Source organism: Gossypium hirsutum, chromosome D09 (assembly GCF_007990345.1).
Source record: "Gossypium hirsutum isolate 1008001.06 chromosome D09, Gossypium_hirsutum_v2.1, whole genome shotgun sequence".
In the NCBI taxonomy this organism is placed as follows: Eukaryota; Viridiplantae; Streptophyta; class Magnoliopsida; order Malvales; family Malvaceae; genus Gossypium; species Gossypium hirsutum.
Window position 1 is genome coordinate 1,731,219 of NC_053445.1, and position 72,089 is coordinate 1,803,307.

Consider the following 72,089-nt stretch of genomic DNA (forward strand, 5'->3'; position numbering starts at 1 on the left):
TTAATTTTTTTTTAGTAGTACAAAGACTAAATTGATTCATTTAATATTAAAGGGACTAAATTGATCTAATCCCTACATTCACCTAAACCATTTGTATCTCCAATTACATGGAAAATTTTTTAAAAAATTGAATATTTCACACTTGAATCTAACATGTTCATCTTTGAAGTAGTAGAGATGTTTGAAATACAAGTAGATATGGGAACGACGAGAAGCAAATACCTGACGGATCCATCATTGTCGAGGTCTGCAGCAACCAAATCTCCTAGTGTCATCTTCTTCTGAAGAACCCATTTCGCAATTTTTCTATTTCTTTTCTCAATCCTCAACTCAGTTAAGTAAAGGAAAGCCCTCGCAACAGCTAACGTGCTTACAAGCAACCACAGGACAGCAAAACACCTCCCCGTTAACGTTTCAAAAGAAAAATCACCATAACCAACGGTTGTCACTGATGTAACAGCGAGATAAAAGCTATTAACCCAATCCAAATTTTCCAAAAAATGGACGGCTACCGTGCCGATGGCGATGCACCCAACGACGACTACTAATGCTAAGCTTACTTTCATTCGGATTCTCATTCTTCCTTTGGCTTTATCTATCATGTATGTTTGAACCATTGTGTTGAATTGATTCTCATCGACCGTGCTTAAAAGAACCGATTCTTGTCGGTCACAAATGTAAGTAACTAATCCGTTGAGCAATATATCAATGAATCCAAAGCCGATTAGTATGAAGAAACAAGTGAAAAGCTTAGTGAATGTTGAGTTGGGGACGATATCACCATATCCAATTGTGCATAGCGTGACCACAATGAAGTATAAGGCATCCACGGGTTTGAAAGTTTCGGTGCCTTTGAAACTTTCACTTGTTAAAAACATTAGTATACCGGTTAATATGTATATGATGAGCCAAATGAAGGCTTGACGAACGATGAAAGGAGTCGATTTCTCAGACGGTTTTCGGCCTTGAAATGGTTCCCTAACGTCGGTGAAAACGGAGGGTGCCGAGTGTGAACGACGGGTGAGTCTGGTTTTGTGGTTTTTCAAGTTGGCAAGGAGATTAACATAGGAAGTACTTGGTGTTGGGATGATAGGGATGATGGCATCATTGGTGATGAGATGTGGCGGGGTGGATTGGAGTATTTTGGGGAGTAATGGTTGATCCATATTGCTTTGAAATTGTATGACCATTAAAAAGTATTAAGATTAGCGAAATGGTGACCATTCGAGTGTGTTTGTTCAGCTACATGGATGATGGAAAGTAATGGAAGTGAATAGTGTTAAGCTAATAGTCAAGGTGAAGCCAATATGAAGTTAAAAGGGTTTGGTTTAGTTGGTGGCTTCATCTAACAGTCATAATCAATGCTTTGAAACCAACCATTCAACAATTCAACCTTCACATCAAACATCTCTTTTTACTTCCCTGCTTTCTTGGACTGGAGATTGATGTAAGCTTTTATCATCACCAACTTGTTCACTTCGACTTTTTAACTGTCGTCTAAATTGCACTAATAGTCACTCAACTATAAAAAGTTACAAAATGATCACTCAACAATTTAATTTTGTCTTCTTTGTTCACCCAACTACCTTGAATTTTTGGGTATTTTCATTTTTAAGTTAGCCAACTGGTAACCAAAAAAAAATAAAATTGGATAATCAGATGATTATTTTGTAACTTTTTATAATTGGATGACCAAAAAAGAAATTTATTAATAGTTAGGTGATTATTAGTGTAATTAACCCTTAATTGTTTTACATTTAATTAGTCATAATGATTTATTACTTTTTAAATTGACCAATCACGAGAATTGTATTGATTGAATTGTAATTATTGTTTGCACCTAATTATATCTTGTGATCCACTTTCCAGCTTTGATAAAAGGCAAAAGTAATATTCATTATATAAACCATCAACAAGTTCACTAATTATATGAAGTATACATATATGCTGATTTTTAATCAAAATTATTGGATTACGCCATTTTCTTTGAAATTTATCGGAATAAATTGATTTTAGAGAGCATGTGAAAACGCATTTTAGTTGGACGTGTATTCAGCGGATTTTGCAGAAAAACCCTTCCAACTAGACATGCTTTCCTACTGAGTCAGTAAAGTGCGTCCAACTGGACGAAATTTTGGATCTCAAACTCTCCCATTGTCAAACCCCCCTCAAAATTGCCCCTCACCCCGGAATTGGTTAGATATCCGGGGATAATATTTTCAAAAATTTGCATGGTTTTTTTGCATATTTACTCGTTCATCTAAGGGTGAGTATAACTTGATTTGGTTCAAATGAATAATTTGAGTTTCGAGTTCGAATCGAGATGAATTTTACAATTCGAATAATTCGAATAACAAGTTGGTGTAAAAACCCTTTTTGGTCCCTACCAATTTTGAAAATGAACAAATTAGTCTCTTTCAACAAAAATTAATAAAAAATTAAACGAGTAATTTTAAACATTCCAAAATTTATATTTTTTTAACAAATATAAAAATTATAAAGAATCCTAAAGAATATATTAAAAGAATTTAAAAATTAAAAATCTACAAAACCCCTAAAACTAAAAACCCTAAAACCCCTAAATCGATCGGTGAGAGAAAATAGGGAAAACATGTCTAATTGACGTGCTTTGCTACATTTTCCTACAAAATCCATTAAAAACGAGTTCAACTAAATGTGTTTTCACACACTCTCTCCAAAATCGACCTATTCCGATAAATTTCAAAAAATCTTACTTAATCCGATAACTTTTGGTTAAAAATAAGCATATACGGGTATATCACACTGTAATTCCTATATATATAAAAGTAAACAATTCTATGTCAAGGAAAAAGTATAAAAAAAAATTCTTTTAGTGTATTTTGACACCAAAAGTAATTCAATAAATACTAGCAAAATAAGTAAACCTTTTTATAATTACAAAAAATCTTGATTTCTTAATGTGTTAGGTTGATAAAGTACAGTTACATCGTAATTTTTTATGTCATGTTTAGTGATATAATTTATAATTAAACAACTACATAATTTTAAATTCTAAATAAAAATATTAATTATTATAAAAAATTGTTCATAATACTTGAGAAAAAAATTGTAAACAAATAACAAAACTTAAAATTGTTCAAGAAAATATTCGACAATAATGTTACTAATAAAGTTAATAAAAAATAAATATTATATCTAATTTTATCTTATTACTCTAGTATTCCATATTTGTTGGGCTATTGATAGTTCAAGTGCTGAGTGAAATTTACACTATTGTTTTAAGTGAAATTATGTAACACCCCTAACCTCTCTCGTTGTCAGATTAGGGTCACATGCATTACTAACCAATCAGAACATTTAATTTCATCGCAAGCAATGGTGCAAGCTAAATATTAACATCACATGATACAGAAGCAATGTATGTTAATTTAATATTTCCATAATCGTGTCTTACACAATTTAATAATGAATCATGCTATATCATACCAATTCAGAGTAAAAGTTACTCTTGTGGTCCTTAATACAAGTTTACGGGACCTAAAAATAGTCTAAAAATAGGTAGGGACTAATTTGAAACAATTTTAGAAGTTTAGGCTGAAATCTAAAAATGCCTAGAAACAGAGGACACACGGCCGTATGGCCAAGCCGTGTGGAATGCCTTAGACCGTGTGACTTTCAAAGTTGGGACACACGGTTGTGTCTCAGCCCATGCCTTTGCCCGTGTAACTCACTGACTTGAGACATACGACCATGTCCCAGCCCGTGTCTCTGCCTGTGTAACTCACTAATTTGGGTCACACGGCCGTGTGTCAACCCATGTAGAAACTACACTTATATTGTTACTCTACACGTTCAGGGCACACGCCCGTGTGTGTTTCCCGTGCGTGACACACGGTCATATGACAAGCCGTATCCCATGTTATATGTACCTAAATGTACCTTAAAACTCAAGTTTACCAAATTGTGTTTACTTGGACACTAAGCAACCAATTCACCGGTCATTTAACCTATTCAAAACTCGATTAAACATGCTTAAAACAAGTCAAAACAATCATCTTAAGTGTCTAATCAATGTACCCTTATTGGTACCACATTTTATATATTCAAATATATCAATAACACATCAACCATTCAAGACTTTCATTCATACCAAATTTTCCAATATTGAACTAACATCTAGCTACTTAGGATATCAAGCTTTAAGCTAAAAACACATACCAAAACCTTAGGCCAAGCTAACATACCAAATATAGCTTCACTACAATCATATATATACAAATGACCATTATCGAACTAGAAAACCAAAATATCAACACATTATAAACCACCTCAACAAAGGACCTCCTAGGTACATGCCATTACAAAATATAACATCACCACACTTGAACTCGGGATCGTTGTTGGATGCTAAGTCAATGATAGACTGAAAGTACCTAACCTGCGCACGGAGAACAAAACCGTACGCTGAATATAACTAAGTGGTATTTCTATAATCCGAACAATTTAAACTTGATATGAATAGTTAAGATATAATGATGCAATAAGTAATGTTATAAAACATATGTATCAAATCAACAATTCCATCATACTCATTCTTTATTCACATTCAATAGAATTCACCAATTTTAGTACATGGCAATAGTATTTCATATGACATTTGAGAAACCAATTCATTCAATGGCATATTTCATCTCTACTTCCAATTTATGATTTCATTTCTCATAATTTAATCCATATTCACAATAATCTACCATTTCATATTTCATTTCACATCTCATTTCGATTTCTCAACCATGTCATTTCAATATCGAAGACATCGATTTTATCGTTTATTTTCCCTATTAACACAACTTAGATTCGGATGGATACACAGATCCAACCAACACACCAGTTTGGCACCTAGTGTCTCATCTGAAAAATCTGAAGTAATGATTGCGCCCAGCGCTATATAAGTTGACACCCAGTGTCTCATCAGTTAAACCGAAGCAAATTGGCACACAGTGCCTCATCGACTCAAGGTCGTAGAAATCCCTGAACTTTTCCTATCCTATAGCATGTCATTTATATCCGACTTAGCCTGAAACAGTTAATAGGGTTTCATTTCACTTTTCAATACATCCAATGTCCCAATCTTATATGTATGCATTGTCATATATATTCAACTCAATATTCACATAAGCAACACATTTCATAATAAGTAAAATTAGTCCATTCCAATCAACTATGGATTCAATTTAATCTCAAAGTACAAGAGTACTCACTTCGAATGCTTACCATACATAACAATGCAATATGCAATAGTTTATAACTCAATTCGGATTATAGAAACACAAACTATATATTCCGAGCTCCTCGACGTCGACCTTGTCATTCCCCGTTCTTACTCGAGGATTTCGGAACGGCATTTGTTACGGAATAAAATAATTAAAATAAATTAATAACATATCACTCAATTCACAAGAATTTCAATTTTTCTACTATATTTTGCTTAATCTTCAATTTAGTCCCTAAACCGAAACTAATTTTAATATCCATATTTAACCTCAAATTTTTATATTAATTTTACTCTAAACTAAATTTAACTCCCTATTTTCCAATTCTACTCATTAATTTCAATTTTTTTCTCAATCTAGTCCTTATTGCTCAAAATCAACAATTAATTCCACAATTTAGTCATTTTCCACTTCTAACTTAAAAATCTATCTATTTAGCCCCTAATACTTAAACTATTCAACAATAGTAACATTTAAAATCTTAAACAATACTAAAAATTGCAACATGAGTCGGCTAGACCTAGGTACCGGGATTCCAAAAACGTAAAAATTACAAGAAAATGACTAAATTACACTAACTAATTTGAGCTTGAACTCCTAAAGTCCCTAGCCGTGCATTTCTTCTTTCTTTTCTCCTCTCCCAAATTGTTTTGCATGTGAAATATAAGAAAGAAATGGCTTTTTGTTTTGTTTTTATGCGTTATCCATTAATATTATTATAACTTAATATATAACATATAATAATATACACAAGCATATTCATTAAAACATGCCCGATCACCATCCTACCATTTAATTAATGGTATAATTGCTACTTTAGTCCCTTTAATTTATTTCAATCTATAATGCAACTTTTAGCCCTTATGCAATTTAGTCCCTGTACCTTTATAACTCCTAACTTCATACAATTTACCTATCCAAATTTTAATTTTCTACTAAACTAAATTTGTAAATATTTAATAAAATATTTACGGGTTCGATTTACAGGAATAGAGTTTCTAGCTTCACTTTTTGACACCTTTAACTAACGGGTCGTTACAAATTACTAGATTTATTAGTGGTTTTTAGTGTTTGGGAGTTTCATTGGTGTTATATTTGTGTATTTTTAGTTAGTTTCTTTTGTTTAGTATGGGCTATCTTCATTTGTGCTTAAATATGTAGGTGAAAAGGAAAAGATGGAGAAGTCGACCCAAGGCTAAGACTGTTTGGGAGAAGTTGAAAAGGATGGAAAGCTAGAAATGGATTAAACAATGATTATTCATGTCTCGCGTGTATGAAAATGAGTAAAAAATTAAGGACGTAAACGCATGGAATCAAGTTATATTATATGTCGAAACCACCTTTATGAAAACAAAAATTTAGTTTTGACTTAAAAAAACGAAAATTGGAGTCGCCACCGACCTTTTATTGAAGTGTGATCGGATCACCTTTAAAATAATTTTGGTCTACGAGTTTTAAGAAAAACGGGTTCGGGAGTCAGTTGTGCACGAAGAAGGATTAGCACCCTCGTAGCGCCCAAAAAATTGGTACCGAATTGATTGTTTAATGCCTTAAAGTCGAAAAAAATCTCCTTTTTTTTGAAACTTTGTGTAAAAAATGTTTGACTATCTCGATTCAATGAGGAAATTGAAACCTCGTAAGTTAGGGAACAATTTCTCGAAGTTTCAAAGACGATATATAAGTTTTCCTTCATTGAAAGAAACCTCGTTTTGAAATTTCGAAATGTCTTATCCAATACCTTAGGACATAACGTTTCGAACTTCCAAAATAAATTTTGATTTGAAAATTTTACTTTTGAATTGAAAAAGAAATACTCGGTTTCTTAAACTCAACGAAGAAAATTGAAGCCCATTAAGTTAGGGCACCATCTTCTCAAGAATTTTGAATACGAGTATTACATTGTTTTGAAAACGTTTGAATAAAAATGGTTTCCATATTTTGGTTATATGCAATCTCTTAAACGACATAAGTGCGATAGAATGATTTTAAAAAAATAAATAAATATTGATAAGTTATGCAGAACACGTAGGAATGATAATTTTACATCATATATTATACAAATACTAAAATTAACATTCAAAAGCAAGTGAGTAAAAAAAATTGAAAGAAATACTTAAGCAAATTACGCAAATAAAATATAGCAAACTTAAAAAGTATCATAAAGAAAGGAAATCTAAAAAAAACATCAATATATAAATAACAAATTGTATGTTAAAATATTTAAAACAAATAATACATATATAAAACAAAATGTTTTGATAAAAATCACATATAATAGTATATACATAGTAATACGTATAAAAAAAAGTTGAGATAGATAAAGTATAATAGAGTATTTTAAAAGAAATAAATTATATATGAAATAAGTAAAAATATATATATTAATAATATGTAATCAATAATGTATGTATGTATGTATAAGAAATAATTTGATATAAATTGTGCATGTATATATACAAAAAAATAGTATTGTATAGGAATATTATCATATAAATATTTAAATATGAAATACATAAAAGTGGATTTTAAAAGTGTATTATAAAAATAAGACCATAAAAAATATATTATATTGGATTAATAAAATAATACATAATAAAATTATATAATAATAATATAAAAAGAAATCAAAATAATAGTATATAATAAGATAATAAATATATATATATAAAAGAAAAAAGTAATGAAAATATAACCAAATATAACAATATCAATAATAATAATAGCAATAATAATAAATTAATTAATATTAAAAGTAATAAACAGGACAAAATTGAAGCTAAAACAAAAATTTAGGGGGAAATTTGAAATAAATAAAAAGAGAAGGACCACATTGAATGCGTGAATAACAAGGAGAGACCAAAAGGGAAATTAATCCCAGGCTTTCAAAACGATGCGTTCCATTATGGATCGAAATGAAACCAGCGGAAAATTATATGGCCAAAATTAAAGTAAAAAAAGACTATATTGAACCACGTCACAAAAGAAGGACTTAGAGCGAAAATATCCCTCTCCATACCAAAACGTGCGGATCTAGCCGCATCTGGATCGGGTCATCGGGTATGGCTCAATACGGCACCGTTTCAGAGCCATTGGAATGAGCTTCAAACGGTGTCGTTTTATGGTCTGCATAAAGCTAAAAATAAAACAAATGTATTAAGCCATTTTACAATAGATTTGCAAACCCTAGCTTCCCCCCTCGTCGTTCTCAAGTCTTCCCCTTCAAACTCCGATTGCGACAGAGTGACAAGGATTTCACGGTGCTAAAATAAAGGTAAGCCTTCGCCTATCTCTTTTCTCAAACAATAAGCAAACATCAATGAAAAAAAAACTAAGGAAATAGGAAAGAAACTAAATGAAAAGAAGAATCAAATCACCTTCGAAAATTATGATTTTTTACTGCTTTTTTTTCAATTTCTGATTTTCGTCCCCTGTTACAGCATTGAGTCTGCTTTTTATAGCAGACTATGGAAAAACAAAAAGGTAAGAAACATCTAATTTAAAACGCATCATTTGCTCGCTGATTTTTTCGATTTTCTTGCTATTCTACCTATACTGTTTGTTTTCATCTTTACTGTGCAGGTACAGGCTTGGAGGTAGCGCACGCGTGCGGTGGTGCAGCACGCGCGAGGGAGGCCTTGGCTGCTGCGGCGCTGGGAGCTGGATGCTGCTCTAGAAACCCTAGGGATTTCTGAAAACTGCTTCGGGCTTCAATGTAATTGGACCTTATAATTTTGGATTTTATTTTTGGGCTATGGGCTGTTTAATGTTGGACTTTTATTATTTTATTTAGTTTTTTATTGTACAATGAAATACTCGATAATAAGTATTCTAAGGATTGTACCTCTGAGAGAAATATGCACAAGTCTCTGCTCAATTAAATACTTAAACACTGGTAAGCTAAACTACTGATCTAGTTGAATTCGAAATTATTGATACGATTGTAAAGCACTTCATTAACTCTACACTAAAGACATTTTATAAACCCTAAACTCTAGCAAACCACTCACATGTAACACTCCACACTCATCTCGATGCCTAGTATGAATAGGAGGTGTCACTGGGTCATGTATACGCCAAGCATTTCGGAAAAGTTTAAAACTTTAAATTTTGAAACATTTTTATAAATTCACTAAATCAAGTTTGGAATAAATTGGGAATTTTAGAATCACTTTAAAATCTTTTGGAAGTGGTTCAAGGGTGATTGAGACCAAAATGAATTATTGAGGGTCAAAATAAGCCAAAACAAAGTAGTTGGCCTGGACTTAAGCAGAGGTATCAATACCTCTGAAGAAAGATTGATACTTCTGCTAAGTACTGTAACAATTTGCTCACTTTCTCATTTGAACTAATATTACTAACCTTTGCTCTAATACCTTGAGCCCTTAAAGCAAAAATTAAGCTACTTACTTCAATGTTTAATACTTAAATGCATGGTACTGAAACTTTGGGGCAAGGAGCAAAAATACAAGTTTAAAATGCTCAAAAATCATCTTCAAACACCACCAACTCATATCAACACTTCAAGAACTACTGAAACGATATGAATAGATACAATAAAATCATCAAATCATTTTCAAACTTCATCAATAGATAGATACCCAATTTAAGTTTAATAACTATTTCATGCAAAGGCTCCACTAGCAAAGCATGTACAAAAATCATGAGGTTCAAAAGAATAACATTCTTACTTTTAAGACCATAAAAGCAATATGGAGCTTAAGTACATACATACATACATGGCCATTGACTCATAAGCATATGTTCACTAGGACATAATTGAACACATACACATATTTCACACTCTTCAAGTCTTGTCATGGATGATGTGATCCGAGAAGGCAATTTAGTTTCATGAACTCAACTCGAAAATCTATGCGCAAAAAAAAAAACGATACGTTAAACATAACATAAAGCTTAGTACTCATTTACTTTGAACATTAGCAAGTATAAGCATGAAAGTTCATTCATCATAAACATAATTGTATTGTAAAGAGTATTAGTTTCATATTTTAATTTATTCAAAACGACACAATAATCAATAAACTTATTAATTTTACGCTACGTTATCAAACCAATTTATAATTTCATTTAATATATAACCTTTGATAATGTTAGTAAAATAAAATTTGGACATTTGGAACTCTCATCCAAATTCCTCGCATATGGTATTAAATGTGCATCTATCCTTAACACCACACATATACATATAAAAGGCCTTAAGAATACACCTATGTGTTGTGTCAGAAAGGCGTCATATTATTTCATCATTCGAAGGATTGCAATTTAATCTCTATTAACTTGCCAACCATATCACACTATTCTACCAAATTGAGAAGGCTGTATTTTTATCAATACTTAATTCTTAATAGTATAGTCTTTCATATATATATATATATAACACATGCTTACCACTGCACTTATTTAGCAAATCTTGTAACACATAAACGAGAAACAAAAGGTTTTAGTTATACATTTTTATTTTAGTTATACATGAATCGTGACATTTCCTTTGCTTGCAATTCGCTTTTTGGAAGCTTTGACTTATTAAAATTTATTTTATGTATTACCATCTAGAATATTATTTAAAATAATTTTAAAATATATTTAAAGTTCTGAAAATGGTTTGTAAGAGATTTTATTAGATTGATTAAAATATGATTTTATATAAAAAAAAATGTTAAAGCAAAGATTATGTCAATGTGACATCGTTTACTCGCATTGATCGTCGGATCAAGTAAAAAAACATTACATGATATTTTGATAATGTATCACGTCATTACTGAAAATTAAAATATATATATATTGAGGTGATGACATGACATATTTTTAGAGTTCTATGTGATTACACTTTTACATTTTTCAAATTTAATTGTCAAGTTCAAGGGTCAAAAAAGACATTAACCTTATTTTTATTTCTTTTTTCTTTTTTCTAATATTAATTTAATTATAGCATATAATAAAATCACTATAAAATAAGGCTAATCAGAACAAAAGATGGTTACCAGATGTTGTATTATATTTCTTTGTAGTTAATTGGGCAGAACCTTGATAAAGACCATCTTGAATATTTCGATATTAGAAACGTTTATTCATCTTCTAGTCCTTGAATTGAAAAGTTATATTTTTTTGTTTTAAATTTACGATAGTACATAGTTTTAATCATGATGATCATGAGAACAAATTATTTCTTCTTCTTTTTTATAGGTTTAATGCTGAAAATATGAGTATTTCAAGTGTGAAGTTTGTGTGTGGACTAAAAACTATGGAGTTATGATATAAAGGAAATTTTAACATAAGACACGTAATTCCAGCTCGAGCTCATCCTAGATCATGGAAATCTATAAATGAGTTTAATCAAACTCAAATTTGAGCTCTAGTATAGGAAAGGATAAATGAGCTTGTGCTCACGCAGTCTATTGTATCTCGAGTCAACTTTGAGCTTAAAAATTGATGTTTGATTGACCTCAAGTTAAGAATCGCGCCCAGAGTTTTGAGTCGAGCTCGAGCCATTACACCCCCCTAATTCAGTTGAGAAAACAAATAATCAAATGTCAATGAGATGAGATGAGCTAAAAACAAAAAGTCTAAATAAGCACTTCATGAAGTACTTGGCAAAGCTCCAAGCTGGTAATGCTAGCTTGAAACACCTTTCTTTCTTCAATAACTTCAGTAATTTATCAAACCCTAATCACAAATAAATATTTTCATTGAAAAGAACATCTAATCTTATCTATATTGAAGTATTCTTGGGTCCATAGAGAAAGTTCCAATAATGGTTAAGCATATGATCGGTGGGCGTTACTCTATCCCCTTTTCCAGTACAGAATATCGCATATGCATCTGCAGCATACCTGGTCACCGAAAAGGGTCACTGGAAAGGTTACAATCTAAACTGCTTTGGCGTGGAAAGAATGGGATCAACAAGATTGGATAGATAACTTACTTTCCGACACCGTACAGCTCAGTCACATGAGTCCATTCCTTCCATAAATATTCCTGAGACATTCGTTGTATCATCTCTGCCCGCTTTCTTTGAAGACCAAGAGTTTTTATAGCCTTTTCTATCTCCTCAGTGGCAACCTCAGTGGCCGTTTTTGCATCAGGGCACACAGTGAAGAAATCAGATAATACTTTTCTAGTCTGCAATCAATGTAACAATTGTTACTTTGACTGTTTTTACCATCCATGCTAGAAATATCAAAATTTGACGTCTTGTTGCATATTAACACGACAAAGTTCTGCAGCCAGCGATGAGACTGATAAAATGATCAAGATCTGCTATCCATAATAACTAATTCAGAATCTCATGAAAATCATATTTCAATTTGTTTCCACCTTCCAACTGATACAATCTATCCGCAATACTATTAGCAAATACAGGCTTCATTAAATGTGGTTATATCATATAGCCCCACCTAATATATTTCCAGCATGAAACTGCTCAGATGACAGAAAATCAAGCATGAGAGTTTCTTAGCTACGCAACATCCAAAAGTAGAAGAACTAGAATTTCAATCAAGGGGCTGCACACTTAAACTATGAACAGCAGGGAGGAATACCAATTGGAAGAGATGGTGATGGCACCTTTGGAGAGAGAACAAAACTTCCTACACAAGGATAATCGCCTTCTATATTGTTTTCTACACTTTATTCTTAGTTTTGTTCTCCATTTTGTCAAACAAAATGATTTCCACAAGGATGGTAGAACAATCTCATAAATGCTTATGCCTAAGGCTAGGATCAATGACTACCAGAGAGACCTTTTAGCCTAAGGCAGGCTTATTGAAACATAGCCCTCTCACAAACCACACAAAAACACTGCACTTTTTTCGGTCATTATTTCTTTTGTTCTCAAACCCCAGCTTCAAGCCTTCAATTACAAACAAAAACATAACTTCACAATGGAGATCTATTTTGATTAGGGGCCATAACAAGTATAGTTTCTTTATGTAAAAACCAGCCTTGTTACAGAATACCTCAGGAAAGTGCTGCCCCTTGAACTGCAAAATAAATGTAACTTCTCTATAGGGTCACTTATGTATATTTTAAAAATGAATAGATGCATTCAAGGCTAATTATCCCCTAACAAAGGCATATATAATTGATCCACTCATCTCGGCAAAAAATAAAACACGAAAACAGTGACTGCAATGGACTTACATAATTGTTGTTATGACATGATATGCGAAAGCAACATTGATGCTTGCATAGGGAACACTATAAGTACTAAGGGCAAGACACCTTCCTAGTTCTTAGGCTCAAAGTGGCAAGCCACTTCGGGTAAAAGTACCATAGAGGCCCCTGAAGTAGGAGTCAGGCTGCATTTCGCCCCATCTACTCAAAAAATGGGTAAGTTAGACCTTATATGTTAGATCAAAGAACAAATTGATCATTCTTTTAAAATTTTCATCATTTCTACCGTTAAAAACTGGTCTTTGTACATTAGCATGACATACACGTAGCATACCATGTGCCACAGTCTGGTTATTCTGTCCGGCACACCAGTTTTTAATAGTTCAAATAGATGAAATTTTTAACAAAAAGGACTAGTTTGTTCTATAATCTAATGTAAAAGGACTAATTTGCCCTTTTTTTAGTAGAGAGGGCAAAATGCAATCTGACTCCGACTACAAGGGACTCTAAGATACTTTTACCTACTTTGCAGCTACGATGGAAGACATGGAAATATATTGTGGTCAACAGCCATTGATAATTGTCGAGGTGCAATTCACAAGTGGATTCATATGATTTAACTTTTTATTCAAATAAATAAACAAATGAAGGGAAACCATAACCCCGAGAGAAAAGAAAGTAAAGCAACAGCATATGAAAAGGTTTCGCAACAAGCATTATTAAGTAAAGAAACGCAATATTTGAATAAGATATTTGACTGAAAGAAAGAAACCTGGTTCCCAGTTGTTCTATTGAGAAGCATACATATAACCAAGACCCTCCAGGGGTCATGTGTATGATCCTCTTGGAGAAGTGGAGCATCAGAACGAGGAGGGATCCATGTATTATCGACAGTTTTTCTTTGGTAAGCCTCATCTCTCTTCTGAGAAGCAGAAAGTAAAGGTTTAACTTCATCCGTCTTCCTTGGTTTTCTCAAGCTTTCATTGTTCTTCTGAAAATAGGGGGACTGTTTCAACACTCTGGGTTTTATTTTCTGATTCTCACTCGTCTTCTTTTGCTTTTCTTCGCTTGACTGGAAATAAGGAGAGACCTTTACAACTTCCGCATCCATTCTCCTCTGCTTTCTATTCTGTTTGCTAAAGTTTTCCCCTTCCTTCAAAAGCTTTTCATTACTACAACCTTTGTACACAACTTGCGTAATGGACTTGAGCTGCCTTTCACAGTTGCCTTGAAAATACGGTGAAACCTTTCGTACTTGCACATATCCTTTCTTCCTCTTTCCATTCCTTTTGCGCACAATCTCAGGTTCCTTCAAGACCTTTTCCTCACCATGATCGCCCTCGTATACAAATTGGGAAACCGCATGATCAAGATTTCTAATCTCTTTGCCCCCAATGGCATCACTTTCATTGTCACCTACAATTCTTTCCTTCATCACTAGTCTCTGCCCTTCAATTTTCTTCGACTTCGGCATTTAAGAACTACAATTCAACCATAAACACTTTAGAACAGCATTAGGGAAACAAGAAACCCCAACATGATATACATACATACATCCATTCATTCATATATTCATATATACACTTCAAGAATTGGATCCAAAATAACATTTGGGAAACAAGAAACCCTAACATATGGAAACAAAACCAATTTATTCCACCTGAAGGATATCAGAAATCAAAGGAAGCCAAGGATCAACTTAAATTCATGTCTTTGAAATTCATTACAGAAGTACGAGAGCACCAACTTTCATTGATCATCACATAATCTATATAGAAGAATCAAAATCCTTAAGAATTAGAAGACATAAACACACAAACTTCCAGCCATTTATAAGTTGGAAAAAGAGAAGATTAAAGGAGAGATATGTCCAAATTACTGACCTCAAATGATGAAGAAAGTGGCATTTTAGAGCATTATGAGACAAGTGAGGGATTCGCCCGCGGAATTCGCGGCTAATACGGCACTGATAATTCAGAGTCGTCGGCAAAGACGAAAGTGAACCAAATCAAACCACCAAATGAATTAGTGGGTTACCATCAACACCAAATTAACACAAAACCAATCCATAAATTTTACGTAGAAGGGGAATGCAGTAAGGATTCCCGTCTGGGAGGATCGTTAAAAAGGTAGAGAAAAAATGGAAATAAATTATTATTGTTATTAGGTGAAAAACAATTTATGAAATAGTAAAGTGAATTTAAATTTTTTGAAATTTATAAAAATAGTCACATTTTTTTTTAGTTACTTCTACAAATTTTTGTTGGTGATTTCCAACAAAAACCCTAATATCAACTCGATTTAAACCCAAGCACATTTGGGATGATAAAGACCTTAATTATCTAGCCAACTCACGGAGTTCAAAAAAATTAATAAATTTAACATTCAACTTCATTTAATTTTATTCTTTCAATATTTATATATTCTATTAATTTAGTCTTAATCTTAAAAAAATTAATAAATGTAGCCATCAGCTTTATTTTTTCTGTCAATTTAATTTTTATTTCTTAAAAAAATTTTAAAAAAAATTATTTCTCTATTGTTGAAAATATTTTACTTGCTGCAAATGGCTTTTGGTATATTGCATGAGACGGAAGCTTTTCTCTTAAATAACTTCGAAATGAAAGTGATAGGAATTGAAATATTCCAAGATAAATCACAAAGTTTGTTAGGATTGTCTCAATAAAACTATATTGAAAAAGTTCTAGAGAGATTTAAAAGTAAAATTGTTTCACATAAATTGTTTCAATATAAGAAGGGGACAAATTTAATCTCATGCAATGTCCAAAGAATGATGCGGAACAAAAGAGAATAAAATATATTCCTTACGCTTTTGTTGTGAGTAGTTTAATGTATGTCAAGATCTACATAAGACTCGATATTAACTTTGCAGTTGAGATTCATGGCAGATATCAAAATAATCTTGGAAATGATTATTGGAAGGCTGCAAAGAAAGTTGAGGATACCTACAAGGAACAAGGAATTACATGCTCATGTATAAGAAATCTAATTAGTTGAAAGTGGTTGGATATTCAAATTCAGATTTTGCTAAACGTCTTATGGTAGGAAGTGCACTTTTGACTATTTATTCATTAATTGATGGCGTCGTATCATGGAAAAGTGTAAAACAATATGTTATTGCATCATTTATGATGGAAACAGAATTTATGGCATGTTCTAAGGCTACAATTCATCCATTATAGTTGTGGAACTTTATTTCAAGACTTGTGATATTCGATACCATTTTTAAGCTGCTGAAATTTTATTGTGATAATTCCATGGTAGTATTTTCTCCAAGAGAAACATATTCTAATGTGCAAAACATATGGAATTAAAATTTCTTATCATTAAAAAGGAAGTTCAGAAACAAAAACTTCTATAAATGACATTAAAATTGATCTCATGATTGCAGATTTGTTAACTAAAGTCTTACAACCAAAGACATTTAAAGAACATATACATAAAGTTTGTCTTGGTTGTATTGATGAATGATATTTTATGATAATGTGACACTCTGAGCTCGACATAAAATTTGAAATTATTTGAAACAAGAAAATAGTTATAAGATATTTTGTGATCATGTATGTTACTTAAAACCTATTATATTGAGTTGTAATGTTATAGTATATGAAAGGAAGTATGTGACTTAAACTATACACAACCTTCCTAATGTCACGGACTTAGATTTTTCCCATGCAATCTCTACGGCCTTAGGCAGTTTCTTCACCCAAAAAATGCCTAAGTTAGCCTAACTCCCAACAATTGAGGATTCAACAGAATTTCTCTACGGCACCCACGAAGAACAAGCGGAAGAACGAAAAATGAAAGAACTCGAAAGATGAACAAAGCCACAGAAAAGCAAGAACACTAGAGAGAAAGTTTTGAGTGAATGCTCTCAAAATTCTATTACTCACTGAATAAATTACAATGAAGGGGAGAGGTAGAGGTGATCATGGGTTGGGCTACTCGGCCCGACCTGACAGCCCGCCTGAAAAATGAAAGGGTTCGGGTAAAAATATAGGCCCGAAATATGGGTTTGGGTAAAAAAATGAGGCCCGTTTAAAAAATGGGCCGAGCCTCGGGTAAAAATTTTTTGGCCCGGGCCCGGTCCGAATTATATATTATTTTTAATCAAATATAAATATTATATATATTTAATATGGGCTGGGTCAGGCCAGGCTCGGGCTTAGCAATTTTCTTTCGGGCTGGGCTTGGATAAATTTTTAGGCCCATATTCCGGCCCGGGCCTAGAAAAACGGGCTTAAAATTTTGTCTAGGCCCGGCCCATGATCACCTCTAGGGGGAGGTATCTATTTATAGTTGAGTCTCTCCAAAATCAACAATACAGATCAAAGTACATCAACAGTTAAGATTAAAAGCTATCTACAGAATCGTATCTTCTAAAGATTACATATCATATCTAGGATCACATATCTTTGAAGATCACGTTCCATATTTGCCAAGCTTTATAGATGGGCCTTCAATATCTCCAAGCAACGGGTCAGTCCAGTTGGGCCAAATGACATTTTTTAAACATGTTGGTTCACACAAGTGCGCCATGGTTGCGGGCTCCCATGCGCAACCCATGACACCTAACTCATAGTTGCGATTCACTATAATACGGTAATAATGATGAGTGTTATTTTTTGTTATGCACATTCAATGTTTATTCTATTAAAATTTTATGTTTTGGGATAATATATAATATGGTAAGAAAATGTAATGTTCTTTTCATCCGTTACTTGATAGAGTTAAAAAAATGAAATAAAATAAAACATTTGAAAATGCAAAATCTTGAACTAACAAACATCTCTCTCTCATTTTCTCTCCTCTCATCATTCCAATTGGGAAATGATCAATTTTTATGTATTAGGATGAAAAATGACTACTTATCCTATTTTCTTTCTTCTCACTTTTCTTCCTTAGGAAGCACGCTCAAAAATTATTTTTTTTTCCACTTTTTCATTCCTTCCTTCTACTCTTCTACTTTTTCACCCAACCAAGTACACTTGAAAAATGAAAGAAAATAAAATAAAACATTTGAAAAGTACATCATTTTGAACTAACATACGCATCTCTCTCATTTCTCTCCTCTTATCGTTCCAATTTAGAAGGATTAGTTTTCATGCATTATGATAAAAAATAATCACCTCTCCTATTTATTTCCTTCTTGAGTATGATGCAGACCAGTTGTTAGTTAATATATATATACAATGCGTAGAACTGCCCATAACTCCCTTCCCCAACTGTTAAATAAGAGGATAAATGCGTTTCGACACACTTAAACTCCCGTTCTCCTACATTGACAACAATAATAATATCAATCAAATTAAGACTCTATTAATTCTTAATTATACCCAGCAGTTGGCTAAAATCCCCCCATTGAACTCCATAATGTTGCTTTTCAGTTAATGCGACACACTTATGGCCGAAACATTAAGGAAAAAGAAAAGTGTCTTGTTTATTAAAAAAACAAGCTGTTTTTGTAACTCTAAAAAGAGGAAGTGTTTTGATTTGTACGAAAAGTCAACGACATCCTGTTTAACTTTAGGCTAAAAAATGGTCAGAAACACTTCCAGAATTTACGTTCTTTTGTCAATTACTACCACATTTGGATTCTCATGCATATAATTAATCTAATCCAATCTTGTAATTTTATTTTTCTTCTAAGGATTTCCTTTTTACTAATTTATTTATCTTTTAACTTACAAATTTATATTTAAATTATTATTTTTCTCATTTTAATACTTAATTTTTTTTAAATTGGTACTTTCATTAGTCAAAACATTAAATTTATTTAAAAAAATGTTTAATTCACAAATTAGTACTTGAACAATATTCTTTTTTCTAAATTGATACTTACACTTTTTTCTGTCCAAAGTGATATCCAAAATTTTCTCTCGTTACCCATTTTACATCAAAATGTTATATCTGTTAAACAAATTCCAACCAATAATAGATTGTCATGTCATATAAACTCTAAAAACTAATTTTTAATTCTTTTATTTTTTTACATTATTTCTTTTTCTATTTTTCTTTCTTATTCCTTTATAATGTTTGGCAATACAAGCAATGTTCTAAATTGGCTCACCTAAGTCAAAATGCTAGCAATTAATTTTGTTTTTGAACTTCCCCATCTACTTGCTCGACCTGACAAGATCGAAAATGTTCTTTCATTGATCAAAATCAATTTTTTTCAGAATCAGATCAAAGTAGTTAATTGGATCGAGAATCAGTTCATAGATAAGGGTTGAATCGATTGACTAGTAAACCAATACAAATCAATTAAACCGAGCCAAAAAAAATTGTTGAACCAATTGATCTAATTTCATTTATTTTAAATATTTTATGAAATTTTAATAATTTTAAATATATAAAAATAATTTCTTTTTTGGGCAAATTACCATTAAAAGTCCTTTTTTTAAATAATTACCGAAATGGGCCCGGTAAATAATTATTTACTGGAATGGGCCCATTTCCCAGAAAGCGCGTCCACGTCAACGCGATGTCAGGATACGTGACAGGAAAACGCGTCCCTGAGGGAGCGTTTTGCCCAATTCACTGCTTTTAGGGTTTAGGGTTTAAGGTTAAAAATTAAATAAATAAGGCATTAGAGTTTAGGGTAAGGGTGTTTATGGGCCGGATAGGGCCTGCTTGGGGCGGGGCCCAAAAAATTTTTTGGCCCGCTTACTATGCCCGGGGCTGGCCCGGCGCGAAATATGGGACTGAAATTTTGTTCAGGCCCGGCAGGGGAAAATTTTATAAGCTCAGCCCGGCTGGAACCATTTTTTAATAATCACCAAAAAATTTATTTTAAAAATAAAAAGAATAAAAAAAGTATTTTAAAAATATTTTAAAATTAAAGAATAAAAAATATTTATTTTATATTCGGGCCGGGCTGGGCCGGGTTCGAGCCAAAAAAGTGGTGCCCATGGCCCGGCCCATTTTCTAAACGGGCCTCGCTTTTTTGCTCAAACCCATAATTCGGGCCTATATTTTTACCCGAACCATCCCATATTTTTTGCTCGGCCCATGAACACCTCTAGTTTAGGGTTTGTCAATTAAATTATTTTTAAATTTTTCAAAATTGGATTAGTTTTCGTGTTTATTATTTTTAAAAAAATTCAATTAAATTAGGGTTTTAGTATTTTTAAGTAGGATGCTTTGTTAGCAGAAGTACTGAAAAAAGTAAAGCATTTCTGAACAAAGTAAAGCAGGATGCTTTAACTTATGCATATGTTATACTCAAAAAACCATCTACCGAAAACATTATTTTTTAAAAAAGAAAAGGCAAATTAAATTAAAAGTAAGGTTTATATGTCATAAAAAATTCTGAGCAAAGTAAAGCATTTCTACAAGAATAATTCTTTGCTTTCAAAGTAAATTTTGTTCTTTTCTTGTCAATTAAATTATCTAATTGGTCCATCAATTGAGTTTACCAATTGACTATAAATAAGGCAAAATTTTCCCTCAGATTGCATAAGTTAAAGCAAAAAAAAAAAATTAGAGAGGCTAAAAAGGATAGAAATTGAAGATGAGTGAACGTATTAGTGCTGTTATTTACTATGATGGTGAGGTTTGCCACACTGAGAACGGTGTTGTTTTTTTATCGGAGAATGCAGTGCGACTGGTTTTTAACCAGAACATAGATTTGACAGAACTTCATAAAAGAATTAGGCTTAAAATATTCGGAACGACGCCAATGAAAGTTCTGTCTATTACGTATCGATTTTGTTCTTCTGTTGATCCGGTGACATATGACTCTTTCGACATAAGAGGTGCTCGTAGCTTGGAGGCAATGGTACAGACTCATCGCACTAGTGGAGCACCGTATATTGAGTTATACGTACAATTTACATCACCAAATGATGTAGTTGCGACTGGTGTTCGAGAGGAATACGCGACCCGTACTCGACACTCGGTTAGTGGGTTACAAAACACGAAGCAACCCATGTTTGGTAGCGGTGTCGAATACACAACCCTTGCACGACACTCTGTCGGTGGATGGGACATGCACGTCGGTGGGTCGATGTTTGATGCTAGAAATACGTACTGGGGAACAGCATCAACTTCTACTAGTTGGCAATCTACATCCAATTGGGGACATTATGAAATGCCCAGAAGAAGGGATAATGTACTCCCTACGACGTCCACCGGTGAGGGGACCTTGTACGTTACAGATGATGGTGACTTAGAATATGACTCTGATGTGGATCCACCTCGAGAGCCCGAGACTGATGGTGATGAAGTTGGATTATTTTCTGAATCGGAGCATATTCCAACCGAACCTAAAGATGTTGAAGGGGGTTCAGATGAGGAAGAATATCCACGATTCAGGGCATACTCACCTCCAGCCCACATGTATAATGTCGATCTGTCTGCAGATGATGCGTTGGAGTTTCCAAACCTACCACACCGGTTGCATGATCATACAAGTTCAGTACTGGATTCGGGTGAATTTGAAGTTGGTAATCAATTTTCCAACAATGATAGTTTTATTGGTGCTTTGAAACAACATAACATCAATAACGGCGTAAACTACCACGTCGTTAAGTCCAAAAATGATAAGTTTGATGCGAAGTGTGCAGTGCAAGATGGTACTTGTTCTTGGAAAATCTACGTCTCGTTAAGGAAAAAGACAGGGTTGTGGGAGATTAAAAAGTACAAAGGTCCACATACATGTGCTGCAGGTACAGTATTTAGGGTTTCTGAATAATATTGTTATTATGTAATGTTGCATTATTTAATGTACTCCGTTTATAGGTATTTCACAAGATCGTCCCAAGATGGATTCAGCTATGTTAGCTAGCTTGATACTACCCACGTTGAAGGTAGATACCAGGACTTCAGTGCTATGTTAATTGTCAATATTCGTAACCAAATGGGGTACACGCCCTCTTACCGTAAAGCTTGGATAGCTAAGCAGAAGGCGTTGGAGAAGATGCATAGTGGGTGGGACGCCTCATATAATCATACCGATGATCGGTATGTATTTCAGCATGTATGCTAACTCTGGAACGATGATCGGTTCTCGAGTAGGTATATAATCATACCGATCTTCCCACATTTGGATGTAGTACGACCAGAATCCCTGCCAATCCGTATGCAATTACCGTAGGTCGATTTTGTGGTGATCATCAAACACCTCAAGTGCCACGAAAATCGGTTGTCTACATCCAAATTGTTGTAACACTCTATCTGACTGGTGCATCTCCACGGTCGCATAGTTGATCAATGCAACTTTCACCTGCCAAGCGTTTGGATTTTGGAAGTACTCATCCGGAATTACTGCTCGAATTGCCGGATCCTCGTAAGATGTCCATTGAAACTATATGAACATGATGGAAATATTAGCTATATATATAATACTAAATACTAAATATCAATCGACTAGCTCATGATGAAAATATCAATTTTATTTAATACTTACTTGTGCTTCCGACTGTTGGTCTAATAGAAGCCGTATATCTTCAAAAGAGGTAGGTAATCGAGTATAACTTACTGAATGGTTCCACCTAATTAAACAAATTTTTAGCATACTATTATTTTTAAAAATCTACGTAATTATTGTAAAATCTAATATAAAATTTACCTCGTTATGAGTGGGAATATATATGGGTGGTCCACTCGAGGACGTAAAAATGGAAAGAGAAACCGTGCCCATGACTGCAGTAGTGACAGGCAACCTCCGATTTTCGCTTTACTCGGTCGCGTCGCCCCGCACATCTTCCGATATAATGTTGCCAACACGACAGACCCCCAACTCAATTCACCAACTGCTCTAAAATCAACGAGTTTCAACAGCCATCTTAGATGTAAGAGGTTCCGTGACAAGTCCGGCATCAAATAACCTCTAATTATCTGAAGAATGTATGCCCAAGCATATCGAATTCTTTCTACTTCGGTTGGATCATCATTCGGATCTGGGAATGTGTCTCGTAACCAGCCCATCTCGATCCGACCTCTGTTAATTTTCTCTGGAATAGCGCCCTAAAGCTCGTAGCACACCGCTCCCCAATCGCTAGATTGAACAAACCCGGTGACTGGGTACCCGTCCACTGGCAATCCCAATTGCAGATTGACATCTTCCAAAGTGATAATGCACTCTCCACATGAAAGATGGAATGTGTGCGTCTCGGGTCTCCATCTCTCAATCAACGCACTGATAAGTTTCGGGTCCAACTTGCATCCCCAACCTACCGTCGCCACGTGCCAAAAACCCACTTCCCGCAGGTAATTATCTACCAACGGTGATGGAGGACCATACATATTACGGATATAGCATTCCAATATCCGATCTACTGACTTTTATTACATATAATAAATTAATAATTATTTACAATTGCATAAATAAAAAAATCTTAAATAATATTTGAAAAATAAATTTAACACTTACCATTTTCATTTGTTCGACGGATATGTGCTTGTTATCAAGACGAATCAATTCTCCGGCCATTGCTAAATTCGTACAAATTTTTACAATTTAAAAAAATTTAAAAAAAAATTAAAATTTTTTTAAAAATAATTAAAAATAGGGATTTAAGAGAAATTTGAGAGCAAATTGAGATTAAATATGGATTTGAGAGAAATTTGGAAGGAAATTGAGAGATAATTGAGAAAGGATTAATTTGTGAAAAAAATGAAGGGGTGGGGGTATTTATAGTTTTTTTTACCGTTGGGGGAGCAATGGTAAAAAAAATGACCGTTGGTACTGTTCACGCGCGGGGAAAACGCGTCCCCAGGGACGCACTGACGTGGTAGGAAAACGCGTCCACGTAAGCGCGTTTCCTGTCCACGTGGACAAAGCGCGCCATTGAGGACGCGTTTTGTTGCCACTTCAGGAGAAAGCGCGCTGACGTGGACGCGCTTTTACGATAAGGACCCATTCCGATAAATAATTATTTACCGGACCCGTTTCGGTAATTATTAAAAAAAAAAGGCTTTTAATGATAATTTATCCTTCTTTTTTGCTACATGATTGCTTTATATTATAAAATAATGTAGAGTTAGGTGGATGTCACTAACTCTTTGACTTGGACCAAATCTCTCTCACTCATATATATATATATATATATATTAAATGTGTAAATAGAATAAGATGGAACTGCAAAAAAGAGTCCACCCCATCAATTATTCTTCATTTATCTTGAATTGAATGAATCAATATACTAAGAGACAAAGGATTGGTCTCTGTATATTGCTTGTGAAACCAACTGTTTTGTGTTTCCATAGGTTTCTTAGAAGAATATTATTTCTTATATCTATAATAATATTAATTAATAATATTTTTTATAGGTTCTAATTATATTTGTTCTTTTTGACACAATGCCTAGAATTACCCATGGTCCCTTCTCAACTCATAAATAGGAGGATAATATGTTTTAGCGCACTCGAACCTACATCCTCCTGCATTGACAACAATGCTCATACTAATCGAGCTAAGACTCAATCAACTTTTTATTTTATTTTTTTAATAAATATAAACAGGAGTTTATAATTATTATATATATAATGTTATTGAATTAAACCTTATTAAATGTTTTTAAAATTTTTTATTGATATCATTCGATAATCTTATATGGTAAACTACATCAAGTCACCGAATTTTAGTAATTTTTTATTCAAATCATTGACAATAAAAGAAAATTTTAAAATATAGCACTGTCGTTTGTGAATTAATTCTTATTAAATGTTTTTTCGTTAAAATTAATTATAAAAAAAAGGAAATAAATGACTAAGATAAAAATATACTAAAATTGAGTGATTAAAATGAACGTACAGAAACACTGTTGTTAGCCAAATTAATGAACAAAATGAAAAAACTTCTATATTTGATATTTCTTTTTTATTTTCAGTGATCAAAATAAAAAATTAAAAAAATAGATAATTAATTAATGTAGTTTACCATATATAAATAAAATACTATTGAGTTTTTTGCATGGAAAATAAAATATCTAACCCATGAGTTGGAAAATTAGTCTTTTGTTTGGTAGGTAAAGATTACCTATATAATTCACTGGAATTTGAGTTTTCAACGAATAAGTACGATATACTTTTATTCAGTGGCGAAATTACATGTGCATGCATCCATTTTTCTTGTCAGGGAGTAAAGTCCCCAAACTGGTAAATTTTCCATTTAATCTCTTAAATTTTTATAAAATTACATATTAGTTTAAAAAAAATTTATATTTTGACCACTCAATCATTTATAATTCAACTTTGATCTCTCCAAAAAATAATTTTTTAACTTCGTCTTCGTAGGAAAACTCAATTATTGTCAGTTTGGATGGAAAGACTAACGATTTTGACATGTTATATGAATTTTTTAAGTAAAGAGAAGGGAATATTGCAAGCAGGAACTCCATCTAATTAGAACCAAGGGCGTGACTAGCTATGGGTAAAATTGCACTTTGACTCCCTTAAAAATGATAAAACTTTTTTTAAAAATGATAAAAGATATAGGTTATTAAAATGATAAAATTATATTTTTACAATCGTAAAAATTACAATTTAATTTCGATCCTTCTTAAAAAAAATTCTGATTTCACCGCCATGGTTATAATATATAGAAATACTGCACTAAGTGAGTTAGTCTCATACTTTTAATTATTTCATTCATAGAGATAGTTCACTACAGATTTTCATGGCGCCTGCTTGCGGGTGGAGGAGGATACTAAATTATGTAACAAACCATAGTCAGAAACTTGAAGCTGCTGTTGCTGCTGATGTTGATGAAGGGCGACGCTTTGATGTTGTATAGAGTTCTCTTCTTGATGATTGCTTGTTGATGGAAAGAAATAATGAGCGAGGAATTCATGAGGGAAACCGGCCGATGATGTGATGTTATTGCCTCGAAGAGAGATCGGAATTTGATGGTTATGACGGCCTTCGTACGTAGTGATCACAACCGATGGATCTTGAAATGATCTCTCCACACGCTTCTTCACACCACATTTTTGGGTGGTGCATCTGTAATAGCTTCTGCATCTCATATAATAATTCAACATTACCCAACTGTCTGCCAATGTTGATGGATTTTTAACTGTAAAAATACAATCAAGGCTTTTGTACTAAGAGTCGAGTTACATTTTGCTCTCTCTACAAGTAAATTAGTCTCTGTACATTAACTAACAAGCAATTTGGTCTTTTCTGTTAAAATTCTATCTATTTATACCATTAAAAACTAGTACGATTGATGTAATAACCAGACAGTAACATGTGATGTACCACATGTACCTCATAGAGTGACCAATTTTAAACAGGAGAAATAGATAAAATTTTTAACAAAATGACCAGTTTGCTTTTTAATCTAATGTGTATGGACTAATTTACCTATTTTTTAAATAAAAAAAGTAAAATGCAATCTAACTCCTAATTCTTATATAAATATACAATATTTTAAATAGGATTAAATCACCATTTGGGGATTAAACTTAGTAATAATTCTCATATTAGGGTCTAAATTTTTTTTATCCAAGTTAATCTCTAAACTTAACAATTATTTTTATATCAGGGCTTGAACTTTTATTTGTCCAAATTAATCCTTAAACTTGACAATTATTCTCGTATCGGGGTTTGAGCTTGATAATTGTTTCCACATTGGAACCTAAACTTTAAGACTTTCAAAGAATATATCAAAGACTAACTTGGATAAAAAAAATTCAAATCCCAATGTAGAAATAATTACCAAATTTAGGGCTTAACTTAGATAAAAAAAAATTCAAACCTGAATATAAAAACAATCGCCAAGTTTAAACTAAAAATGATTTGCATTTCTAAATACAATTAAGATAATTCACAAATGATTAGATCTATGAAATGGGTTTCTAACTATTTAGTACAAGGAAGATGCAGCTAGGGAAACTAATTAAGAAATTAATCAAAGAAATAAATGATTTGGACTAAACTATAAACTGCATAAATTTGAAGAAAACAATTAAGAGGACCACCTTGGATAAGGGCTATTCTTGACTGCCTTTTGTCCATATTTCCTCCATCTATATCCATCTTCAAGAACATCAATCTCAGCCTTGGTGAGGAAGGCAAACCTTGGCTCTCTTTGTTGCCTCTCCTTTTTTGGTTTGTTCCTAAATATTTTATATAGAAAAAAAACCTTGCTAATTTCAACATCAAAATTGCATGCAATAATTAATTACTACTAATTTAGTTTCTCCGTAAAATATATGTTGTTGAGGGAGTGTTTCACTCTTTCATGTCTATACTCGATTTTAGTTTTGGATTTTTGTTTTTCTACTTCAAAAAATGTCTAAAGACGTTTTTGGAGTTTCAACAAAAGTGGCTAAGTCCACTAAGAAAATATTTTATCATCTCCATGAACCTTGAACTCTCTTTAGAATAGAAACCCCAAGCTAAAATCGAGCATAAACACCCCAAGAACAATAACTCAGTCTAAAACAAAATACACACCCTTCCATATTGATATCAAGTATTAGGGTTTCTTTAGCCTTCTCACTTCTTTTTTTTTTTTGGTATTTTATTGTCTAATATATATAAATAACATTTAAAAACTAAGAACATAGAAGTGAAATTTGACTTCAAATTCCTTCCATAGAAAGGCAGAAAATTTTATATTGGGAATAGTCTAATAATATGGTATTAAAGCAAACCATGTGATAGTCAGAGAAAAAAAAAACCAGACAGTAGCTAGCTAGCATATGAAAAAACAAAGAAAAATCAAAACCTACACTTTCTTTGATTTTTCATGTTCGGACCCTTTGTTGGTCTTGCTTGAATCTTCAACAGCTGTTCGGCCATTAGAGGGAGATGACACTGAGGAATTTGGTGTAGATGGATTTTCAGTATTATCAATATTAATCCTTACTGAATCGTCTACAGTTTGTTTGGAGTTACTAGTGTTGTCGTGGACCGGACCAACAACATCAGATGAAGAACCAGACATGTCGAAGAAGGGTCTTGAAAAGGAGTTTTGGTCGTGTAAACAGTCGGTGAAGTTCATGTAAGAAGAATCCAAACCCTGAAATGGTGGTGTTGGAGCAGCTTGGCTGTAAACAAGAAGATTATTGTAGTCAAAGAACGGGAAGGTTGATGAGTTGAATCCTTGGAAAGGATCATAATTATACAGTGGGTCATTCTTTTCATTTGAAGACGACATATAAACAAGAATGAAGAAATTAGGGAAGAAGAAGATGAAAATGAAGAAGAGACGGAGTTTGATTAAGAAACTTTTTTATTTTTTTATAAGAAAATAAGTGTTTTTCGTTGGTAAAATATCATGAGGCCCTTGTATTAAGAGTTGGATTCTACTTTGTTCTTTATATTTAAAAAATGGATAAATTAGTCCTTATCTATTAGATCAAAGAGTAAATTAGTCCTTTTGTTTAAAATTTCATCCAATTCTACTAATAAAAACTTATCCATGTACCTGTACGTTAGCATAAGATGCATATGGCATGCCACATGTCCCTGTTTGTTTATTCTGTCAATCATATGCCAATTTTTTACCATACAAATGGATGGAAATTTTAATAAAAATGACTAATTGCTCTTTGATCTAATTTATAGGGGCTAGTTTGGCCATTTTTGCGTAGAAGAGGCAAAATGCAATCTGACTCCTAGTATAGGGGTTCCATTATACTTTTACCGGATTATTTATTTGGTTTAATTATGCTCTAATCCTTGTACTTTTAGAATTGTTGAAATTTAGCTTACTTTTATTTCTATGAATTTTGTCTCTCTATTTTTCTTATTCGAAAATTGAAGTCCAATCAATAATTCTGGCAATGAATTTTCTTTATGACATTTTAGTATTCAAAAGTCTAATTTAAAAACTAAACTACATATTTAGATTTAATAGAAGTGGATTATTAATTGGATTTTAATTTTTAAATTAAATAAACAGTGAAACTAATTCTTGGAATTAAAAGAAAATGACTAGATTTCAAAAGTCTAAAGAGTACAGGGACTGGAGTAGAATTAAACCTATTTATTTACTTTGCTTTTTTCATGGAGAATAGGTTAGGTTTGGCTATTCTCCACTCTTATTTAAGTCTTCTATCCATCTTTTCATGGATGATTATAGTAAGAGGGGGATGTAATTGAATCATTTTACTTTTTGTCAAATCTATCAAATGAATAAACTTCATTAAGCATATATCTTCTCAATATTAATTATATATTGGGATTTTTGTTTGATGCATAAATTATTATATATTTTAAAATAATTTTCCTGTAATTAAAATAATTTTTGTTTGATGCATAATTTTATTGTAATTTTATATTGGGTATCATCTTTATACACTAAAATAAAAAATATATATCAAAATAGAAATTATATCTAATTTATCGTTCACGATATTTAAACTGTTCAAATAATCACTCAAGTATTAGGATATCGTCAAAAATTATTTTGTTAACTTTTGTCAGTTAATTTCAAATTCTAGTCATTTCACCGTAAAAATGTATTCGGTCACCTAATGAAATGTTGATGTCAGCCTTTTTATTAGTATAATAACAAATTTAACCCTTAACATTTACATATTTTATTTATTTAGTCATGATTCAACAAATTTAATCATCAATATTTATATATTTTATCAATTCAATCCCGATTCTAAAAATTTTAAAAATTTAAAACTAAATATTTAAAAATAACAAATAGAAAACATATAAAAATTCAAAAGTTATTAAATTTATTAAAAATGTTATAAAATTCCTACTCAAATCACAAGAAATCAACACAAACTCATCTTCACAATAGCAGTCAAATATATCATCCAACTCATCTTCATCCCAAGCCTAAACTGTCTTCACTGTACCTCCATTGATTGGGTTATCATTTTTTTTTAATTTAAAATTGGAAATTAAATTATATAACAAATGGACTATTTTGTTTTATATACTATAAATAAAATGTTTGATTTAATTTGGTGTCACGGGTTAATCAAATATCAATTCAGTACGAATAATGATCCAACAATATACAATATCAAATTCCATATTAAATCATATTCAATTATAAAGTCACGCATATTTTTTAATTTATTCAATTTAGTCCCTAAACCCGGGACAAGCACAACTTTCAATCTAGACCTTCGGATCAAAATTCAATTTCACATATATTCATTAGGGACCTTCTACTTTCTATTCCTATAGAAATTTCATAACAGTTTTATATTTTATTCGATTTGGTCCCTAGTATATGAAACTAATAATTAGGTTTTACAATTAAGTCATTTTCTTAAACAAAGTTTAATTTCTATCGATTTAACACCTAAATCATTCAATTCTCAACAATGGCATCTTATCAAAACTTCAACAATTGATCAAATTGATCCTTGAGTTAACTTAATCAAACTCTCATGATGAAAAAAATCTATAAAAATAGAAGAAAAATCGCTAGACTTACTTGAATTAAAGACCAAAAGCTTAAAAACTTTAGCAATGACATTAAGCTTCCTCTTTTCTCTAATGGCCGGTTGGAGAAGACCAATTTTCATTTTTATACTTAAATTGTAGCTTAATTAACTTTAATTAATTAGTTTTAATTCATCTTAATTTACTTAATAAATTTACAATCATCATTACAGTCCACTAGAGAATGTTTAAAGATGGTTTATTAGCTATTTTGACCCTTTAGATAATGGTAATTTAAGTGCTCAAACCATTCTCAATTAAAAATCTATAGTGATTAAACTCTTACAATTTAATCATTGGGCCTTAATTAACCACATTTTCGACTGAATTGCTTATCCATTCATCTACAAACTAACTCCGTAAATATCTTTATTTAATATTTACGAACTTGATTTACAGAAATAAGGTCTCGAAACCGTATTTTCTGATATCACTAGAAACCGGGTCGTTACACCTTCTTAGTTCATCCACATTTTGAATTTTGAAATTTCAATCCCGACTAAACGGTAGTTGTTAAATGCATTAATTTAATTTTTTATATTTTCAAAATCTTATGTAGCAAACTTATTAATCACATATGTAATGCCATATTAGCTTGACATTTTTGTAAACTACTTTTAAAAAGAAAAACCAGTTGATAGATTCATCCATTACCGTTTCCATCAATATTAAAAATTTAAAATTAAAAAAATATAAGTATTAAGAAATATTAAATTAGAGAATATGAACTAAGCGTCTGTTTGATCGGCACATTTTATTTTCCTGAAATTTTCACTCGTCGTTTTTTCTTCCTTTATCATACTCAACATTTTCATTTCTATATTTTGAAATCCTTTCTTCGGTTTATCTTTTAACAAATTCAATTGGTGACTTTTTTTTTTACTTCTTCGGCCAGAAGGGTAAGTTTTATTTCTTACTTTTTTGTGAACTCCGTAATTTTGAGGATTAACAAATAAATAGGGTTTAGGGTTTAAAAATATGAAATTTTAGGATGAAGTCTTAAATTACAGATCTTAAATTGTTTTTCTTCATTAATGTTATTTTATTGATTTATGATTAATGCTCAAATTTAATTTTATAAATTAATTAATATAAATAAATACTTTTTTAAATGAAAAAATATTTATGTTAAGTTTGTTTAAAATATAATTTTCAGAACATAAGTTTAAGAAAATTTACACAGATTCAATTAAACACCGGAAAATTTCATATTTTTCTAGAAAATCAATCTATTTTCCAAAAATCCTTTTCTGAAAATTATTTCCAGCGAACCAAATAAAATCTAAATCTATAATTTTAAGCATAGTAAAAGTCGAATAGTAAACATTAACCAAATGCATTTAACTATTCCCATCTGAATTAAAACAAAAAAAATTAATATTCGAAATTAAAAAGGATAAGCATTAAAATTGACCTAATTAAAATATAAAGATTACGCCCACCACTTACATAGTATAGTAACTAATAGTATTCTAAAAATAATAATAAAAATAACAAAATTTGACCAAATATTAATAAAAAGATCTTTTCAGTCATTCTCAATTTCGATATTAAAGAAATTGAGCCTTCTCAACAAAATTGGAGCATTTTAATCATTGTCAATTTTGAAAGTGAGCATCTAGGGACAATTAATCATGACATTAATGTTTTACGTCCACGGTACATAATTTTTATTGGTATAATAACAAATTTAACTCTCAAAATTTATACATTCTATCAATTTGATCCTGATTTAATAAATTTAGCCCTATCATTTGTACAAAAGTGTAAATGTTAAGGCTATATTTATTAATATTTTTTAAATCAAGACCAAATTGGTAAATTATGTAAATATCGAGGGCTAAATTTATTATTATACTAATCAAAATTATATACAATTGCAGAAGATATTAACACCCTTAGTTGCTCATTTTCGAAATTGACGGATTAAATTACTCTAGTTTTCTTAAAACGGACCAATTTGCTGAATATTAATATTGAGAAGGACTGAATCTGAAGTTCCCAAATGATATAATATTAAAATCCCAGAAGGTAAGAGTTAAGAGCTTGGGCTTGAGATTGCTGACTTCACTCATATAAGTAAAGAAAAAGAACCATCATTCTTGCTGCCATTATTAGTCAAAGGAGAGCAGGTTGCTTGTTAGATTTTCAAAGTACGGATGCTGCTCCATACATTCCCAATTTTCACATTTCTCTTCCTCGTGTATATATATAAAGAAACAAAAAGCCTTTGTTTTCTTTTTTAAATTAATTTATGTATGTCAAAATAAATAGCAAATTGATCCATTTTTACTGTTAAAGATTAGTCTGACTAACAAAATAATCAGAAAGTTACATGTGACATGTTATGTGTATCTTAGGTATAGAAGGAGCAGTTTTTAATAGTAAAAATGGAATTAAATTTTTAACAAAATGATTAATTTACTTATTGATCTGTTGTACATGGATTAATTTATCTATTTTCTGAATTGAAGAGACAAAATACAATCTGAGAAGGAAAATTCAAAGAAAGCAGAAGTTTGGAAAAGGTATATACCTTAAGCCTTCAATATAAGTATTAATGTGAAAGGTATAGTTGAGATTTTCAAACTTATACCAATAGAAAAACAATGAGGTCTACTTCTCTCTATATTTGAAAAAGTCTTCAACTTGTTATAATCATTCAAACTTAACCCCTTTGTTTTCTTTTTCTGGGTTCTTAACGTTGGTTATTATTGAAATCGTTGACGTGGTTGCTAACCATTGCTACATCAGTCAATGAATCTGGACTCCACATTGTCTAGATTCATTCTGAAATTATAAAAGAATCATTAAAAATTTTGAAACATATAATTTTAAATTTCTTTTGTAATTTTTAAATATTTTTAGTGATTTTTTTTATTTTTTATAATTTCAAAATGAATCTAGATGAAAGTGTATTCATATTCAGATAAACCTACACAACCATTTGTTTAGGTTTATTCTGAACTTGAATTTTGAAATTTTTTTGAATTTTTTGTTGTGTTGATGTGGAAGCCGTTAACGGCCATGTGAGAAAATTCACTAGAAATTAACGGCCAATATCAGTCAAAAGACAAATCCAGTAAATTTGTTAAATTTAGAGACTCAAATGAATGCAAAAACTTGAGCGGGATTTAATTAATTTTTTTGAAATTTATCAAAAGCTTTTTTATATAAAAAAAAGTGGGATGCTGTGTGAAATTCTTCTAATTATGGGGTGGTTTGTTACTTGTAGAGGTGTTCATGGGCCGGGCCGGGTTCGGACTGGGCCCATAAAAAATTTGGCCAAAGTCCTAAGCCTGGGCTCGGCCCGAAATATGGGCCTGGAATTTTGTCCAGGCCCGACCCGGGGAAAAATTCCTAAGTCCGGGCCCAGCCCGGCCCATTTTTAAATAAACACAAAAAAAAATTTAGAAAATTAAAAAAAAGTATTTTAAAATATTTCTAAAAATAAAAAATATATATTTATTATATTCGGCCCGGGCCGGGCTGGGCCCAGGCCAAAAAAGTGATGCCCTAGGCCAGGCCCGTTTTCTAAACGGGCCTCATTTTTTTGCTCAAGCCCATATTTCGGGCCTATATTTTTACCCAAACCCTCCCATATTTCGGGCGGGCCGTCGGGCCGCTCGGCCCATGAACACCTCTAGTTACTTGTCAAGTGCTTTTGTACTAAAAATTATTTGATTATTGTTATATATTTTATTGGGCTAAATAGTCTATGTCTATGTACAGCCCAAATTTAGCCCGGGCCCATTTACAAAATAAACAAACCATTCAGACCAAAAAATAACTAAACCCAAACCCATTTCCAACTAGCCCAAAAACTAAAACATTTCAGAAAAATCCCCCCTAACCCTAGGTGCCGCCTCTAGCCTTTTTGACCTTTGGCCTTCTGCCACCGCCGCCAACGTCACGTCACCACCGCCACGGTCACGTCACCACCACCACTTGCACCGTCACCTGCAAAGAAGAAACAAAACGAAGAGAACAAGCAAAAAGAGCACAAGCAGTAGATTCGGCTATAAAAAGCTGAAGAAAATGTATTTTTTGGGGGGGCTTTTTCTTTTCTTCTTTTCATCTTTGTATCAAAAAACATATATCATCAGCAAGAAATAAAAATCAAGCTTTAAGGTGATTTTTTAGATCCGATTTCAATCTTTCTTTTTTTCCCTTTTTTTGTTGTTTTTATTTTTTATTTCTTATTTCTTAAACGAAAATAAAAGAGAAAAGGAAAAAGGGAACTTATCGGAGAGAGGGCTTCGGGCGCCTCTATGACACCTCGTCGGCCGTCGGGGTGGTGGCGGTGCGGCAGAAGCCAAGTGACCCGATGGCCGGATTTCTTTGAGAGAAAAGGGGTCCCCTTTTTTTTGTTTTTTTTAGGAAGAGCGACTGAAGTGAATTTTTGGAAGAAAAATGGGCTTAAATAACCCCATAAAACGGCGCCGTTTGGGCTTAGGGTTTAGAGACCAAAAACGACGTCGTTTTGGTTTCTGGCCCGCATGGTGACCCAACCCAGGGGGAGGATCCGCGTGTTTTCTTCAAATGGAATATTTGCGCAATTAGTCCTTTTGATTTTATAGCGCTTTCATGGAAGTTTTCCGCATATTTGTGATTTGGCCACAAAATTTTATTTTTGGTTCATTTTAGTCCCCATCGAAGCACAGCGTTTTGAGGCTTTGGAGTATTTACCATTTTGGTCCCCCTCTCTTTCGGCGCGTCACAATTTAATCCTTTTTGTTTTTTTTATCTCGATTTCGCCCAATACTTTCGTTTTTATTTCGATTTAGCCCATATCTTGGCAATTTTCTTATTATTATTATTATTATTATTATCTACTTATCTATACTTATCTGTTTAATTCAAATTTCGATATATACATATATATATGTGCATATATTTTATGATATACATATTTTTTATGACTTATATATACGCTTACATATTTTTCTTTATATATATTTTACAACTTATATTCATATCCGTATATCTATATACATATTTTCATTTTTATAAATATATATACATACTTACATACAATCTTTAATTTAAAATATACCTTTTTATATACTTTTTAAATTCATATACATATATATTACTTTATATATTTTAGTTTATATACATATATACTTGTATATATATTTTTTATTATTATTCATTTTATAATCTTAATATACATATATATTTATATACTCATTTATATATGATTCATATTTTCCGCATACATATGTACAACTTTTTACATTTTTTTTTCTAATTTTATTTATCTGATTTGTTTGTTTGTTTATTTCATTTTTGTCGAAACCGTTTTTTGAAAACAAAAATTTTAGTTATCAACTTTAAAGATAAAACTGGAGTCGCCACTGATCCTTTATTAGGGTGTGATCGGTTCACCTTAAAAATTATTTTGGTCTGCGAATTTTAAGAAAACAGGTTCGGGAGCCAGTTACGCACGAGGAAGGGTTAGCACCCTCGTAACGCCCAAAATCGGTACCAAATTGATTATTAGATGTCTTAGTGTCGAAAGTTTTAAAAAAATTTAAAATAAGTTTGAATGATGAAATTTGCAAAAGGATAATCAATCGTTCAAGTCATGTAAAGAAATCGAGTCCCAATACGTTAGGGTACAATTACTCATAATCCCCGAACTCTGAATATCACTTTTATTTTATACGAAAATCTTCATTCCAAGAAAGTAACATGCCACACCCAATACGTTAGGGCACAATAAGTTAAGTTCTCAAAAATGATTTTTATGCATTTTGAATGAAAATATTCTCGATCATCTAGGATTGACAAAGAAAATCAGAACCCAATACGTTAGGGCTCAATTTCCCTCGAAAATCCCAAACCTCAAATAATATTTTTATTCAAAAAAACCTTTAAGTCAAGAAAATAACTTTGATGCATAATTAAAAACCAAAATATATTTTCAAAAGAGTATGTTAAAAGTTAATATACAATATGATACAGGTCCTTTAATTTAAAGCATATATACATAAATATTTACAAATATATATACAAATACAATATAACAATAAAGCTGCAAACATGTGTTTACACATATCTAACACATATACCAGTATACATGCAAATAGAAGGAATAAAATATATCCAATAAAACAAACAGCAAATATGTATTCAAAATAAAAAAAATGCATATGTATATATATTTACAGAATAACATGTATAAGTGCATATATATAATATAAGGTATATAAAAAAGAAAATAAAATAAGGATATAAGGAAAATGTATGTATAAATATATGCATATATTTTATATAAAACAAATGCGCATGCGTATGTATTTTATGAAAAAAACGTATGTATATATTTATAAAATAAAAAACAATGAAAACCAAATAATAATGAAACATATATAATAAGTATATAAAAAGCAAAAAATGTATATGTATAAGAATAATAGCAAAATTAAAAAATGACTAATAAATGATTTAAAAAGAATCTTAAGGGCTGAATTTAAAATAAATTTTTTTTTAAAAAAAAGGGCCACTTGAATACGCGCGTTACAGTGGGGGATCAAAAAGACAATATGCCCATTGATCCCACGGCGCCGTTTCAACGCAATCCGCATTCATGGATGGTGGACCAAATCGAAACGGGCGCTAAATTTCTGTGGCAAAATTGCAAATGCGCGCGATACCGCATTTAAAATCAAAACAAAGGAGGAAGGACTGGACCCGCAAATATCCCACCTGACGTCAGAGCGCGCGGATCCTTCCCTTCGGGTCGGGTCACCGCGCGGGTCAGGCCTGGGAAAACGGCACCGTTTTGAATGTTGTTTAAAACAAAATTCTCCCTTAAAAAACATTTGAAACAGAGTAAAAGGAAAAAAAACAAAAAAAAACACTCAAATGTCCTCTGGTGCTCTGCTAGGGTTTCGCCCCTAGCGTCATCGCGCCATCCCTCGGCCCACGCCGGCGCTCCGACCACGACGGAGATGGCCACCGGTCCGGCGTCCTCGGCGAATGAGGTAAGTTTCTTTTGTTATTTATTTTTTTTTAAAACGCAAAAGAAAATAAAATATATAAAAAAATGAAATAAAATAAAATGCAAGAACCCGATTCACCTTGAATAAAAAACAATCTAATTTTTCCAAAGTTTTTTCTATTTCTTGCGTATTCTCTCTGTATTTCTTTTTTTTCCTCCTTTTTACAGAATAACACGGCTTTATATATAGCCCGAAACTGATTTCTTTACCGTATTATTTCTCTATTGGACTCTTTGAAACTGTTTTGCAGGTATTCGTGGAGATCACGGCGCAGGGAAGATGCTCCGAGACGTGCGGCAACTAGAGAGTGCTGGAGGCGCTGAGCAAACATGCGGCTAGGGTTTGGGGAATTTGGGATATTAGTTGGGCCAGGTTTAAGATTATTGGGCTTGGACTGCCCATTTTTGTTTTGTAAAGGGCTCGGGTCAATTGGGCTTATTACAACTTTCTTTATTATTTTGAATGAATGTTTTAATTTATTTGTTTATATATTGTTATTTTATATGATTATAAGTATGATTTTTATTATATTGTCCCTATTGTTCGTATTATTTTTACACTTCTGCGTGCATTATGATTTTATTGGCTTTCGTATTTTTCCTACGATTTTCGTATTTCATTTTATTTGATATAACAAATTTGTTTTGAATAAATAATATTTCGTGTTTAGATTCGAGAAAATCGTACCCTAACTTACTGGGTTTCGATTTTCACAACACATCTAAATGCACGATTCTTTTCAAACTCAAGTTCTTAGTAATCTCGAGGTTTAAAAAATCGCGTCCTAACTTACTGGTCGTGATATCCTTTTTAAATCCGAGATAGCTAAAATATCTTTTAAATAAGTAAATTTTTGACATTCGTTCGCGTATCGGGAATTCGAGACATTGTATCCTAACTTACTGGATATGATTCTCTTTCTCACATGAAATATGCCCCTTTTTCCAAAATTTTCAACGTTTTAATACAAGGATCGTATTTTTAAAATTCTTCAAAGTTTTCAATTTTCGACATTAAGACATTAACTAATCAACTAGGTACCAATTTTGGGCGTTACGAGGGTGCTAATCCTTCCTCGTACGTAACCGACTCCCGAACCCGTTTTCTGAATTTCGTAGACCAAACTCGTTGTTTTTAATAAAATTAAATTGTTTATTAAAACAACCGCTTTTAAAGGTGACCTGATCACAGCTCATCAAAAAAGATTGGTGGCGACTCCCACTTTCGTTTTCATTTTTCAAAACCCAAGTTGACCCCGTTTTCATCCAAAAAATGGTGTCAACAGCCTAAAAAATAGTTTATTGTCTAAATAGGTCGATTTTTTGAAAACTTAAAGAAATATGTTGTTTTTGGAAAGAGAGTGTGAAAGCACGCCCAACTGCGTGCTTTCTACATAGTTGGCAGGAAAGTGCACCCAGTTGGACGCGCTTTCTTTTTAACTTGTAATTTTTTACTTTTTTAATATAATTAGTGTAACACCCCTTACTCGTATTCCGGCTCGGAACAGAGTATGAGGTATTACTAAGTTTTTTAAAAAAAATTTCGACAGCATTTCTGCTTAATTTTGCTTAAACCTCCTGCAAATTTAAATCACAATCCAATATATATATATCAACCAAACTCATTTATAATAATACTCACAATTTAACTATTAATGAACACCACATTTTAAATCAAACCATAACATATATTTACATGATGATTCCATATTTCATAGGTCGTCTATACATGCCATAATTTTCCGGAACGATAGTAGCAAAATACCCCAAGTGTGAAGGATAGTGTGGATGATTGTCTGACTTCGTTCCAAATTTCCGAGTTGTCGGAAGTCACTATAATCAAGGGAAAAATAAAATCGAGTAAGCATATAGCTTAGTAAGTAAACACATGTTAAATAAGTAATTACTCACATAACTACACCAAAATATAAACTTATTCATGAATAACTTCATTGTTTAGGCAATTTCCAGCAAACTGTTTTTCTGCGTCATAGTCGCTAATTTATTTTTATCCGGAGCTACAGGGCTCCAAATTGAGTTTCGTAAATTTTCCCTGAAACTAGACTCATATACCATTTCACCATAAAAAATTCAGAATTTTTTTACCCAGCCAATTAGTACAGTTTATTCATTAAAACTTCCCCTGTTTCACTGCCCAACGGTTCTGACCCTTCCTCAAAAAAATTCACTTAACTCTCTGTACAAAATTTTAAAAATGGTTTCGCTTGTTTCTATTAAAAATAGAGTCAATAAGGAATCCAGGAATATAAATTTCACACCATAATTATTTTTGTACAATTTTTGGTGATTTTCCAAAGTTAGAACAGAGGATCCCGAAATCAATCCAGCCCTGTTTCAGTAAAATTCAGATATCTCCAAAAATACAACTCTTTTGCTTATTCTATTTATTTCATATGAAAATAGACACATTCAGCTTCAATTTCATATATTATTCAGCTTCCCATTCATTTTCCACCATTTATGGTGATTTTTCAAAGTTACCCATCTGCTGTTGTTCAACACAGTTTATAACTAAATCGTTCCTTTTTTCGTTTTTTGATATTTTCTCCCATCGCATACATGGATTGATTTAGTATCCAACTCAATATTTGCCCCATAAAAATTTCCACCATATGGAAATATTCACCTTCCACACTTTTTCGTTGAGCACTCGGAATGTTAACCGTTATTGGTGGATCTCGCACTTAGCACCACCACTTAATCGGGGAATCAGCACTTAGCAACCCCTTGGGGGAATCAGCACATAGCAACCCCCTTTTTATTTCAGAGATACGGTGGATATCGCACTTAGCACCACCAATGAACTGGGGAATCAGCACTTAGCAACCCCTCGGGGGAATCAGCACATAGCAACCCCCTTTCACATTTCAAAGATACGGTGGATATCGCACATAGCACCACCAATGAATCGGGGAATCAGCACACAGCAACCCCTTTATGTACAACATACTTCGGCTTATTCCGAGTGTTCAACCCATAAATCATATATTGCAACCCTTTACCACCTTTCCCGATTTAACAACATTTTTAGGATATGGCCAAACATTTATTTTAATTCCAAATAAATCTCAACATATATCAATTAATGTCAAAATAATACATCAAGTCACGTGTTTACTTACCTCGGTGCAAAATATCGTAATATTGCACTTCACTCCACTATCTTTTCTTTTCCTCGTTTGAGATAATCTTCACGTCTTTCTTGATCTATAATAGCAAATTTAACTCATTTAATGTTCACATTCATTAAAATAATCCACCACCCAACTTTTTGAAAAATTACAATTTTGCCCCCAAACTTTTGCATAATTACACTTTTGTCCCCAAGCTCGGAAATTAAACTTCATCACTTATTCTTAGGTTTTATGACATGCTGAACATTTTTCCCTTCTATGGCAACATCAAATTCCCACTCTAACATACACTTATGAACAATAATTATTTTTACCGATTATGCCTATTTACCCGTTTTCGCTTAAAATCGCTTAGCAAAAGTTGTTTAACATAATTTATAGCTTCATATTCCACCATAAAACAGCAAAATAAACACATTTCACCTATGGGTATTTTTCCAAATATGAGCCCTAACACGAATTATTGCTAGAATAAGCTAAACCGAGTTACGAGGATTCCAAAAATGCGAAGAATATTAAAAACGGGGCTAGGATGCACTTACTATGAGCTTGAGAAAGCAAAGAAACCTTAGCTATGGCTTCCTTCAAATTTCGGCAGCAACTAATGAGGAAGATGATGATTTTTGTCATCTTTTTCCCATTTTATTTTTTTTATTACCAAATGACTAATATGCCCCCACTTAAAAAAATCTATTTCTCTCATTTCTTATGTCTATTTTTGTCCATCAACTAACTAATGGTCTAATTACCACATAAAGACCTCCAATTTAAAATTTCATATCAATTAGATACTTCTACATATAGAACTCAACTTTTGCACTATTTACAATTTAGTCCTTTTGACTAAATTGAGTGCCCAAACGTCGAAATTTTCGAACGAAATTTTTACGAAAATTTTCCGTGAAATTGTAGACCATAAAAATATAATAATAACCATATTTTCCCTCGTCGGATTTGTGGTCCCGAAACCACTATTCCGACTAGGCCCAAAATCGGGCTGTTACAACTAGTTTCTTTAGTTAGATGGTTAAATGCTAATAGTTTTATCCTTTTACCTTTTTCTCTGTAATCAACTTCTCATTTACGATCAACATCTTCCGAAGTCTTTCTTGAACGAATTTTTTTCTATGGAAAAATAAAGTATCTTGTCGAAGTCTTTTATAATGATTTTCAAAATAACCTATGGTTGTTCAAAGACCCTTTCATATATTTTATTAGGTACCAAGGAAAGTTAATTCTAGCCTCAAAGGATACGCCTCTTCTGATCAATAAGTGGAAATATTACTTTGTCGATTTATGGAAATATTATTTTTACCTGTGGCCTCAATCAGAAAGGGTCCGTATAAATCAATTTTCTAAATATTCTCTCAACTTTCTAGGCTATTTTTTAAGTGTGCGATTAAATCCTTCAGTGGTATGGAGTCAAAAATTCATTTCTAATAGATAATGCTACGAAGACGTTGGATACAAGAATTCCAATTATTTCGCTCATTGGATGAGTCCCAGTTTCAATTTCTCTTCTACTCATATTTGTATTTTTTTATTTTATGTTGTTTTAAGTTTTTTTAATTAATATTTTTAATATATCAGCTTCCTTAGTTAAATGGATAAATAATAACTTTATCCTTGAGACCCAGGTTCAATTCCCCTTTTCTAAACGCATTTGTAATTTTTATTTCATGTTATTTCAAGCATTTATTATTATTATTATTAATTAATAAATATATTATTTTCAAATTAGTTGATGTTTATATTATATATAAAGGAGTTATCAATTTCAAATATTTTTAACATAATGATATGTAAAATATATTTTTTATTATATAATTGCATATTTATTATTTGATTTTATGAATAACAGAGTTATTAATTAAAAAGATAAATTAAAATATTTTTTCGAAAATAATATATTTATTAATTAAAAATAAAAAAGCTTGAAACAATATAAAATAAAAATTACAAATATATTTAGAAAAGGGGAAATGAAAAGGATGAAATTATTATATTTGACCGCTTAACTATTGAAGTTGAATTCCTAAAAATATTAATTAAAAAATAATAATAAAAAGTTTAAAACAACATGAAATAAAAAAAATACTAATTTGAGTGGGAGAGGAATTAAACTTGGGACTTAAGGAAAAAATTACTAGTATTTAACCATTTGACTAAAAGAACTAATTGTATTATAAAAAGTCAAAAATTGCAACTTAAAGGGAAAGTACGTCCAGTTGGGCGTGCTTTCCTACCAGCTGTGCAAAAAGCACGCTCAATTGGACTCGCTTTCACACACTTTCTTAAAAAAAGGGCCTATTTTCAGATATATATATATATAATGAGATTTGAACCCATAACTATTACATTAATAAAATTTAAAGTTTATCATTCAACCAAAACTTTATTTTAATTTTCGTCAATTATATATCTATAAAACTATTTATTGTATGTTAATTTTAAAGATAGAATTTTTTTAATATAATTAAAAATCATAATTTTGTATATGGAATCAATGTCATCCATTTTGAGCATAGTCCACTCATTGGATAATTAAACTTTATAGTCTTGGTTTTGGGTGTAAGCCCACTTGTGTAACCAAAACTCAATTTTAATATTATTTTTAAGTGATTGAAGAAAAAGTAGTAAGTAAGCTCTACAAATCTTCTTCTTCTTCAGTACTTGTAAAAGTCAATCACTTCAACCTCTTTTTCATCTATTCTCTAGTAACACCACTTTGCTGTCAGGATACGATGATGAGGTTAAACATAGCAAAGGCCCCAGATTTTTCTTCAACGACTTAGTTCGATGTCATGATGAGGTAGCAACAACTATAAACAACTCTCCAAAAAAATGCTACATATACTTCACTAAAATACAAAAAGAAATTTCATGAGTCTGCCCCCCAACTTGGATACACTAACAAATGAAGCAACTTGACTATGGCCGCATTATCAAGAGAGGTGCTCTGAACTTAACAGAGGGGTTCCGTTTCTTGTTCTTGATGAAGCTGATCAGATGCTTCAAGTAGGATTTGCTGAGGATGTTGAAACCATACTGGAGAAGCTGCCTGCAAAACGTCAAAGCATGATGTTTTCTGCAACAATGCCTAATTGGATCAAAAGCCTTACCCAAAAGCATTTGATCTGGCTTGTGTGATATATACTTTTCACCCATCTTTAGATTCTTGCTTCTAGGTATTGGTGGTGATTGTATTATGGAAATTTAGGGATCTAAAAACCAATGCATGCCCTATTGGAAGTTATGAAATTTGAATCCTTGTGCTGCAGCTGGAGTATTAGAATATCTAATCAAGGTTGTTGTAGAGGGAAAGACACGTATACATAGCGCTACTTATTTTTAATGACTTACGTGCACCTGCAGGTTGGAGATTCTGATCAAAAGTTGGCAGAAGGAATTTCCGTGTGTTCTATTGTAGCTGATATGCGAGGAAAAGCATCAATTAGTGGTCCTCTAATAACTGTAAGGGTCATGACATTATGGTTTTTTTGTTGGTTTTATTTTAGTTTTGGATCAATACACATTATGGTTCATGCTCAATAAGTGTCGAGGTTTCTGTCATCATCAAGTCCTTTCTCCCCAGGAGCATGCAAAAGGAGGAAAGTGTATTGTTTTCACTCAAACAAAGCGTGATGCTGATCGACTAGCTTATGCTATGGCAAGAAACTTTAAATGTGAAGATTTGCATGGTGATATTTCACAAACCCAGAGGGAGACAACTCTCTCAGGCTTCCGAGATGGGCGTTTTAATATTTTAGTTGCTACTGATGTTGCTGCTCGAGGTCTTGATATACCTAGTGTTCACCTGGTTATTCTCTTTCAAAGTTCTTACCCATTTTTTAAGTGTTCTGTTAGAAACTGTAGTTATCTCTGTTGATTATAGATGATAACTCAATGTTTTTGGCTCATGATGCCAGACACATGTCTGGTTTGTTGGTATTTTAGTTGTCGTACCCTGCCAAGGATAATCTGTTTCTTATGGCTCATTGATGGGATATACACAATAACAAACTCCCAAGACTGTACGAGAATTGTACCTGAAATATATAGTGAATTAGACATTGATTGCTAAGTTACTGCATGTTCTTATGGATTGAACTTTTAAGCTGATCACTTGTTAATTTGTTGTAGCTTCCTAGGGTCGAGGTTGAAGGCTGAAGCTCTGGCATGTTCAATGAGATGGGAGCTGGTGGTCGATTTGGGTCAAATGGAGGTACACGAGATAGTATATATGGGCTTTTTCCTTTCTGGCAGGCAGGGAGAATATGGATTTGGCCGTCCTGGAGGCAACAGGGGTCCTGGGTCTAGTCGTAGTGGTGACTGGTTTTCTGATGAGTTGGGTGGCTATGCAGGATCTACCTCTAGTTGCTTTGGTTCTAATCATCAGTCTGGAAACTTTGGTGGATTTGGGGAGCTGGGTAAATCAGATCATTCTGGGAGCTTTGGTGCAAGACGTAGTTTTGGAGACTTTGGTTCAGGCAATCTAGGTAGGTTCGGTGAGAGTCGTTCTGGTCAGACTGACAGTGGCTTTGGGAGCTTTTCTGGTCGTTTTGGTGACAATTGTTCAAATTGAATTAGTGGGAGCCATGGTGATTCTCAATCTAGTCTTTTGGCAGCTCGATGGGCTCTAATGTTGATGATGATCGATTCACTAGATAAAGACCCTTATAAATTCTTTAAGGTAAGCATGATGTAAGTAAACACAGCTAGGAACTCTACCTCTCTGTTGTCCTCTCTAACTATAGCACTTTTTGCTTTCAACTTGAAATGAACTTGGTAGCATAAGTTGTGAATTACAAACATTTTGACAAGATTGCCCTGTGCCAGCTAATTTTCTATATATATTCCTAATGCTAACCATCTCTTCCTTCAGTTTTTGTTTTCTCTGGTAATGCCTTGAAAGTTTTAGTGGATCAGATTAGTATGGAAGAGCTTGTAACATATACTTGATGACATTTCAGCCGTATTCTGATTGAACAATTGGAGCTTGTACCTATAGCTTGAGATGGCAGGGTCATTTCATCATTGTTTTGTTTTGTTTTATTGTGACAACGGCCTTGCGTATTAGGGTTTCGTTAATGGATAAAAATCGAATCATCAAAGTGTGCAATTTTCATTGCTTTTTTTTTAGATTTACCTAGTAGAGGATTGTTGCTAAGGTACATTAGAGTTTCACCAGAAAGGGATAATCCATGAGTCGATTGATGTTTGAATGTTGGGTGCAGAAGTGATCCTTGTTTTGTGTCTCCAAATTCTTTTGATGCGTTGGGACTTGTAATCTTGCCACATAATGGTTTCCTTGCTTACAACATTTGGCATAGGTTTCGGCTGTTATTCCAGCCATTAGGTTGGGATAAGCATGTCCAAATGCCAATTGAGTTTGGCTCGATGGCTAGTGTGGCAGGTGTTGTTGCTTTGTCTTTGCATATTGAAAAGGTGATCGTTGCAGCCCTTTGAGCATCGCGTTTTTGCTTCACTTTTTATCGAGGACATTGTTGTCATGACTTACCCTTTATTGCCCTTGCCTTCATTTATTTTGCATGTCATGGAGGTGAGCATTGCAACGTACACTTTTGCTTGTTTACGGTAACCTAGGTTGAATAATAAGTTGGTGGTTCTTTGTTTTGTTTCATCACATGTGGCCTTCTCCTTTTGTGACCATATGACTATTGGCCAACCAGTTGGGCCGGTCTTGTTATTTCATTTCTACACTTTTGGTTGGTTATTGTGGCTTGCGTGTGGTGGTTGTTCATTTCATTCCTCAACCATGTGGTTAAGGATTTGATCCCCATCCATGGTAATGAAACACATTTCATAATTAATCATTTACTTCTTTGAAAAGCATCATGAGAGGAGGATTAATCATTGCGGGCATATGGTAAGTACATAATAGAATGCATATAGCTTCATGGTTTTAAGAGGTAAAACTCAATTATCAATTGGTAATTACGAGATGTAGTGCTTATGGCATGGGGTTGTCGTATATTTCATGATCAACTATTTGATACCTTAGTTACAACCAAAAAAAAAAAGAGTTATCTATTGGTCCAACTTTTCAAAAATTAAGCTCCCAAATTCATAACATTGTAGTTTTATGTTATTAGGGTGCAAAAGTAGAGCTTATCACAAATTATTAATACAAGCATGGAATTGGATAATTAAATTAGAATAAATATGAGATGAATATTACAATTTGCAATTTATTTGCATGGAATTGGAAAGTAATTTAAAAACTAATTCAATTTTAAATAGTTTATTAGAATAAAATTTGAGCTAAAACTTGCATATGATTTTTGGGATTCGATTTTAGCTTTATCTTGAAACATTTGAGTTTGATTTGTTTTAGAAATTAAGGGTTCGTTTGTTTACATGTAAAAAGTTTTACAAAAAATATTTTATGCATTTTCCTGTGTTTGTTTCACAGAAAATAACTTGGTCAACGGAAAATAACTTACAGATCAACGGAAAATAAGCCTTTTTCTTTGTAAAATGACTTACCCTTTTGAAAAACATGTCATTTTCTAGAAAAGAGCTCATCAATAAATAATTTTATTTTTATATAAAAATTAACTTAAATTAAGTTTAATATTATTATATTGATAATAAATTTTATTTTTATTTTTAAAAATATTTAAAATATTAATATAATTTATTATTTTAATAAATTATTTAACATTTAAATTTAATTTTAATAGTAAATTTTAAAAATAATAATTTTAAATAATATTATTCACATATTATTGAAAATATCAATATTAATATTTTAATACTAAATATTTATTACAATTATAAATATATTAATAATAAATATTTTGTAGTATAAATGTTAAAATATGTCATAAGTCTATATACTATTCACAAATTTGCAATTTAGTTTCTATACTTTTATTTTCAATAATTTAGTCCCTCTACTTTCCAAATTTGAAAATCAAGTCCAATTGTTGACATTGTTGATTTTTTTTGTCAATTTTGTTAATGTCATATTTTTAAATAAAAAAATACTCAGTTGGTAATCATGTAACTAAAAAATAATCGTTGCAATGAACTTAAATTTAACAAAATATTTTTAATATATGTAAAAACAATGTAAAATATAAAATTATAGATATAAAATAAACTCAATTAAACAATGAAAAAATAATAAAAAAATCTCAAATGTATGTTTGTTTAATTGAAAACGACTTTTATGAAATATTTTTAAAGAACCTGCCAAACAAAAGAAAATATTTTACACAGATTCATCCAAACACCAGAAAATATTAGCTTTTACAGAAAAGTAAGTCATTTTTCTGAAATCATTTTTCGGAAGCCATTTTCAGTGAAACAAACGGAGCCTAAAAGAAATACTATGCAAACTGAAAATTAAGACAAAAATGAATTGTAATGGTTTCTTACTGCCTTGGCCGTCGGTCTTGTGGTTGCCTTTGCTGGTCAGTTCTGCAAGCACGGTTCCGTCATCGTGGTTGTGGTTGTGTTTGTCTTCTTATTCTCTATCTGAGGTATTCCACAAGAAGAGAACTTGTACTAATTGCAATAACAAATCCGGTGAAGGGCGATAGGAGGACGGCGAGAATTGGGTTCATAGCCAGCTGCATGATTCAAGGAAGAATATTAGGAGCATAACTCCGATTCCCTCCCTCACTGCCGATTATCGAAGCAAAAGAAAATAGTAATACAAAGGACTTGGAAACATATTAATAGTTGGGAACTGAACCAAATTGGTGAATTGCTAATAAGGAACCGAAATCTGATGCACCAGCCTTTTTTTTTAACCACGAACTGGGTACATTACACAACTAGGAGAAACAGAGACACATTCCTTCTTTACCATAATTTAGAGCTGAATGTTGTACATGAAGGCAGGCAATAGAATCGACGCAAAACATTTCCTTTTGTCAAATCAAAGATCTAGATATCACAAATATGAATCCAATTCACTTAGCTTTAAATAGGAATTACCTTATTTTATGCTGTTAGCAGCAGACAGAGGCTTGGCAGAAGAGCACAACATTGGCAACCAAACGAGCTTAATCCGGAAAGCAAAACTTGCATAGATGTAGCACCAAACAAGTTAATGCTAACTATTGTCTCAAAAACCCACTAAACATTAGAAGTAATGTTTACCTCCCTAAGCAATACTGTGCCAAGTCATCATGTTAAGGAAAGAGACTCAAAGTAGTACCAGCTGGAGGTGCCGATTGGGACCAGCCACTTGCCTCAGCACTTTGCAGTGAAGTGTTGAGTTTTCTTCGAGCCTTTTGCCAGTGAACTGTTGAGGATTCACCCCTGTATGTTCATCAGTGCAAATACAAGCTCTGCTTGGCAGGAAACAGCCATCTTAATGAATAAAGGCGGAGGCTCCGATTACAGCTGCAAAGGGGATATAGTTTCCACAATTTCCCTCCCCCCCCCCCAAGTTTTTGGGTTTTAAACAGTACCGTCAACAAGATTCTCACTTCAAATGTCTGAGAAGAAAATCTTCTCAAAAAGATCACGGGTGAAAAGTGAAACATGTTGTACAACATTTCAGATCAAAATTGATTTATTAGATCGTATGATGAGATCCACAAATAAGGTGGCAGTCCATAAATTTGCAGAAAAGCCCTTACTGACCATTTCTGTAAGAAGTTGTGTTGCCTCTGAGGTATAGCCGTTTCGAAAAAACCCTTGGATCATTACATTATAACAGCAGCTATTAGGCAAACAATCATTATCTTCCATGCTCCTAAACAACTGGTATGCTTCATCTGGCAATCCCTCTTTACAGAACCCATTAATCATTATAGCATATGCGTAAACATTTGGTTTTAAACCATTGATTGAGAGTTCACAAAATAATTCCTTTGCAACTTTGATATGCCCAGTTTTGCACAAGCCATCAATTAGGATACTGTAAGAAACAATATTGAGTTCCACCCCACTGTTCCGCATTGCTTGAAAAAATTTCAATGCCTCTTCGAGTTTACCACTTTTGCAAAAACCATCTAGCAAAATCGAACAGGTCACCAGGTCTGGAACTTGTCCAGAAGCAACCATCTTTTTCAAAAGTTCACATGCCGTAGAAACTCTCCCTAATTGACACATACCTTGCATAAGAGTGCTGTATGTGACAGTATCCGGCATTAGTCCTGTTTGAGATATTTCATGAAAGAGTTCCATTGCTTTGTCTAACCTTTTAGCTTTACAATATCCATTGATCATGATGTTGTAACTAAGTATATTAGGTGCACAACCCTTCTTGATCATCAACTGAAACACTCTTCTAGTTTTATCCATTTTGTTTTGCAAGCAATAGCCGTTTATCAATGCATTATAGGTAACAACTTTAGGTTCAATGCCTTGCTTTCTCATCGTGTCAACAATAGCTTCAGCTTCAGAAATCGTTCCTTCTTTGCAATATGCATCAACCAATATAGTATAGGTGAAAATACTAAGTGAAATATTGTTATCCACCATTTCATTCAAAAGCCTTGTTGCCTCCTTATGCTGACCTGAATTACACATACCATGAATTAAGCAATTGTAAATAACAATATCCGGTCTAATGCCCTTAGCCTTCACTTTAGAAAAGAGCTCGAGAGCCTCGTTTAACAACCCGTTTTTACAGAGACAGTCAACGACACTACTATATGCTACAATATTCGGTCCGAAACCTCTTTCTTCCATCATCCTTAGAAACGTAATAGCTCTATAAGTATTTCCAGTCTTACACAATCCATTAAGTATTGTATTGTAAACAATTAAATTAGGTTGATACCCTTTTTCAACCATTTCATCAAACAAATACACAGCTTGAGAAATCTTACTTTGCTTACAAAATCCATTAATCAAAGTAGACAAAGTTACAACATCAGGTTCAATCCCTAACTTCAACATCTTCCCCAAAACAGAAAACCCTAAATCAATTTGATTTAACTGACAAAAGGTATTAATCAAGATGTTCAAAGAATAGACGTTATGGGAAACTCCTAATAATTCCATTCGGCTAAACATAGAAACAACAATGGCATAATGTTTCATTCTAACAATGGCTGCTAATAGTTTAGTGAACTCCAAAATTGAAGGCTTTGGGTACTTCTCAATCATCTTATTAAACAAAGTCCAAGCGTCATCAACATTATTGAAGCGGTCATACTTTTTCGGGTTTCCCCTTACAGACATTGAATTCTTACTTAAAGCTTCGATGTGGGTACCAATGGTGTTAAAAGAACAAGAACAAGAAGAGTGTAAACTAGAAAGATTCCTTCCACCAGTAACAAATGAACGAAGAAATAATGAAGAATTGAACTTACCCATATCTAGAAAACCAGCAAAATGAAAGAAAAAGGGCTAAGCTTCAAATGAAACCACCATTAACAGTACACGAGAGCCAGAGAAGAGAATGGGAGGACGAGTTTTGCCGTTTCGACTGGTTAAGGAATCATTTGGTAGGGCTAGTTATTATTGAATGGGGAAACTACACAATTAGTCACCATACTTTCATAAGTTTTCATTCTGAGTACCAAAAAAGTAAAAAAAAAACATGTTCTGATTTCAGCTTTTTCTCAAATATTTCATTTTAAATATTTAATTCTTTTAGTCACCATACTCCTCTTGAATTATGTTATCTAAGTCATTAATTATATGATTTAGACTTATCATGTATTTAGGTGAAAATATCATTTTTGGTAAAGTTTTTGTGAATTAAATTTTTAACACAACATTATTTTAGTATTTTAACCATAACTTGAGTTACAGATTTCTGTTTTAAACTTATAACATACCATTTGGAAGGAAACCAAAAGACCTAGTTGAAGTATGCCGAGGCTCAAGTCACGATACAATATTCTTTAAAAACAATACCTCATTCACCTATAATTGGTTTTTTAAGCATGTTGATACATTAACACTCTTATTGAAATACAAAATCGGTAACGGCTTAAGCATAAAATTAACATTTATTTTTTGAGGCTTAAGCAATATTATTAGACATGTTTTAAATCCAATTTCTAATAGAGAATAATTGGAGAACATAAAAGACCCCATATCACTCTAGAACTAAACTATGAATGCTTATCTTATATTGATAAATTTTCTATTTTACCAAAACAATTAGTCAAATAATACAAAATTTCATTCATTTGAATCTTGAAAACTTATCTAAACTTAGAAAGGTGATCTTCCATATCTTAGTCTTTTTTTTTCTTTTTCTTTGTAGAACTTCTTGTATAATCATCTTGTATGCTTTTGAGCATATATTTACAATGTACTCTTGGTCATGTGATAGAAATGAAAAATTATTTACATCCTTTACTTGGTTTGTGAATGACCAATAATGAAAATATTAGGCAAAATTTTTAAGTAATAAACCAACATGAATGTTAGAGTTTAATAGAGAATTTTTTTTTTTAGCTTGTAAAAAAAATCTTTTCCTTGTTCTCTAGAAAAAGAATCAAACATTGCATTATTCTTGAAAGAATTAAAAGATTTTTTTTGGGATCTTAAATCCTACATTGGTTCCACTTTAATGGACCTTAGATGTTGTATATAATGTGTACAATAATATATAGATAATGCTACACATACCTCACCCAACTAAAGGGTCACCTTATTAAGGAAACTACCTTGCTTAGCACACACCTCGCTTGGGTCCAAGGATACATAACTTAATCATTATGATAAATATGGCTGTCAAGTCATCAACATATCCTGCAACTCAATCACGTCAAGTTATGTAACTGACTTAACAAGGGCACTATTGAATGAAAAGCCCACTAATTAAAGGGCATATGGCTTGTGTAAGTCAACTTTATATATTTCTCCAAACCCTATGGTGGGAGGGATCATTTTTCGCACTTTCCAACCTCTCTCTCAACTCCTCCACTCTCTATGCCTCGTTTGCCTCTACTTCATACACGGCTTTTCACCTACTAAGTGAATCATCAACATCATCTCCATCCACATTCACCCCTTAATAATTGGTAAGGTGAGCATGGTTAGACATGGCTCATTCCAACTTAAGTATTCTCGCTAATAAAGATGAACAAGAACAAAATCCAAAAACCTGACTATAACCTTTAGCAACTTAAGATAAACTGCAAGCTGGTGCCCAACAACTTTTCCCTTAGCAACCTCAACCCCAAGAATAGCTGCAACCAAGTTATCATTATATCCCATATAATCCTTATGATCCACACTACTTGCATTATGCGAGTTACACCCAACATGCACCAATGAGATACTAAACTTAGTACCCACCATCTTCCCCAAATTACCTCTACTCCACCCCAAGAGAGCAAACCTCTCAAAATTTTAATGCAAGTTCACAATAGTTTACGTAAATGCAAGAAAAAAAAATGAAATCTTAGAAGAGCAACTATCCATGTAGCAATGACTTTATCAACAGTAGCAAGAAGTTAATACTCGCAACAAAATTATTGAATAGTTATGTGTAACAGCCTAATTTTCAGTGGTGTCAGAAACAGTGATTCGAGGTCACTAAATCTGACAAGTGAGTCTTAAAATTTAATAAATTAATAATTATAGGTCAAGTGTGAATTTAGAAGAATTTTTGAATTAGTGAATTTTGTGATTTAAAAAGAATTTAATAGGTAAATTGGGTCTAAAATACGGTGTCGAGACATCAAGTTCATAAACCGAGCCATAAATATTTTTATAAATATTTATGCAATGTCATTGAGTTAGTATAAAAGTTTCGTTAGAAAATTTTAACGTTTGGTTAGTCAATTAACTAAAAAGGACTAAATTGAGAATAGTGTAAAATTTGTTAAATTATGATTAAATAGCTTAAGTGACTAATGAGGAGGGATTTAAAAGGCAATTAGGCCCAAAATTTTATGGGCTGGACGGTTGGGCAAGAAAAATAAGCAGGAAAGTAAGGAGAAATAAGGGCAAAATTGGAAATTTTACAAATTAAATATATAAAACAAAGATAAAAGTGAAAAATCTAGAGATATCATCATTTTTCTTCAGCCAAAACGTAATAGGAGAGAGTTCTCAAGCTGGTTTTTCATATTTTTCATCATGTAAGTTCAATTATTGCTTTTTCTTTGTAAATTTTTATGTTTTATGACTTTTACAACTAGGTCCAACTATTGAATTCATTAGTTTTTGAGTTTATGAGTGATTTTGCAAGTTACCATGAATAAGTTCTGGAATCTTATGATGAATTATTATAGATTTTAAGTCTTAATTTCATTATATTATGATTTTATTAAAGTGATTTTAGTAGAAAATGATTTTTAGGGCCTAATTGTGAAAAAGTTAGGAATTGGGGTTTCGTACTGAAATTATGAATATCAAAGGCTGTTTAGTAGTCTAAAATGGTTGGATAAGGTGTTAATTGAGAAAAGTTAGATCAATTGAAGGGTTAATTGAGTAGGGGCCAAATTGTAAAAATTGCAAATTTTGAGGTAAAAGTGTAATTTCAAAAATTGAAAGGCATAAATTGTGAAGTAAATTAGTATTGAATTAGATGCTAATGAATGGAAAAATTTATATTATAGATCAAGAATCCGAAGATAAACGCGGAAAAGAGAAAGTATCGAGCTAGTTTCTAAACTTTTACAACTTCTACGAATTGGCCTAGGTAAGTTCATATGGCTGAATTTTTATGATTAATTGTTAATGTGGAAATGATATATTGTATAAATTCGTATATTGTTACTGAATTATGATTATGGTAAAAATGAGAAGAAGATGAGATTGTTAGTTCAAATTAAGGGATACGCAGGATTGAGTACACATGTTTGGCAACCAACGACGAATTGACGGATAAGTCCATGGTGGATCCATGGCAAAGTGTGAAAAGTAGGTATGGTGTTTCGGTGAAGAAAACCATACTGAGTTATGAAAAGTAGGTATGGTGTTTCAGTGAAGAAAACCATACTGAGTTGTGAAAAGTAGGTATGGTATTTCCGTGAAGAAAGCCATACTGAGTTATAGCAATGTGAAATATTCAAGCAAATTGTGGCACCGGACAAAAGATGTACTCAATTCCGTAAGACTATCCTTAATTTGACAGGTATTTGTAAGTGCAATTGAAGCTAAATGTCGGAATAGAAGTTGACTTCTGATATTGAGCTCGATTGGATATATTTATTATTTGAGATTGTGGTTGGCAGGAAATGTTGAATTTTTATTTGTTTGTTAATGTTGTTAGTGAAATTCTGGTAAGATTTTATTATGAGCCTGTGAACTTACTAAGCTTTCTGTAAGCTTACTGGTGTGTGTTTACTGTTTCTTGTAGATTGACGTATATATATATTTCGGAGGATCGGATCTACAACAACAATCACACTATCCAGATTTACTCCGGTAGATTTTGTTAAACAACTTTTTGGATTTATATGGCATGTATAGGGAATTGAAGTAAAAAGTATTAGTATGAATGACTAAGTATGCAAAATAAATTTGAATGTTATGATTGTGTTAGATATCGAAATATATACATGTTTTTAGTTTGAGATGGTTGATTGGTTGAACTTCATTAGTATTTAAATGAAGTAGTTGAAATACTGGAATTGATTGTGATTTAAATTTGCAGGGAAGGTTAGATAATTATAAAGGGGTTATATTGAATTTTTTTTAAGATTTGCAATGGAACAGTTTTTGGATATATGCATTGAGGTAACTTTGAAAAATCATCAAAAATGGTGGAAATTGAATTAGAAGCTGAGTGAGATACTAAATTAATGCTGAATGAGTCTACTTTCACATGAAAGAAATATAGTAAGAAAAAGAGTTTTATATTTTTAGATATTTGAATTTTAGTGAGACAGGGTCAGAATGATTTTGAGGTCCCCTGTTCTGACTTTAGAAATTCATTAAAAATTTCACAGAAGGAATTATGAGTTATAATTTATATGTATAGATTCCTTGATGAGTATATTTTTGGGATAAATAAGTGGAAACACCATATGAAGTCTGTACAAAGAGATAATTGAATTTTAGTGACAAGAGGTCAGGATGGTCAGTCACTGAAATAGGGGAGGCTTTAACTAATAAACTGTACTAATTGGCTAAACCAAAAAATCTGAAAAATTTATGGTGAAAAGATATATGAGTGTAGTTTCAGGGAAAATTTACGGATCTAAATTTTTAGTTTCGTAACTCGAGTTATAATTAAATAAGTGATTGCTGCGCAGGTGGACAGATTTGCTGTAAATAGTGAAATAAATTTTCAAACCAAGTTTTTATGCTCCGAATTAGTAAGATAAGCTAAGTAATGCCTCGTGCTCGACTCCAGCTACGGTATCGGGTAAGAGGTGTTACATTATGAGCTAACTAAAATCCCTAATCTTAGGCGCCCTAACAAGACGACTAACATGAAGAAATAAATTAGTTGTCTCTTCACAAGTAGAGAGGCCCAACAGTCAACCTCTCATATTAACCACAAAAGCAAAACCCTCAAAACAGGCCAACCTCTTTGAAGATCAAATGTAGGCCTTTAGGAAAAAAAGATGTAATCTTTTTGAAAAACTAGGTTCACTAATTTTAAATGAGACTATTCCAATGAACCTTTGGCCCTAGAAACAATGTAATTGACTTGTTTTGATTACTTTACCAATCCTTGGATGCATTCTGGAGAAAAAGTTTCATTTCAAAGTATTCCAGGTGAAGTGCACATGGTTGGTAAAACATCGACCTAGGTTGAACTTTAACTTGATTTGAACCTCAATCATTTAGTTCTAACCCTAAGTTGAAACTTTTCAAATTGCAAGTCTTAACTCATTTCCTTGAAGCCTAAACCTAAATCAAAACATTTGATAAGCTTTCATCAAATTATTTTCCTCCAACCTTTTCTCGCTACAATCATTTGTACTCTAACTTCAATTGAAGGAAACTTTGACTCTCATGATTCAAATGATTTTTGTGTCTATGATCTTTCGAATGTGCTGAAACATTTTTTAGCTATGAAGAAATTTTTTAGACTAACCATAAGTGGAGTCTATTGTAAACCTTTAGTCCTATTTAAGATTAGTTTAGAAGATGTCTTTGTACCCAATTGATGCTTCAACACTTAAGGAAGTCCATTCTCACGAAAGAAATTTGAATTAGAAGATTTTAGGTTACCTTCAGTTGAAGGTAGAGTTTGGTCAAAACCTTTAACCCGAAAATGAATTGAAGCTTGAATATGATTGAGGAAAATATTTTGACAATCATTTAACAAATAATTCATTTAGGATTTAAGGTTAGTCTATAAGGGTTAGGGGAATGATTTAGGGTATTTTTACAAATCAACTAAGTTTTTTGGTACCTTGAAAGAGTTGCACAGTTCAAGAAGAATCAATCATCCAATGGTCTGCGACTTACTTATCGCATGAAATATGAGATTTAGGGCTTAGGGAGATTGATTAGGATATCTCAATGATACATGCAAGATTTTTTATGGGTTTGATTGGTTTAGGGAAATGAATTAGAGTTTGTTTACAATATGAGAAATATTGTCTATGCTTTTATTTCTTATGAGGATCAACAAAAGCTACTCAATTTGAGGTAAGGAAATATATTGGTGGCATGAACTATCTTAATGCAACAAAAATTGTGTTGATGCTTTTTGTTTGTTGCCAAGACCAAGAAACATATGGAAGTACGCATGGAGGATTTATTGAAGCAAGAGACTAATAAAAACTACTCCGTGGAAATGCAAGTAAAACTTTTCTTTCAAAAAAATAAAAAATAAATATAATCAACTGTGATGAATTTTTTTAAAGTAAACTTTGTTGAATTTAGGGTTTAGGGTTTAGAGGAAATGAGTTACGTTATTATATAATCATTTGCTTTTAACATACAAAGTGATGTAAAATATAGAGTAAACTATTAAAATAGTCACTTTTGTTTGTCTCAGGTTACATTTTAGTCACTTATGTTTGAAATGTTATGTTTTAGTCACTTACGTTATTGTTTTGTTACGAAATGGTACTCTTTTGTTAAGATCTGTTACCTCCCAAACAGTAGTCCGATGAGACAATTAAAATGAGTTTTAAATGCCAATGTGGATGCCCAACCAAGTAAATTAATTGATTTTTTAATTAAATAAATTTAATTAGTTGAATTTTCTAAATTAATTAAAGGAAAATGTTAATTTGGTTTCTCGAAATAGTCAAAATCAATGCATTAGGTTAATCCTTGAATTGGAAAAAAAGGACCCTTAGTCTCCTTTTTCTTTTAGTTTTTGTTTCCATTTTGACTAAAAAACCATTCATCGGTATAGTCATCTTTGTTGAATCGAAACAATAAAAATCAAATTGAGTGCTCCATTAATCGATTGGATTTTTTTCAAAATAGAAGAACAAAAGATTGATTTAATGGAGGGTCCAAGCATAAATTACAGTAAGTAGTGGGTTTTTTGTTCTTTACTTGAGTTTTGGGTTCAGATATTATGGTTTTTTTTTTGCAAAAAGATAGTCCATCTTTTCATGTTTTTTTTGTATATGTAACAGAAAAAAAAAAGACATGCTTCATCTTTGTTTATTTGTATATTGTGGGCAACCACAATAGCAAGCAGGTATAGAGGTTGGTACATTCTCCTCCTCTTCTTCTACTTCTTCTTCTCTGTCGTTCTGGTCTTTTCTTCTCCTCTTATGGTAACAAAAAAAACTCAACTATTGCTTATTTTTAAACTGAAAAAAATTGGGTTTTGGAGCAAAATTTTGTATTGTAACATCCCGTTTTCAGTGAAATCAGAACAGTAGTTTTGGGACCATAAATATTAAGTCAAAAAATTATTTTATTATTATTTTATGGTCTAATGCATGATAGAAATACCATATAAAAAATTTCATTAAGAAATTTTACCGTTTACATGCTCAATTTGATAAAAAGGACTAAATCGCGTAAAGTGCAAAAGTTGTGTTATAATAGCTAAAGGTATTAAATAGTTATAGGAATTTAAAGTGGAGGTCCTTATATGGTGATTAGACCATTAATATGTTAGTGGATGATAATGGCTTGGCAATTTTGTAATTATTAAAGTTTATTAAGGTTAATTTTAGAAATTAGAAATTAAGGTTATAATTAATTAAATAAAACAAACAATTCACATCCATTATCATCATCTTCCACCGTTTATGAAGTGAAAAACCTAGCCATGGAAGCTTGAAATTTCGGCAAGTTGATTTTTGCTCAATTAGGTATGTGTTTTGTCCAGTTTTTTATAATCTTTATGTTTCCGAGATCATTGTAGCTTAATCTAGCTAGCCCGGGGACTAATTTGTGAAACTATTAAAGTATTTGAGTTTTACCATTGATGAACATGTTAGGTTTTTGAAGTTTAATAGTAGAAAATGAATGGTTGTTGTTAGATAAACACCTTTTGTAAAGGAATTTTTGATGAAATTATCAATTAGAGATTAAATTGAAAAATATGATAAATTGTGTGGTATAATTGTGAATTTTTGAAAAATTTGGGCTGTTATAAGCATGTATATAGTTCGGCTATGATGGGTTGTAATGAAATTGTGAAAATTTCCATTTTTATGAGATAAGGACTAAATTGTAAAGAATTAAAAGTATAGGGGAAATTGGTAATTTTCCCAAAAAATTGTGTTGGACTAATTTGAATGTGAATTATATTGAATTGAGTTAAATTCATTCGTATAGATCCGGTTAGACCTCGTACAGAGTTAGATCAAGGCAAAGAGAAAATCTCGGATTAGTCGCCTTTATTTCTACATACACTCGTCGAGGTAAGTTCATGTAATTAAATTGTGTAATTATATGCTTTGATTGAATTAGATGTATGTTATTTGCATTATCATCATATATGAATACCGATCGCATATCCGACAACGTACAACGATTATCGAGCCTGATTTGAACCTTAGGAATTCGTAAGATACAAATGACATGTCATTAGGGTTACCAATTTTAGCTCTTATGAGTTTACCGATACTCAGCTCGTATGAGCTTATCGTTATTCAGCTCGAAGAAGCTTACCGTTTACAGCTCATATGAGCATACATGTACAGGAATTGACAGATTACAGTTCAGTACACCTTGTGTGTACTACCCGCGTATCCAATGATATTCTAAGTGGTTCAACGGGTATTGTCTTGTAACAAGATTACATGAGTTCAATACGAACTACCACAGTTATTATATGAGATATATGAAAATTATTTGTACATGATATGTAGCTACATGATGTAGAAATTATATGTACATGGAAGTTTGATTATTATTGAGCTCATACATGTTCCTTGATATTTATATGAATTACATGACTAACATGGTTGATGAGGATATGTGTTTAGGCTTTTGGCCAAATTGAGTTTGGATATGCTTTGTGTGTTTATCTTAAATGTGACTAAATGGTAAGTTAAATTCTATGTTATACGAACTTACTAAGCTTAAATGTTTAATCTATGTTATTTTCCATGTTTTATAGTGATTCGAAAGCTCGTTCGGGTTGGAAGCTTGTCGGAGCTATATCACACTATCCATCGGCTCTTTTGGTATTTTTGATTATTTAATTTCGATTATAATGGCATTAATTTGGCCGATGTTGGCATATAAGTGTTTTGTTGAGATTAGCCACTTATATGGCTTGTGTTTGGTATATTTTGATGTGTATCTATATGTGACCTTATCATATTTGACGTGTGTTTGATATGGTAAAATGATGGAAAGTATAATGTGGTTTGAATCTGCATATAAGATATGTTATATACATTGGTGTGATTTTGTGCTTTGTTATGGAAAACTTATAGGTATATTGATGTTGGTTAGAATGGTATATTTGGTACCATTTGGAAATATTGGTATGTTTTGGTAAGTTTGATAAGTGACCTACATGATATGTTTTGGTACAACTATGCATATATATGTATTTGGTCATTTAGGTAAGTTTGAATACTTGGTTGACATGTTTTTTTTAAGTTGTCATTTGAGGTGTCTAAGGGCATATTGGTTGTATGTCGTGATATTACATGTTATAAACTTGATTTTTGGCTGGTTTTGGATGCCTATTTATGACTTGGTTATATACAAATTGTTGTGTCTAGGTTGGTACCAATTTGGGTGAGAAATGTTGCTTTGAAAATGACCTATTTTTGTCCACACGGGTGAGAAATGGGCGTGTGTCTCAGCCGTGTGTCACACACGGCTAAATGACACGGCCATGTGTCCCCTATATCTTTTAAGAGCACAAGTCAGTATGCTCACATGGCCTAGCACACGGGTGTGTGGCTTGGCTGTGTGGCACAAGTTAGTGAGTTACACGAGCACAGGCACAGGCTGGACACGACTGTTGTCCCTATTTCAAATGCCCACACGGTCTAAGACACGAGCGTGTCTCTTGGCCGTGTGACCCCTGCAGTTTTGAAAATTTTATAAGTTTCTAAAAAATTCTCTGAATTTTTTATTTAGTCCTGATTTGTTTCTAATACATATTTTGGGCCTCGAAAGCTCGTATAAAGGACAATATGTATGAATCTGATTGTTTTTGACATGAATGCTATATGTTATGCAATGTTTTGAAATTTTTTGTCTATCTGATCTGTAAGTCCGATAATGCTTCGTAACCCTATTCCGGCGATGGATACGAGTTAGGGGCGTTACATATATTCTATTTTCGTAAAAAAAATATATTTTTTCTAATCCCAACTGGATATCCATTTTGACATTTAAAACCATTTTAACTGTCACGTCAAACTACCATTTGGGAGGTAACAAAACTTAATCTTAACGCCAGAGTGTCCACTTCATAACAATAACATAAGTGACTAAAACGTAGCATTTCAAATATAAGTGACTAAAATGCATCCTAAAGCAAACAAATGTGACTATTTTGACAGTTTATCCTAAAATATACTATTTCAAATATATGTTTTTTGAATTTATTCAAAACTTTTTAATTTTGTTAGTAATTTTTTCAATGTTTGATATAGAGTATTTTGTAAAATTGTTAAACATGATCAAAATTAAATTAGGTATGTAAATGAAAAAAGATAAAAATAAATGAAGAGAGATCTTGTCGAAGTCTAACCACCGTACTTACTTTCCAGTGTTACAAAAATCAAGGAATATAAAATTCATGGGTAATTAACACATAATAATATTTGATATAACTTTAATAAAACAAATATTTTAAGAAATAATCTCAAAACCTACTTATATTGAAAATTAACTTTTAAAAGGAGTAATAAAAAAAAGGCCTCAAACCTTTCATTCGAAATTCAATTTTAATATAAATCAAAAGAGATTATTTAAATATAAAAATAAATAAATATAGAAAAAAAATAAAGGAAGTATATTTGATGCATTATCGGTAAATAACGACACCTTATTATTAAATAAAATATAAAATAGTGAAAAGTTTATTATAAATAAATACTAATAACTTTATTGAAACATAATTAATTATAAATAAATATTAAAACTCCGAAACCTAATATCTGAAATCGTTAAAAGACATTATTTATTTTCTTTTCTTGTCTTGTAAATATTTTTAACCTCCACAAATCAACAAGCATCTCGAAACCTGACGTGGATTAGAAAGCAATTAATATTCTATTTCTATAAAAATAAAAGAAATTAATCCTAAGCAATTTCAATGATTTTCTTTTTTTTTTCTTGTAATTATGAAGATAGATATCAAAAGTTTAGAGGGAGAGTTGAAAATAAAACAATCATTTGACTACATAAATAAAGTGAATTTCTCTAAAATTATATTGTTGGATCATACAACAATATACATGTCAAAACAAAGTGCTGTATCAAGTAAAACTAAAACAAGTTGCAAGAACAAAGAGGGTAAGAGTATCATTGAGGTATCTGTGCTGAGAGTCAAATTATATTTTACCTCATTTACTCTAAAAAGGGCAAATTAGCCCCTCTACGTTAAATCGGATAACAAATTAATCTTTTTTATTAAAAAATTCATCTATTTCTATGCAATATATGCCATATATGCTTCATTCTATAGCATGCTGACAGAATAACCAAACAATTACAAATAGCATGCTATATATGCTTCATTCTGACATATATGGACCAACTTTTACTGGTAGAAATAGGTGAAATTTTTAACAGAATGACCAATTTACTTTTTAATCTAATGTACAGAAATTAATTTTCCCATTTTTCGAGTAGAGGGGGCAAAATGCAATCTGAATCTTAGTACAAGGGCCTCATGGTACTTTTACTGACCAAAGAGCTGCTTCTCATGTCTTCACATCTGATCAACTTTCAAGTTCAAGCACCTAAACTCAAAGTGGATTTCAAAGCTTTTTGCCTAAATGTCAAGTAACATATGCAAACAGAAAATTAAGACAAAAATGAATTGTAATGGTTTCTTACTGCCACTGAATGTAATATCACGACTATCAATATACTGGCGGCAGTCTTCTGGTTGCCGCCTTTGCTGGTCAGTTCTGCATGTAGGGTGGGACGCCTTAGCTGGTCATTGCTGCAAGGTTCCGTTAATATGCTGTTGTCGTGATTGTGTTTGTCTTCTTATTCTCCATCTGAGGTATTCCACAAGAACTGAATTTGTACTAATTGCAATACCAAATCCAGTGAAGGACGATAGGAGGACCGAGAGAATTGGGTTCACAGCAAGCTGCATAATTCAAGGAAGAAATTAGGAGCATAACTCCGATTGCTGATTGAGACTGAAAGAAAAATACAACAGGCAATTGCTGAAGGAACTTGGTTTTAAACTTACTACTGTATAAAAGATATGAGCAAACAGAATAACCATTGCAAACTGGAAGGAACCATATGCCCATATGTAACTCCTGCTCACTGTCATCATCAGATGCTAAATCTTTTAGAAAAAGAACTCATGAAATGATATCACGATGCCATGATATGAGAAATTACCCCAAAACAATCCCCCCCCAAAGGAAAAAAAAAGGTGAAAAGGCCTCTTCAGTCCTCAATTTTGAAATTGAGCAAATTGGTCTTAGAGGTGTAAATGAACAGAATATTCGATGAACTGTTTGTAAACCGTTCGTTTATTAAGCTAAATAAACGAGTACGAACAAAATTTTTATGTTCGTTTAATAAACGAATGAACACAAACAGAAGTGTGTTTGGTTCGTTTATGTTCACGAACAAGCTCGTTTATTGGCTCATTTATTGACTCGTTTATTTATTAATGATATTTTCTTATAAAAATTCCTTTAGTATATATTAATAAAATTATCTTAAAACTCGTTTATTGTTCCATTAGTATATATTAATAAAATTATCTTGGTTTGTATTTTTTTTATTTATAATATAATTATTAATATTATTTGACTATTTTATATCTAAACAATATATGTGTGTATGTATTTATTGTTTGTTTGTTTATTATTTATTAACATTGTTCGTGAACATGTTCAATTATATGTTCATGAACATGTTCGTTTAATGTTTGTGAACATGTTCAATTAAGTTAAATGAACATGTTCGTGACATTAAACAAATGAACATGAACACACATAATTCTAAATAAACGAAATGAACAAAAATTTGAAATTCTTAACGAACACAAACTGAACACAAACAAACTTAAAAATAAACAAACAAACATGAAGAAGTTTGTTCGTTCAAGCTTGGTTTATTTATAGCCCTAATTGGCCCCTCTCAAAAAAATTAGAGCAATTTAATCCTTGTCAAATTCAAAAGTGAGCAACTAAGAACAATTAAGCATGGGGTTAATCTCTTTTGTTAATTGTACATAATTTTGATTGGTATAGTAACAAATTTAACCTTCAATATTTACATATTCCGTCATTTTGACCTTAATTCTAATAAATTCAACAAATTCAGCCTCAACATTTACATAAATGTTCCAGGACATATTTGTTAAATTAGGACCAAATTGACAAAATGTGTAAACTTTGAGAGATAAATTTATTATTATACCAATCAAAAACATTAATATCACGATTAATTGTCTTTAGTTGTTCACTTTCAAAATTGAATGGATTAAATTGCCTTGATTTTTTTGAGAGGGACCAATTTACTCAATTTAGAAATTGAGAGAGACTAGAGAAGTCCTTTTACCAGTAATGTTCAAACAGTTGGTATTCTAGGTGTTTCATTAGACCAGCGTAGTCAAGGGTGTAAGATGCACTCTAGGCATTAGAACCCTTATATTGCCTCAAGCGCAAGGTGCAAAAAAAGCACTAGTCTGATTGAAGTAAAGCGCAATCTGAGGTAAAATTTTCTTTTTATGTGTGCATAAAGCTTAAGACATAATACTCTAAAGTGTTCTCCAGTTCATAAGTCAATATGCATGATTTCTTTAGGATCCATCAAAGTATAGATTTGATACCATCGCTTTCTTACCAGAGAAGGTAAAAGAAATTGAAGAGAACTCGAACTCCAATTAAGTTGGCTTTTATTATGCCTATCGCCTTAAAAAAAAGTGTGCCTAGGCACTAGGCGTGTGTTTGATCAAACAGGTCTCATCAGGAAGGGTCTGAGGCGCTTTTGTTGCCTAGTGCACTGCTTAGACAGATTGAATCTCATTGTTACATTAGAAATTTATAACAAGACTGAATCTCTTACATGTTCTATCATGTATATCCTGATTCTTATGGTTCTGTTGATATGGACAAACAATTCTACCAAAAGGAGGCATTGAAAAAAATGGTGGAAACTACAGGAAGCTCAAGGGAAACAAGACTTGGAACAAAGATCAAGCTTAATGAGACCATTGTCTACATAAAAACTAATTCCACTGACTAGTTCTATGTTTTTGTTTTGTTTCTGTAATAGACATATTCAAAATTGAAATACAACATATAAGCTTTGTGTTTACTCTTTTTTTTTTTTTGTATTGGTAATGTAGATATTTCAAAATTGTGACAAGAGAATGCTAGTCCATTAGCTAGCAGAATGATCACAAATTCATGTAAAATTCCAGACTTTATAAAATAAAAATAACGAATAAACCTCAGCAAAGGAGAAAATATTAAGGATTCCTTTGTGGGCAAGACTGAAGTCAAAAGCACCAAAGATGGAATGAAGATAAATAGGTTTTAGTAATACTCCTAATTAGAACAATTTATATAGGAATCATTTTATTGAAATTAAAAAGTATTTAATTTTAGTTTCATTAATTGTAGTTTCTTATTCCACAAGTTAATTTTAGTTTCTTAGCCTACAAGAATAAAACCCTATGTAACCTCTATTTAAGGGTACAATTTTTAGTAATAAAATGAGACGGTAATTATACTAACTTACAAAGGTTTATGATTCTCTCTTTCTAACAAGAATTAAGGTTAGGAGCTCCCTTTGACGAGCTCCATATATCATTCATCATAGGTTATTTTTGTATTAGAAATAGCAACAAGGGGAAGGCTCTCTCAATCGAAGAAACTTTCCCATGAATCATCCGATGATTCAGATCCATAACCTGTCACCTTAACAACTTGGAATTAGACACAACAGGTGATTCCAGCGGCAAAGAAGAGCTGAGTGTTTTGTTTGAGGCAAGATTGGTAGAAGCTGAGTCATGAATGACAACATGCATCTCAGAAACCAAGTCCAAACTGAGTAATTTGTTGCAACAATTGTCGCTACAACTAAAATAACTTCTTATTGGTTCCAACCAAAACCGAGGAAGGGAGTGATGGGGTTATTGATAGTAGTAACTAGTATGGAAGTCATCTTTACAGATTGGATAACTGATCAAAAACCAATGGTAGGCCTGGCATGGTGCTGTGGTACTCAAAGCTGGATTTCCAACCTTTGATGGGTTAGAGGACCCATTGATTTGGTTATGATAATGTGGAGAAAACTTTTGACCCACCCTTTTAGGTCAAATGGTTAACTTGAAAAAGATTGGAACAGTTGAGGAGTATCAATTTCAATCTCAAGGGATGTTAGCATGTGCTAGTACAAAGCGAGTGGACCAATAGGTTGACTTGTTTACCATAGGATTAATGGGCTCAATTAGGCCTCATGGTGAAAATGCAAAATCCCCCAAAACTTGTTCAGGCAATGAATTCGGCATGAGGCTTTAAGAAGCCGCCACAACTAGCAAGAGCAACAGGCATGTTTAGGGGTGTTCATTCGGTTAACCGACCCGAAATAACATTAACCGAATTAATCAACTTTTCAAAATTTTTAACCGTTAACCGAACCGAAATTTTTTCAAAAAAAAAATAATCGAACCGAAATTTTTCGGTTAATTCAGTCGGTTAACCGAAAATTATATTTTTTTTTATTTTTGGTTAAAAATTAACCGAATTAACCGAATTAACCAAATTAACCGGATTACCCGAATTAACCGAATTAAATCACTACATAATTAAATTATTTTTAGACTTTTAGACTTTAGTTTTAGAATTTTATTTTTATTTATTAAATTATTTGTAATTTTTATGATTGGGTTGGGTTGAGTAATTGGATTGGGTTGAATACTTGGGTTTAGATTGGGTTTGGGTGAATAGTGAGCCTATTTATATATTATAATTTTATTTATTAATTTTTTCGGTTAAACCGAAAAAATTCGGTTAACCGACCGGTTTCGAACTGAATTAACCGTTAACCGAAAAATTAAAAAATAATTAACCGACCTCCGACCGAAAAAATTCGGTTAACTGACCGATTAACCGAATTCAGTCGGTTAACCGAAGTTTTTCGGTTTTACCCAAATTTTGCACACCCTTAGGCATGTTAAGAGAAAATTGGCAACACACAGGCTTGAATACTAAAGACACCAACACTGCAACGACAATTCCCCTTTTTGTTGTGAAAAACAAATTTGGGAATGGTAGGGTGACAACAATAGGGTTAAGTCTAAGTAGTGTGATCCCTGATTTTGTTAACTTGAGCAGGGATGGCATAACGAAGAGATAGGGGTCTTTGCTACAATTGTGATGAACTATACTCATTTGGGCATCAATGTAAAAAATTATTTTGGTTAGAGATAAAGGATCCTGACGATGTTGTGCAGAACCAAGATGAAAGTAGGGGAACTGAATATCCTTGCATGCGACAACAGGCAAAAATTATGCACAAACTATGCAATCCTGAGCTTGTGAACAATCTCTTTTTCCAAGAAGGGAGTAATGTTATGGATGCCTTTGAGGGCAAGACAAGAAGTCAAAAGTACCAAAGATGATATGAAGATAAATAACTTTTAGTAATATTCCTAGGAAGTATTTTATTGCAAATAAAAGAACTTAATTTAGTTTCTTTAATTATAGTTTCTTATTCTACAAGTTAATTTTAGTTTCTTAGTCTACAAGAATAAAACCTTATAAAACCTCTATTTAAGTAGACAATTCTTAGTAATAAAATAAGACACTAATTATTCTAATTTATAGTGGTTTATGACTCTCTTTCTAAAAATTCTTAAGGTTAGGAGCCCCAAATTTCCATGTGTTATTCATCATAGGTTATTCTCGTGGTAGAAATCGCAACAAAAGGAAGGCTCTCTCAATTGAAGCCAACTTTCTCATGAATCATCCAGTGACTCAATCCATTACCTGTGACCTTAACAGTAAATTTCATACATTTTCTCAATCAAGAAATGATATACTCACCCATTGTGGAAGCAATCATGGAGGAAAGAAGACCTAAAGCACAGGAGAATGGTAATGAGATGGCTAGAGCACGAGGACCCAAATCAGACACCTGCATATGTTGAAAAATTTTAAAACCACAAATCAACTTGTACTATAAAAGAAAATTGTTGAAAATTAACATGTTAAAATGGAAGAAAATGCCCAAATGTGCTGATATAAAAGCTTAAAAATGAAGCATGCATGTTGAGACTTCTTACAGTGCCTTTGACATCAAAATTTTTATAACTTCTAGAGAATAGTTTCAAATGAAAAGAAAGACTAGGTGCAGCAAAAGAAACACCATTACGCAGCCAGTAATATTTTATTTGATGGAAAGTCCTTAGACATTTCAGAGTTCTGTTAGGACAAGAGCAACTATGGACTTAGTAGTCTGCTACTTAGCTTAATGTTTGGTAGCAAAGAACCAAACTGTATTGCTGAAAAGCGAATGAGACAGAAGAAAAAATTCTAGGTAGACAATTTGGGCAATAACAGCATCATGATTAAGAAAGTTCTAGCACCTTAAGCAGATTTTTACACAGTTATTTAAATATTATCAGTCAAAGGATCAAAGAACGAAATAATGATATTCTCATCCAGGTTATAGCAAGGCATTTTCTCGCAGGATTTTGGGTTCATATGCATATAGAAATGCTACCAATACATGCAGTGAGAAAGAAATGATTTAGTTGGCAGTGCAGGCAATCAGAAGTATTCAGCTGATTTGGTTCTTTTGAAAGTGAGGAAAGATTGTATTAGCTATGACACATGTTTTATAATACAACTAGATGTCATCACAAAACAGTGATAAACATACCATCTAATGGCTGCTATTGAAAGATAAAAGAAAATATGGACAACAGGGCAATTACTGCAGCACAGCATATATAAGTGAACAATGCTTACCAGAAGTTGTTCAAGGAAACAGAAGTAAGCCAGTATGCTGACCATGACGAGAACTGGTATATCCTGCCAGACCCTATTGATCAAACAACAAGCGGAACACTGCTGTTATTAACTCCGAAATCAATTTAAGTATGCAAAAAAAGAAACATAGATATTACAGATATAGACTACTCATAATGACCCAAAACTTATCTTCTTTAGTCTGAATGGTTACACAACTAAATGAAAGATGTGGCATACACATTGTAATTACAACAAGGGGAAATCAGCCAACCTAAAATGGATACGGTTAAATGCCCTTATGATGTCATTTTGCAATATTTAGTACCAGATTTTGGGTCATCGAAAAATGAAACATCCAATCTGATACTTCGAAGTTTGGCTCTCATTATTTATGGCCTTTCATTTCCCTTTAACATGGCCATCCATAAAAGTCACATACATTTTAACATTTTAAATAAGTATAATAAAGATTAATATTTTTTTTTAAAATTACCTTAAAGGCTCACCCTAATTTTGCCTTCTTCTGGACACCTAACTCCAATCTGTCATTAAACAGCAAAGGTAAAAAACTACTCCAAAACTACCTAGATAGGCTTATTATCTTTCTCCTCTTTCACCAATGTAGATGGTGTGACAAATTCTACTAAAGATAACAAACCAATCAATGAAGTACATAAAGTTACTAGGTAAAAGCCCTGACTAAACTAAACACAAAATTACCAAAATATATTTGCTGTCTAAACAAAATATAAATCGGGAAGGAAATTATCAAGGTCCCAATCAGAATAACAGTCAGAGGATTTTTATTTGAAACCTACAACAAGCACTCATGAAACAAAAAGCTATCTAAAACTTTGGAAAGGCAAACTTGCCTGTAACCAGAAACTTGAGCCTGCTGTGGCACAGTCGGAGGTCGTCTGATAACAATCCTTGGATCATTCACTTTCAATAAAGTTACAGGGAGATTCTGAACATCTTGCTTGCAGACATCACATGTCTTGTTTCCTTTGATGCTAAACCACTTCACTGCACAGTCTTTGTGAGCAAGTGCAAGCTCTCCTTTACAGCTACACTCCATCTTCAGAGTCTCACCTCCTTCACCCAGCTCAACCAAGCAAATCCTGCATACTGCTTCTTCTTCAGGAATGTCTTCACCTGCATCTTCACTAGCTGAGAACATGTCAAAAAGTTCGTAAATTATATCTATATCTAGGACAACAATTGTATGGAAAAAGTGATAATGAGATAGAATAACATATTAGTAGACAGGGCCTAACATGGCCTACCTCACATTGACTTATTGAAGTATGAAAACTCTAAGTAGTAATGTCTAAAGATGCAATCTTAATAACGCACCTCAAACATTTGTAATCAGAACTGGTCAGATAATAAAGCACCTCAAACATGACCACAACAAGATCATATTAAAGGCTAGTTCTTCGTTGCTGTTGAAATGTGCTATGAAGAACTTTTGAAAAGTTTAGTTTAAGTGTTTAATATTGCTGTCAAAAAGTGCTGTTGAGAAATAAAATGTTCATTTTAGACGTGTTATTGTAAAGTACAAAAATATGCATTTAAATGATGTTAAAGTTCATTAATATTATGATATTTCAATAAAAAAATATAAGAAAATAATATTATTAATAGTTTGATATATGAAATATAAATTTTAAATATTTTTTAAGCAAATAATATGAATTGTTTGTAAAATTTAATTTGAATATATAAACTATATTTTAAATATTAAAAAATAATTGTTACAAATTCAAATATATAATGTTATATATTTGAAATAAATTTCAATAGGAAATAATTTTATACCCAATATAAATATTACATAATATACATTGGATTATAAATGAGGGATAAAAATGTCATTTGACTCCAAAAGTGCTTTTTTCTAGCTTTTGCGTTTGGGTTCAAATGCACTCTAGACTTCAAAAGCACCTTGTTCTTTATTGCTTACAGTGCAAAAAGTGCTTTTGGCTCTAAAAGTACTTCTGTAATGCAATGAAGAAACCACCCTATGCTCTCAAAGTCAAAGACCAGAATGGTATAAGGCTCCAAATAAATAGTTGAATCTATCCTTAAATGTTTTACAACCATATGGCATACAGAACCTCATTTCATAAGTTTCGTGACTGAAGCAACCAAAGCACCTCTAGAATTTCCTTGGGTGAAACCAGACAAGAATTAGCATACAGGTCCTCCATCCGCAGGAATGAAGTTCATTCCAAAACATTAAATTTGACAAAAAAGGAGAAAACATCCAACTATAACTAAGACAGTTTGCATACAAGAGGAGAGAAGACAAAGAAAAACATAAGATTGAATATTTTGTAAAGAGTTAAATATCTGAACCAAATCAATCATCTAAATTTAGTAAACAAGTTGATGTTATTGATTAAAATTTGAAGATAAGAAAGTTAGCACCTACTAATTTCTGTTGATGGGGCATCATCTGGCAAGGAACCCTCAAGTGCTGCAGGACGAGGAGTTGCTGAAATTACACGGACCAAACCTCTTCCAGAATCTGCTCGTCTTACACTTATAGGTTTAACATTAACTGGTACTGACAATGAGCGTGTCATACTATGTGGCTGAACTACTGAGTTCTGTAGGCAAAAAGCATCCTTTTTAAATAGCATAAAGAAATATTTAGGGGCATAGATATCCGTTCAGTGAATTCCTAGTTGCACCCTAAAAT

The 72,089-nt window shown here is 32.2% G+C and overlaps 6 protein-coding genes and 1 long non-coding RNA gene across 18 annotated transcripts in view; 2 read left to right on the forward strand and 5 right to left on the reverse strand.

Moving 5' to 3' along the window:
* Positions 1-1,293, reverse strand: part of LOC107931302 (two-pore potassium channel 3) — a 1,910-nt gene extending 617 nt beyond the window's left edge. The window contains exon 1 of the mRNA XM_016863160.2: positions 223-1,293. Within this exon, the coding sequence (XP_016718649.1) occupies positions 223-1,190 (968 nt within the window). The 5' untranslated portion in view covers positions 1,191-1,293. The remainder of the gene's footprint in view (positions 1-222) is intronic.
* Positions 1,294-8,388: 7,095 nt separating this feature from the next.
* On the forward strand, positions 8,389-9,108 carry LOC107931330 (uncharacterized). Its single transcript, XR_001693206.2, has 3 exons — positions 8,389-8,526; positions 8,693-8,735; positions 8,835-9,108. It is a non-coding gene; the product is annotated as an uncharacterized lncRNA (long non-coding RNA).
* Positions 9,109-11,822: 2,714 nt separating this feature from the next.
* On the reverse strand, positions 11,823-15,741 carry LOC107931354 (methyl-CpG-binding domain protein 4-like protein). 3 transcript variants are annotated; one of them, XM_016863235.2, is made up of 5 exons: positions 15,272-15,681; positions 15,049-15,156; positions 14,161-14,869; positions 12,199-12,395; positions 11,823-12,106 (listed from the first exon to the last, which is right to left on the reverse strand). In XM_016863235.2, exons 3-5 carry the CDS (start codon positions 14,860-14,862, stop codon positions 11,986-11,988), a joined length of 1,020 nt encoding a protein of 339 aa, XP_016718724.1. In that variant the 5' UTR covers positions 14,863-14,869; positions 15,049-15,156; positions 15,272-15,681; the 3' UTR covers positions 11,823-11,985. The 3 variants fall into 3 exon arrangements, with proteins under 3 accessions (XP_016718724.1, XP_016718723.1, XP_016718725.1); XM_016863234.2 differs by lacking the exon at positions 15,049-15,156 and having other exon boundaries at positions 15,272-15,741; XM_016863236.2 differs by lacking the exons at positions 11,823-12,106; positions 12,199-12,395; positions 15,049-15,156 and adding an exon at positions 12,535-13,255 and having other exon boundaries at positions 15,272-15,687.
* A 10,268-nt stretch (positions 15,742-26,009) lies between these two features.
* On the reverse strand, positions 26,010-28,553 carry LOC107931319 (probable WRKY transcription factor 28). Its single transcript, NM_001327327.1, is given in 3 exon segments — positions 26,010-26,369; positions 27,338-27,475; positions 28,094-28,553. Coding segments are annotated over 3 exon segments (906 nt in total). The 5' UTR covers positions 28,522-28,553; the 3' UTR covers positions 26,010-26,029.
* A 15,073-nt stretch (positions 28,554-43,626) lies between these two features.
* On the forward strand, positions 43,627-46,724 carry LOC107931334 (DEAD-box ATP-dependent RNA helicase 9). 3 transcript variants are annotated; one of them, XM_041101546.1, is made up of 2 exons: positions 43,627-44,420; positions 45,090-46,724. In XM_041101546.1, exon 2 carries the CDS (start codon positions 45,133-45,135, stop codon positions 45,529-45,531), a length of 399 nt encoding a protein of 132 aa, XP_040957480.1. In that variant the 5' UTR covers positions 43,627-44,420; positions 45,090-45,132; the 3' UTR covers positions 45,532-46,724. The 3 variants fall into 3 exon arrangements, with proteins under 3 accessions (XP_040957480.1, XP_016718689.1, XP_040957479.1); XM_016863200.2 differs by lacking the exon at positions 43,627-44,420 and adding an exon at positions 44,451-44,766 and having other exon boundaries at positions 45,090-46,718; XM_041101545.1 differs by lacking the exon at positions 43,627-44,420 and adding an exon at positions 44,452-44,740 and having other exon boundaries at positions 45,090-46,723.
* A 193-nt stretch (positions 46,725-46,917) lies between these two features.
* Positions 46,918-51,384, reverse strand: LOC107931316 (pentatricopeptide repeat-containing protein At1g62930, chloroplastic). Of its 5 annotated transcripts, XM_041101544.1 has the most exons (4): positions 51,251-51,379; positions 49,141-50,449; positions 48,918-49,003; positions 48,120-48,547 (listed from the first exon to the last, which is right to left on the reverse strand). In XM_041101544.1, exons 1-2 carry the CDS (start codon positions 51,252-51,254, stop codon positions 49,485-49,487), a joined length of 969 nt encoding a protein of 322 aa, XP_040957478.1. In that variant the 5' UTR covers positions 51,255-51,379; the 3' UTR covers positions 48,120-48,547; positions 48,918-49,003; positions 49,141-49,484. The 5 variants fall into 5 exon arrangements, with proteins under 5 accessions (XP_040957477.1, XP_016718675.1, XP_040957476.1 ...); XM_041101543.1 differs by having other exon boundaries at positions 46,918-48,547; positions 49,083-51,384; XM_016863186.2 differs by having other exon boundaries at positions 46,918-48,547; positions 48,918-50,449.
* Positions 51,385-62,607: 11,223 nt separating this feature from the next.
* LOC107931349 (uncharacterized) overlaps positions 62,608-72,089 on the reverse strand; it is an 11,247-nt gene continuing 1,765 nt past the window's right edge. For 2 of the 4 annotated variants that reach the window (XM_041101547.1, XM_016863226.2), the window contains exons 3-8: positions 71,820-71,997; positions 70,255-70,552; positions 69,380-69,452; positions 68,453-68,543; positions 63,628-63,707; positions 62,608-63,522 (exon numbers count right to left, since the gene is read on the reverse strand). In XM_041101547.1, coding sequence (XP_040957481.1) covers positions 63,364-63,522; positions 63,628-63,707; positions 68,453-68,543; positions 69,380-69,452; positions 70,255-70,552; positions 71,820-71,997 — 879 coding nt within the window. In that variant the 3' untranslated portion in view covers positions 62,608-63,363. The remainder of the gene's footprint in view (positions 63,523-63,627; positions 63,708-68,452; positions 68,544-69,379; positions 69,453-70,254; positions 70,553-71,819; positions 71,998-72,089) is intronic. The other 2 variants (XM_041101548.1, XM_041101549.1) reach the window with 2 other exon arrangements.

What these genes read in the sequence shown, in the direction of transcription:
- LOC107931354 (XM_016863234.2), bottom strand. Translation starts at nt 14,862, where the DNA reads ATGCCGAAGTCGAAGAAAATTGAAGGGCAGAGACTAGTGATGAAGGAA. An exon ending in ATAGAACAACTGGGAACCAG is followed by an intron (nt 12,396 to 14,160) that starts GTTTCTTTCTTT and finishes CATTGATTGCAG; the next exon opens with ACTAGAAAAGTATTATCTGA. An exon ending in GAGCTGTACGGTGTCGGAAA is followed by an intron (nt 12,107 to 12,198) that starts GTAAGTTATCTA and finishes TTCGGTGACCAG; the next exon opens with GTATGCTGCAGATGCATATG.
- LOC107931334 (XM_016863200.2), top strand. Translation starts at nt 44,726, where the DNA reads ATGTTGCTGCTCGAGGTCTTGATATACCTAGTGTTCACCTG. An exon ending in ATATACCTAGTGTTCACCTG is followed by an intron (nt 44,767 to 45,089) that starts GTTATTCTCTTT and finishes AATTTGTTGTAG; the next exon opens with CTTCCTAGGGTCGAGGTTGA.
- LOC107931316 (XM_041101543.1), bottom strand. Translation starts at nt 51,254, where the DNA reads ATGGGTAAGTTCAATTCTTCATTATTTCTTCGTTCATTTGTTACTGGT.